The 70,793-nt window shown below is 44.0% G+C and overlaps 4 protein-coding genes and 1 long non-coding RNA gene across 5 annotated transcripts in view; 3 read left to right on the plus strand and 2 right to left on the minus strand.

Moving 5' to 3' along the window:
- LOC110259305 (histone H3.1) lies at positions 2,351-3,361 on the plus strand (the record flags this gene model as incomplete). The annotated part of the gene is given in 4 exon segments (XM_021083384.1): positions 2,351-2,521; positions 2,523-2,564; positions 2,566-2,703; positions 2,705-3,361. Coding segments are annotated over 4 exon segments (420 nt in total), but the record flags the coding sequence as incomplete, so codon positions are not given.
- Positions 19,263-24,484, plus strand: TRIM17 (tripartite motif containing 17). Its single transcript, XM_021083381.1, has 6 exons — positions 19,263-19,691; positions 21,163-21,258; positions 21,756-21,986; positions 23,368-23,390; positions 23,482-23,582; positions 23,903-24,484. Exons 1-6 carry the CDS (start codon positions 19,263-19,265, stop codon positions 24,448-24,450), a joined length of 1,428 nt encoding a protein of 475 aa, XP_020939040.1. The 3' UTR covers positions 24,451-24,484.
- LOC102165042 lies at positions 20,071-22,071 on the minus strand. Its single transcript, XR_002341582.1, has 2 exons — positions 22,010-22,071; positions 20,071-21,749 (listed from the first exon to the last, which is right to left on the minus strand). It is a non-coding gene; the product is annotated as an uncharacterized LOC102165042 (long non-coding RNA).
- On the plus strand, positions 21,742-35,665 carry TRIM11 (tripartite motif containing 11). The gene is made up of 6 exons (XM_021083380.1): positions 21,742-26,205; positions 28,836-28,931; positions 29,619-29,849; positions 33,300-33,322; positions 33,409-33,509; positions 34,058-35,665. The coding sequence occupies exons 1-6, from the start codon at positions 25,798-25,800 to the stop codon at positions 34,603-34,605; spliced, it is 1,407 nt and encodes a 468-aa protein (XP_020939039.1). The 5' UTR covers positions 21,742-25,797; the 3' UTR covers positions 34,606-35,665.
- Positions 69,044-70,793, minus strand: part of BTNL10 (butyrophilin like 10) — a 1,800-nt gene continuing 50 nt past the window's right edge. Inside the window, exons 1-3 of the mRNA XM_021085059.1 lie at positions 70,751-70,793; positions 69,983-70,371; positions 69,044-69,269 (exon numbers count right to left, since the gene is read on the minus strand). The exon at positions 70,751-70,793 is cut by the window's right edge and continues 50 nt beyond it. Coding sequence (XP_020940718.1) covers positions 69,044-69,269; positions 69,983-70,371; positions 70,751-70,793 — 658 coding nt within the window. The remainder of the gene's footprint in view (positions 69,270-69,982; positions 70,372-70,750) is intronic.

Here is a 70,793-nt window from a genome sequence, read left to right on the forward strand (position 1 = left end):
TATGGTAATAACCAAAGTCATGTTTAGCATACGTTCTAGGAGGGTGTACTTTTATTGTTGTCATCTTCACTTTCCATTGAGAGCAGATGAGCTCTGCTTTGAATACATTTTATATCCACATATAACCATAATAGCTTCTTACCCCAACTTCCCATAGGTCTCTAGTAATGGTCATATTCTTCCACACAAGCAAGCAAAAATTCTCTACCCTCAAAAAACTCAGAGAAATAACAGTACCTTCTGCTTCTGCGGTAGGATTCTCTGGCACACCCCAATATCAACATGTGATTTTATTTTTTTTTCCGAAAAGAAATGTTCAACTTCATTGTTGAGGCATCACTAAACGTCTTTGATGAGAATGTGAACTCTACCATTGTAAAGGAATGAGTTTCATTTTTACTAGGTATCCCCAGTGATTTGAATAAAAGACAACCATATAGGTCTTAAGGAAATTTTTTTTTGTCTTTTGTGTTTTTAGGGCCGCATCCCATGGCATATGGAGGCTCCCAGGCTGGGGGTCAAATCCGAGCTGTAGCTGCCGGCTTATGCCACAGCCACAGCAATGCTGGATCTGAGCCGCATCTTCGACCTACACCGCAGCAACACCAGATCCTTAACCCACTGAGCAAGGCCAGAGATTGAAGCCACGTCCTCATGGATACTAGTCGGGTTTGTTAACCACTGAGCCACGACAGGAACTCCATGCAGTCTGTTTTATAGATAGGTAGGAGAGTTGGGTTCACAGTCAGGGCCTTGGAATTTACTTTGCTTTAGAAATAAGAGCCTTCTTGCAGCTGGTGAAACTGGAAGAGATCTGAGTGGGATACAAAGTCACTGGGCACTGCTCATTCATTCTTTTGATCATCAGTCACATCTCACAATTAAGCCTTCCTAGGTGCAGAAACATACTTCCAGTGGAGACAGCACAGTCCTTGAAAGAGTGGATGGTACAAAAGCGCCTACTTAAATGGTTTGCATTGAAATGAGGACTTGGAGAAACTGAACACCTGACTGAATTAAAGAGCACATTTAAATGAACATCAGCATTTCAGCTCTCTAATTGGATAAAACAGCTAGGGACATCAGCCAATTAGAACAAAGATACTTCCAGAGGCCCTTTAAAGGGCACCCCTTCATTTTTGTCACTAGAATGATGCTGGGTTTACTCACAGGAATGCAGGGACTTTTCAACATGGGGAAATCTATAAATATGACTTGTGATGTTGATAGATTATCATCAAAAAAGAAATACCAGGCCACAAATAGAGTCACTTGTGCTTAGTTCCATTTCAATAAACCAAACCAAGACTTACTACCTAACTTTATTGCAGTTTCAGCCCCTCCAAAGATTGTGACCTTTAACCAATCAATCTAAAATTACCTGGTCAGCAATAGTGAGGTAATCTGCATGATAGACCCCCACCTTTCCCCAAAGGAAGGTGACCTTACCTGAAACAATCAGCACTTTGCTAGAATAACTTCCTTGCCCTGACTCCTTCTGCCTGTAAAAGCCTTCCATTTTGTACAGCTCCAGCTCCTGGGAGTTCCTGTTTATCTGCTAAGATGGAATACTTCCTGATACATGAATCTACACCAATTAGATCAAATTTATTCAGTTAAATCTCCATGCAGTGGCTTGGTGTGGGATCTCAGTTCCCAGACCAGGGATTGAACTGCAGGGGCTGCAGTGGTGAAAGTGCCAAGTCCTAACCATTAGATCAACATGGAACTCCCGAGTTTTGCTTTTTAACGTTATTAAAATGCAGTGGGGACAAGCAGTTCAGATAATCATGCATGAAGTAAGGATGGGGATTTGCAGGGTCTGTGCCTGGCCTCACCATGGGTCAACAAGCAGCCATCATCAATCGCATCTGAGTCATATGGGGAAAAAGGTTCTCTGCAAGACACAAAGGGTGAGAGAATTCTTTTAATCATAGGTGGAGAAAATTCAAATTGACACCAACCTACAGGCCAAATGCAGAGTGCAAGCTTCTAGTAGTTTCTGCCCTCCTTAGCTCATGGAGGAGGAGAAGGGTAGTGCTCAAGAAAAACAAGGGAGCTGTGCACGGAGATGCAACACCGTCCATGACACCCACAAGGAGAGAACTCCCAACTAGACCCTAGAAGTCTGCAAGCAGATCTGCGAAGTCCAGGATGCCAGGCTGACTGTGAGACCAAGACCAAGCAATATGAAGATAAGGGGCAGGAGGCTGAGCGGAATACCTCACACACCAATCAGTGCTCAGCCTGCCATCACGCCACCCGAAAACTGGCCAATAGGAAGGTAGCAACCTCTATAAAAATGGGCGCGACTCAGGCGACTAAGAGGAAGAATTGTAATAGCAGCTGAAGGGCCTTGGCCCACACAAAGCAGATGGCGCACAAGTGCACCGGCGGCAAGGCACCACGAAAGCAGCTGACTACCAAAGTAGCTCGAAAGGGTGCTCCAGCTACAGGTGGTGTAAAGAAGCCACACAGATTTCGGCCTGATACTGTAGCCTTGCACGAGATCCGTCTGTACCAGACAGAAGTCTACAGAGCTTTTGGTTCACAAGCTGCTGTTCCCAGCGGCTGGTACGTGAGATTGCACAGGATTTCAAGGCGGATCTGAGTTTCCAGAGTTCGGCTGTGATGGCACTGCGGGAAGCATGCGAGGCATATCTGGTGGGTTTTTTTGAAGATGCCAGCCTGTGTGCTATTCATTGCCAAGCGTGTCACTATTACGCCTAAAGATGTCCAGCTGGCTCGGCGTATTCGTGGGGAGCGTGTCTAGATTCTCAGCACACAGCCGCTGCTCTTACCCCAAAGACTCTTCAGAGCCACTACTTCTTCACAAAGTGCACTGTACACAAAACATTTAGGTTGCCCCTTATCTCCAGCCTACCAGAAACCTAACTGTGTTGCGTGGTAACACGGCCTTTGAGACTTAACTATGTCAAGTCGCTGCGTAGCCCCTAGTCTTAATGTTTGAAGAGGGTATGTTGCCTTGGAAGTGAGCATCCGTGGCAACAGCTGATCAATGCGCTTAGCAAAAAGTTTCTCAACCCATAAGACTGTCTGAACTTGCTGGAAAACTCTATGAGAGCAGTCACTCATACTCCCCAAAGCAGAGCTGTGTGTAAACAACCTGAGCATGGTTTTCAGGAAGAGTGTAAGGACTTGTTCCTCCATTGGTGATGGTTGGAAGCTTTTATTAGTTGAGGTTTTAACTTGATAAAAATCTAAACACTGCCAGGTTGCCGAAAGGGGATAAAATCTGTTCCCTCCTGTCCCTGTTTGGTCTTCACTTTGGGGATGCTTAACAGCTGAGTGAAGGAAACATGTATGTAGAAGCAGTTACTATGCAGTGTGTTTTGGTGGTAGCACAATGTTTTTGCTTTTGTCTTTTTTTTTTTTTTTTAAGGGCCAAACCTGCAGCATATGGAGGTTCCCAGGCTAGGGGTTGAATCGGAGCTGTGGATGCTGGCCTACACCACAGCCACAGCAAAGTGAGATCCAAGCCTTGTCTGCTACCTACATCACAGCTCATGGCAACGCCAGATCCTTAACCCACTGAGCAAGGCAAGGGATCGAACCTGCATCCTCATGGATGCTAGTCAGATTCATTTCCACTGAGCCACAATGGGAACTCCATAGCACAATGTTGTCAATATGCAAGGGTGGATTTTTTTTATTAGAGCCCAGTTTGTTAGCCAGCACACTTAAGATTCAAAATCTTCATCAATTAAAGTAGTGCACACAGAACTGTTTAGAAGGTTGAAAATAGTATCTTTTAAATTTTAGGTTATATATAAGTTAATGGGTGACAAGTCCTTGAAGGGCCATCTAAAAAGTCAAGAATGTCCAGGGACAGCTATGTTCTGGCCTAATGTCACTAGACTCCTTTTAAGTAAGTCTAAATCTGTACTTTGTGCCTTTTCTTTGCTTTATGAAGTCTTTATCTTGCAAGGAATGAACTCTTGAATTCACTTGACATATCTAAAGAAAACACCTGGTGACGTGAAAGTAAAGATTTCCTGCAGTGAAACAGGCAACATTTAGAACTGAAGCTTTCCCAAGATATCCAGACCAGGCCTGTTGGAAATTTGTCACCAAGCCTTTGGTGACATACTGCAGATTATCTCCCATGTCTATGATCTTGGTAGCATATGTGTTGGGTTCACCCAAAGAGGAATGCATAAGGCCAAGTCAATAAAGCAAGAGAGATTTATTAAGGCACCCATAAATGGCAGATGGGCTTAGCTGAAGGTAGCATTAGTCCCGACTGTGAAGAGAAGTTAGTCTTATAAGGGGTCATGGTGGGAATTTGTGGCAAGGACAATGAAAGAAAGGTAACACAATTTGGGGAAGGAGTGGGGGGAGGGGTCAAGTCCCATGACCAAGTGATTGTGGCAGGGAAAATTATAAGGGAAAGGAAAAATTACACAATGTGAGAATATGGTTGTGGTCTCAGCCTCACGACCAGATATGTGCAACAACAGGAATTAATGTATAGGAGGCAGTTAATCTTTATAGGTGGTTAATCTTTATATGCAGTTATTTCCCATAGACAGTTGCCTTTTGCTGTTCAATTCTCGAGGCCACATTCCAGGCTTCATCCATTCTCCTGAGAACCTATTGATATGGAGTTTAGATTAAAAGTTCCTGAGAGGTCTCCCTGCTCTCCATCCCTGTTACTCAAATATGACCTTAATAGGTTTCAGTCTATTCACTCTCTTTCTGATGTGAGAATATACACCTAGGAAGAGTACTTCCTGATACTGAGACAAAAGTCACTGAAACTAGAAAACCTGACTCATGATCAGCAATGCTTTCAGAGAAAGATCTTGATCAAAAAGGAGTAAGGTAAAAAATTAACAGAAACGTCAATTAAATATTTAGGAAAACAGAATGGGGAGCTTTCATGCCCTGAGATGACAGCAGAGACTCCGGGGGAAAAGAAAGACTCCTTTTGCAACAAGGGCTCAGGCAATGAAAATACATGGACTTTTTTTTTTGTTTGTTTGTTTTTCAAACTATAGCCCTTCCAACTTCCTTTCCCTCTCTATAAAAGCATTGTCTTTCCTTTGCCTCTGGGAGACTTGCACATGGCTTACCATGGTTGCAGACCCAGAACTAAAATTCTCTACCAATCTGGAATAAACTCATTTTTGCTGGAGAAAACTAGTTTATTTGTTTCAGGTCAGCAAGTAAAAATGAGGTCACTATGGTGAGTCCTAATATCATATCACTAGCATGCTTATAAGAAGAGGAGATTATGACACACAGAAGGCCAGGTGACACACAGGGAGAAAACAGCTGTAATGTTATGATTTACAATTAGAAATAAATATTTGTTCTTCCTCCCCTTTCCTGGTACAGAGATCCTAAAACCTTTGGAATCTCTTAAGTGATTAGAGTGATGATGGTGTCTTTTGTTACTCATAACAAACCCCTTTCAATCACAGCAGAGTTTAATGTTTTTTCTTTTCTTTTCTTTTTTTTTTTTTTTTTTTTTTTGCTTTTAGGGCCACTCCCCTGGCATATGGAGGTTCCCAGGCTAGGAGTTTAATCAGAGCTACAGCTCCCCAGCCTATGCTACAACCACAGCAACGCGGGATCTGAGCCGTGTCTATGAACTACACCACAGCTCATGGCAATGCCAGATCCTTAACCCACCGAGCGATGCCAGGAATCAAACCTGCAACTTCATGGTTCCTAGTCAGATTCATTTCCACTCCTCAGAGTTTATGTTAATGAGTTTATGTTATGTGATTTTGGAAAGGACAAGGGGAGCTTGGTTGCACAGAGGAAACAACCCTGTGATTAGACTTGCATTCCTACCTCCAGGAAAGACAGTAACTGGAGGTTGAGTTCAGTCACCTTAGTCAATGAATCAATCTGCCTAATAAAACTTCCATGATAATCAATCCCTATAGTACAATTAGACAGTTTCCAGGTTGGTTAACAAGATTTCATACATGTGCAAAGGGGAGGGGGACCACAACTCCATGGGAACAGAAGATCCTGAGTTCAGGGACCTAACTCTACATATCTCTTTATGTGGCTGTTGATTTATATCCACACCTTTTATCATATCTTTTATAATAAACCTATAATCTAGTGAGTAAACTTGGGGTTTCCTGAGTTCTATGAGCAACTCTAACAAATTAATTGAATCCAAGGAGGGCTCATGGGAATTTCTGATCTGTAGCCAGTTGGTCAGAAGCACAGGAGACAACTTAGACTTTCACTTGGCATCTGAAGGGGAGGAGTCTTTAGGACTGAGCCCTTAACTGGTTGTGGGGAGTGGGGGAGGTCTGATAAGGAGACCTCCTTAGGAGGAGATAAGGAGTTTTACCTTACTCCTTTTTGATCAAGATCTTTCTCCAGGTGGATAGCATCAGAACTGAGTTGAATTGTAGGACATTAGTTGGTGTGGAGGATTGCTTGATAGTTTGGGAACCACCACCTCCAACACACACACACACACACACACACACATACCCATACACACACACATTTAGTATTCAGAAGTACCAGAAGTGAACTAGAAAATTGAGAGTAAAGGAAACCATACAGTAGTGTGTTTTTCCATAGCAACCACCATCTACACACAAAGGAGGGATTCTTCAGGAGAAACTGGGGCTGTTACACTTTTATTTCAGACTTGCAGCCCCCAAGACAGGGAGACAATGAATGTCCGTTGTTTGAGCTGCACTGTGTGTAGTATTTGTTACCCAGCTTGAGGTGGCTAGCAAATTATAATTAAAATTAGCATTAGTATTAGTTATTTCTCTCCATCCTATCCAGTGGTGGGGCTTTGACTTTGGGAACAAAAGGTATTTTCTTTACTCTTGCTATAGTGGATAAAGCTCAAAAGCATGAGACTCTGGAGTTGTTGGTCAAAGCATTTATTGTCATGTGGAAAAAATCAGAATGGATCAGTAGGCACTGAAATACCAGAGATGGGAGACGACGGACAGAGAAGGCTGGTACTAGGAACTATGCTCTTCTTGTTTCCAGGGGCCTATTTGGTGAAAGCCCTAATAGTCTTTAACAAACATGCCATACTTTTAAACCAGTTTAAATTGGGGTTTATTATTTGCAACCAAGAGTCCTAAGAAATATAACACTGTCCTTATTGTGACATATGGTAATATATGGTGACTGGACTGATTTCCTCTAATGATTCACAACTACAAAAGATAAAGGACTTAAAATGCATTCTAACTTTAGTACAGTGAGCTCTGGTGGCCAGTGCCTAGAGGACCCCCCAAAAGAAAGGGTAGTGGTGGTGCCAGTATTCCACTCTGCATTTGGAGAAATATAATAAAAAAACAAAATTAAAGTAAAAAAAGAAAAACAATTTTATTATTCAGTAAGCACAAAACAAGAACATGATGTGCATCACAGGCAACCTGCAAAGAGATTGCAAAGACAGAAATAAATCTCACTCTTTCACAGGGCTGAGTGGATGCAACCCATCCAACAGTTGCAGGAAGAAATCTTCTCAGAGCTTTTCTTATATAACCAAAAGTAAAATCTTCTGAGAAATTAGGACTATCTTCTCTGGGAGAGTTTTATGGCCATGAAGAAAATGGATAGTTAGCATCAAGGTAAGTATAAAACAATTACTAAACACTTTTCTACCACATATTACCTACTCACCATCTCACCACTTAACACCTTTTGGTAAAATGGTATCTAAACTTCTGAGACTGGAGTTCCCATTGTGGCTCAGCGGTAATGAACCCGACTAGTATCCATGAGGATGAGGGTTGAAGATCAATCATTGAGCTGTGGTGTAGGTCACATATGTGGTTTGGATCTGATGTTGCTGTGGCTGTGGGGCAGGCTGGAGGTGGCAGCTCTGATTCATCCCCTAGCCTGGGAACTTCCGTATGCCTTGGGTGCAGCCCTAAAAAGCAAAAAAAAAAAAAGTTCCCATTGTGGCGCAGTGGTTAACGAATCCGACTAGGAACCATGAGGTTACGGGTTTGGTCCCTGCCCTTGCTCAGTGGGTTAAGAATCTGGCATTGCCGTGAGCTGTGGTGCAGGTTGCAGACGCGGCTTGGATCACGCGTTGCTGTGGCTCTGGTGTAGGCCGGTGGCTACGGCTCCGATTATAGCCCTAGCCTGGGAACCTCCATATGCCGCAGGAGCGGCCCAAGAAATAGCAAAAAAAAAAGACAAAAAAAAAAAAAATAACCTTCTGAGACTAACCATTTCTTGGATTTTTACTTCTTTTCTGTGAGTCCCCCAAACATGTCAAAAATACTAACACCAATAAAATGTGTATGCCTTTTTTTCCTGTTCATCTGACTGGTCCTGTTAATTTGCAGGCCACATACACAGAATCTAAGAGGATAGAGGAAAAACTTTTTCCTCCCCTAAAATTACATTTCAGAGATGGCTTCCTGGTCCCTGGGAAAATACTCCTAAGATGTGAGACTGGCAAGTTTAGCCACTGAAAAGATTTACATACATTTCAAAAGGATAGAGGAAGAATTTATGAAAGAAAAGGGAGAAGGAAGGAAGTGTTCCCTTAATGTCAAAAGGGTTAATAAGCCTCTTATTTTTAATTTGTATTTTCCCTTATACATAGGTCTCTGCCTTTCAACCTCACACCAGTGTGATGTGGGATATTCAAGAAGTAGCTGTAAAAATGCTGCCTCAATCCCAGATATTCATTATTAATGCCCTATTTGGATGTCCCAGGTTATTGGGCTGAGAAATATATCACCTTCATGGTAAACTGGAAACAATCTTATTAGCTTCAAAAGGGGAAACTATGAAGATGTTAAGAGAGGAAGAGAAGAGAGAGCTCCTCCTATATTTGCCATTTCTTAGTTGCCTTCAGCTCAAAACCATCAATGTACCAAAGTAGCATATTTTTGGGTAGCATGTCCTGATCCCTTTCAGCCTCTTGGGAATTTTTCTGCAGGGTGTCCTTCCTCAGGAGGCCAGTTCATGGCCTCTTCCAGCTGGAATATTGCCAATTTCCAGAATGGAGGTCAACAGCTTTCAAAGCCAGTTATTCCAGACAATGCCAGTAGGTCACTGGCTTAACAAATTTCTCAATTATTTAGAGCCATTGGGCCCTGAGCCACAGGGCTCTTTAGTGAAGGCTTGCAGCATCTGTTTGGGCCTCAGATACCTTAGGAAGTGGCAGCAGCCCAGTGGACCTCCCAGACCAAGCAGACTGAGAACATGGAGATTTGCCTGGACTTCCCATTGGATTTGTGGGCTCATTGCAACAGCAGAGGGGCTGTGCAGGGTCTCCTAGGAAAAAGACAGCATGATGATAGAAGAACCTTTAGTCAATGATGGTCCAGAGTTGTTTTTATTAGACATAGGAGATTTTCCTGTCTAAACAGGATCTGTTGCTACTCATTTCTGGAGACCCTTCTTCACAACCAAAATCCACTGTGCCTCTTGGTCCAGTTTGTACTCTTTCTACCTAGGAAGTGATGAACATGAGACAGGGCTCCTTATTCCAGTCTAGTTTTTATCTGTACTCCGTTTTAAGGACAGGGCAGGTATGCCATCAGAGAGAGTCCTTGGGTGGGGTCCATCAGATAGGCAGCTAGCATGTCCTCATAAGGAGGGGGAACTTGCAGGCAGTGACCCATTGGAAAAATTCTGTTTTGCATGAAATTCCAGTTCCCAGCTTCCTGGGCCCAGCTCCTGTGGAGAGGGCAGGGGAGTTGCCCATAAGGTTCTATAAGGGGAGATGCTGTTTAAAGTATAAACTTGTAACCAGTAGATAAAAAGTTCTAGAGGTCTAAAGCACAGCACAGCAATTATGGTCAAATTCTGTATTATAAAGTTGCTAAAGGACTACTTAAGTGTTCCTTCCACATATAAGAAAGAATAAAATGTGATAAAAGTGTTAAGGTAACGCTATGGTGGTAATCATGTTGCAATATATAAATATATCAAATTAAGTCATTGTACACCTTACACTTATGCATTGCTATATGTCAATAAAAATAAATTTAGGGAGTTCCCATTGTGGTGCATTAGAAACAAATTCGACTAGTATCCATGAGGATATGGGTTCGATCCCTGGCCTTGTTCAGTGGGTTGGGGATCCAGCATTGCCATGAGCTTTGGTGTAGTTCACAAACTCAGCTCTGATCCCATGTTGCTGTGGCTGTGGCATAGGCCAGCAGCGGCAGCTCCAATTCAACTCCTAACCTGGGAACTTCCATATGCTGCAGTGTGGCCCTGTAATGCAAAATAAATAAACAAACAAATAAATAAATATAAAAGAAGGTTCTTTGGAGTCTCTTTGGAGTAAAAAGGAAGCAACAGCTCTTTGCACTGGGCAGCATGTCACTCCAGAGGAGAAGAACCTCACATTTTGGCCGCAAACATGGTTAGTGGTGTAAATCATGCTGGTTTTCTGCAGCTTTAAGGCACAAGTGTTGTGAAGATGCCATGGGGGATAACCAGTCTGTGAGAACTCAAAAAGACAAGCTGGCTCAGTGACTACAGATGACAGTGAGGGGAATGTTGGTTTTTAAGTAACTTCACGGTGTTAGTCTGTTAGACATAAAACAAGGAAAAGAAGGAACACCTGAAAAAGCAGACATTGGCCTTTTGTTTAAACATGTACCCGTGTTGGCTTTATTCAAGTAAAGAGTACAGTAATTTCAAGTGATACTTACTTGTAAAAGTAGAAATAAGACATGTTTCAGAATTTACATTGCTGTTGTTCCTTAAATATTTATTTTTCAGAAAGGCAACTGAGAAAATGGTATATAATTTTAGAATTCTAAAAGGTTTACAGGAAATTTGAGTCTTCTTCAATTGGGGTTTCCTCAGCTCCTACTTGTATTTCTTATCTATACTTCAATAGGTACATATTCAATAATCTAATTATTATCTTTATCTAAATGATGGCATATTGTGCTACAACTTGCCTTTTGTGAAATCTAACAATTTATTAGGACATGTAAGAACTACCTGATTCTTAACATCTTAAGCAGGGCAGAAGTTTCCCATTTGTAAAGAAAATTTCCGTTTGTAAAGATGCCCCCCCCACCAGAAAGAGAGGGACTCATCAAGAGATGGGACTGAGATGAATCTGCATAAACAATAGTTTTCTATCACTAGTTCCCATACATTTCCTTATTTACCTTCCCACAATTCCCACCTCTACCCCAGAACTCCAGACCCCCTTTCCTTTATCTAGTCACTTTTCCACAATTTATTGTCCTTTGTTAAGATGGCATGATGGCCCCAGACTCTGGCCATCAATTTGTGTTTTCAGTGATTTTCTGGGAAGCTCACATACTCATAAAAAACATAAGATAAAATGTGTATGCTTTTTCTTCTATTACAATGATATCTGGTCTAGTTCTTCTTCCCCCAACTTTGGTGTATATGTGTAACCTTGACCTGCCTTGAGCAAGAATCCCGTTAGGTCAGTGCTGCCAATCACCTGATGGTTCCCTAAAATTCATATATTGAAATGTAATCCACAAGGTGCTGGTATGAAGAAGTGGGGCCTTTTGAAGGCAAATAGTTCAAGAGGGTGGAGACCTCATGAATGGGATTACTGACCTTATAAAAGATCCCAGAGAGCTCCCATTTGGGGACACAGTGAGAATGTACAGTCCATGAAACATGAGATAGGTTCTCATCAGACACTAAATCTGATGGCATCTTGATCTTGGACTTCCACGCTCCAGAATTGTGGGAAATAACTGTCTGTTGTTTATAAGCCATTCATCTATGACATCCTATTGTAGCCGACTGGATTGACTAAGAATAACAAGTTAAGCAACAAGAATCCCCCTGGTGGATGGAATTTTCACATACTGAGTTATGGAGGAGTCATTCTGGCTTATACATGATTTAACTTGAATTTTATGCTAATTTTATGTTTGTGGCTTATCAAACGTACATTGTACATCTGCTTCAATCATTAAAGAGTATATTGACCAGAAGTAAAGGAAGTCTAATTAAAAGATAAAGACAAAATGCCTCTCTTCCTGAGACAACAGTGCTAGTACTCCTTGAATGCTAAAATGCCCTTCCTAGGCACCAAGGACATACTGACTCACTGTGAAGGTGCTGATCTTTTTTTTTTTCCCAAGCCTTGAATGAAGTTACCTCTGACTTGTTTGATGTTCTTTGTTCTGACAAGATGTAAAACTCTGCTGAAAAATATGCTTCCCCAGAACACTTTCTCAGAGTTATTTGAAAGGCTGTCTCCCAGGATATAGCCCTCAGTTTGACTGAAATAAAACTCTTTTTTTTTTATTCCTGTTATAGATTGTTTCTTGATTATTTCTATCAATGTCCCCCCTTCTTGCTGATGTTTCTTCTTAGTAATTTTCCATTCACTGACACCCTCTCTCCACTCACAGGCCACAACTCCCAGCTGTCTTTGCTGTATTCAGAGTTGAGGTCAATTTTATACTGAAGTCTCTTTCCCCTCTTGCAATAGAACAGAAGGAAATCTGTCTTTACCGCCTTTAACTTGTGTCTAGCTCTGTCTTTGACAATGACCTCTGAAATGGATTTGAATACATCATTCAAAATACAACTATTTCATGCCAGTTCTCAGCCTGTTAATAGTAATGCTATTGGTTAGAAATGCCTGGGGGCACTCACCTGAGCCCTGTGAGCTTCGTATACATCATCCCTTTCCATGTCATGTTACAACCAAATCAACCCTTGTGGTTCTTACGATTTTGCAAGATGTTCTTCATCAATAGCCATTAGGAAACTTTAAAGAAAAAAAAAAGAATTTGTTATTTTAATTACAGTTCCTGGAGCATAGAAGTCATGCTAGGGGGCACACAGCAAGGTCTCTGGTGTAGGGGGCAATGAATGGCCTAGTGGCCTTGTTCTGCTTTTATTGGAGTCAAGGATAGGGGGTTAGGTTTTTATTATCTCACTTTTGTGTGTGTAAATGTACAATGTAAGAGTAAGAATTTAGTTGCAGAAAGAGAAAAAGGAAAGAAAAGAGAAAACAAACATAAAAACAAAAACCAAGCAGCCCAAATGGCCAGTTAACTAAACAACCAGGATCTCTAAAACAAAGAAGCCTCTTGGAGAGGGGTTTTGGGAATACTTAAGTCTTGGCTCTTTATCTAGTCATGTGGCTGGCAGTATTTATTTGAGATAGCCTTCAGAATGTCACTTTTAAGTGGATGCCTCAGCAATAAAACTTTAAGTCAGGCACTTGCACTACAAAAAGAAAAGGTAACTGTCAGGTTTTACACCACAATCCTACTTGCCATAGGATAATTTTGAACTGAAATCTACCGAGATAAAGTAGACACAGGATGAGCTTCCTGCCCTCTATATGCCTAAAAGCAGGGCATATAAATCCCACTAGTGTAGGTGTCCCCCCCAACAATCCGTGTATCAGAAAAGAGAAAATAACCCTGACCACCTAAGAGGGAGACAACAGAGATGAGCCGGCATAAGCAAAACTTGCCAAATAACCCCTACCTATCATTAATTTTCTCATATATTTACCTTCCCACAATTCACCACACCAAGAAGCCCAAGTTCCCTTTTTGTCATTGTTGTTGTTACTTCACAATTTATCACCCTTTGTAAAAGGTGACACAAGCCCCTCAGTGCCTTTCTCTGGGTTCTCCAGCTATTTTCTTTGAAGCCCCCATGCACATAAATTTTTTAAAAATTAACATCAGGAAAAATGTGTATGCTTTTCTTGTTATTCTGTCTTTTATCAGATTAGTTCATATTCCCCAGGTACATAATCTAAGAGGGTAAAGGAAAATATTTTTCCCCCTCTACACCTCAGAAGAATAAATGCTACAAACACATACAAATTACTATTCTAAAGTTTATTTATATTTCTTTTTATGCTTAGTTTTATAGATTTTGAAAGAAGATTGTTCAATTTAAATTTTTTGTTTCTGGCCCTCTAAGAGTGGCAAATATGGATGGAAACAAAAACTCAAAATAAAATGATTCAATTTTTACAGAAGTAACTAGGTAGAAAAAAGAGCTAGAAATTCAGTTGTGCACCCATGTCATCAGGCATGAGTTGAGGTGAGGATCTGAAGGCCACAGGCTCAGCACCAAGTACTCCTTAGCCTTACCACCTGGGTTTCCATCCAACTTCTTCTGGGGTACACAGCCTTCCTCTACTATCTACAGGCACCGCAGCCTGAGCTGATTCTGTGCAGCTGCCCCACCAGGTTGAGCTCCCCACCTCGCCAGGCAGGGTGGAGGGAACCACCCAGGACAGTTTGAGATGAGCAGAAGACCATTCCCCATCATGTGGTCTCAAAGTGTTCCTCTTGTAACTAAGCAGGACACTAGGAGGCCTTCCCAGAGTGGACCCCTACTTGTGTCTGCCACCTGCCTTTTTATCTATAGAAGAACTTTAGTAAAAGGATGAATTTAATCAGAAAAGTGAGAAAATACAGAGGAAAAGGAAAACAGTCGAGCAAGACAGAATAATAGTTTAGCCATTCGACTAAGTCAAGGACTTTTAGTTAGTTCTTCTTCAAAGACTATAGGAAATAGTCTAAACCATGTCCTTGGAGCTGTTTTACAGGTACTGAAACCTCCACCAGGTAGAAGAAGCCAACTGTATGTTGCCCACAAGCACATAGACCCCAGACTGGATGGGACCAGAAGGTTGATGACACTAACTCCCAGTTACCTCACCACCCACCAATCAGGAAAATGTCCATGAACTGATTACACCCTGCTCCTCAAACACTATAAGACTCCTCACTATCCCCTCCAAGGGGGGCACAGTCCTTGAGGCACTAGCCTGATGTGTTCCCCTCTTTGCCTGGCAATTAAAGCTACTTTTTCTGTTTCCTCCAACTCTGTCTCTGCATTTCATTTAGCATCAGTGTACAGAGGCAGTTGATATTTTAACAACATTCTGGAAACTGCCACAGTGATAAGATGAGCTTTCCCAGGGTCAGACAAGCTCCCTGCAGCTTCAAATGGACAGACCATATATAAAAAGAGAACTCTGACCCACAGCTTGCAGCAGCCATGTCTCAATTTGCTCAGATTGCTGTAACGAAATATCATAGACAGTGTGGCTTATAAACAACAGAACTTTATTTCTCATAGTTCTAGAAAATGGACGTCTCAGATCAAGGCACCAACAGATCTGGTATCTGGTGAGGGCCTGCTTCCTGGTTTACAGATAGCCATCTTCTTGCTGTGTCCTCACCTGGTAGGAGGGGCAAAGGAGCTCTGTGGAGTCTCCTTGGTAAGGGCACCAATCCCATTCATGAAGGCTCCACCTCCAACCTAATCACCTCCTAAAGGCCCCACTTCCCAGGGGTTAGGTTTCAACATAACAGAATTTTTTTTTCTCATTTCTATGTTTGTTTTGTCTTTATTATTATTATTATTTTTTAGAGCCGCACCCACGTCATATGGAGGTTCCCAGGCTAGGGATCTAATCAGAACTGTAGCCACCGTCCTATGCCAGAGCCACAACAACAGCAACTTGGGATCTGAGCTGTGTCTGCGACCTACACCACAGCTCAAGGCAACGCCGGATCCTTAACCCACTGAGCAAGGCCAGGGATCAAAGCTGAAACCTCATGGTCCCTAGTCAGATTCGCTATCCACTGAGCCACGATGGGAACTCCCATGTTTTTTTTTTTTTAAGTTTTATTAAAGTATAGTTAATTTACAAGGCCGTGATAATTTCTGTTGTATAACAAAGTGACCCAGTCATCAATATACACATATCCACCTTCTCTCATTCTTTTCCCACATAGATTATCACAGAATACCGGGTAGAGTTCTGTGCTATACAGCAGGTCCCCATTGGCCAATCATTGCATATATGTCAGTATGCATATGTCAATCCTAAACCCCTATTCCATTCCTCTCACCCTCCCCCAACTGTCCCCTATGGTAACCATAAGTTTTCATAGTCTGTGAGTCCATTTCTATTCTGCAAATAAGTTCATTTGTATTCTTTTTTTTTTAGATTCCACAAATAGGTGGTATCACATGATGTTTGTCTTTCATTGCCTGACTAACTTCATTTAGTATGATAGTTTCTAGGTTGCTGCAAATGGCATTATTTCCTTCTTTTTATGGCTGAGTATAACCCATTATGGTAACCCATATGTACCACTTCTTTATCCATCCCTCTGTTGATGGACATTTAGGTTGCTTCCACGTCTTGGCTATTGTAAATAGTGCTGCAATGATCATTGGGGTGCATGTATCTTTTCCCATTAAGGTTTTCTCCAGATAGACACCCTCATCCTTTTCTATGGCTAAGTGGATACAACCTATTACTCTTCCCAACATCTGCTGCACACTGATGTTGGGAAAATATAGTGTACAACAAAATTTGCTTCCAACTCAGAAAACCTCTCCACAAAGAGAGAAGAGACAGAGAACAATTTTATTATTGAATGAGTGTTCAACTAGAATGTGATGCTGACCACAAGCAACAGTTAAAGGGATTGCAAAGATGGAAGGGAACCTCATCCTTTTCTATGGCTAAGTGGATACAACCTATTACTTTCATGTCTTCATGATAAAGTTGCTAATTTTCTCCTATGATTATGACTAGAGGTGATTTGAAGTCAGATGGCAAGTTAGGTCCATCTCCTCTCTGGACTCTGGAAAATGAGAGGAGAGGCTCCCAGGTCCTTGAATTGTTCCTGACAGTGAGATGGACCAGAGGCTTATTTAACCACTAAAAAGATTTAAACTTTTGAAAAGGACAGATAGAGAAATGTTTTTAAAATCCTGTGGTTCTATTTTCTAAATTGAAAGAAACCCTCAGCCCAGAATCACCTTACATGCAGAGGAGGCTCAGGAGCTTCAAGGGGGTTCGAATTAGCAACAAATATTCCCTTATTCAACAACCTTTCTGACCCCCACGCCCATTCACTGCCCAGGCACACACACATTCACATTCACTGCAACATGAACCACCATGCTCAATCCTAGAGACTTCACAAGAAATATACTTAAACCATGCACTCGCGGGGGCGGGGGATGGGGGTGCGGGAGGGAGGGGAGGAGGGGTTGCTGGAGACCTGGGGCCCTTTATTTTCCCCAAAGAGATGCCCGACCCCTGCCGCCTATTCTGTCCTCACGTCGCCTCCCAACATGGAGTCCATCCCCTGCCTCCCCACATGCCTTCGCCCCCTCCACGAATGACAAGGCTCCCATCCCCCATTCCCTTCCCCGCTTAGCTACCAAAACCCTCTGCTCTCCCCACTTTCCTCCACTCCCAACCCTCTAGCGAAGTTGGACCTCCGTGTGGCTCCTTGCCCATCAGGAGGATCTCAGGCTGCTAACAATCTCCCACCAAGAAAACCTCCTGCCCCAACTCTGATAAGAGACTCCAACCCCCACCCCCTGGGCCCCCAGGCTGCTGCTGACGCCATAAAGCCCTGCAGCCCTGGCGCCTTGGCGCCAGGCCGGGATGGTCTCCAGCGCGCAAACGCAAGCTTTCCTGGGCCTCGTTTGCAGGCATGGATGGGGGCACTTGGGGAGTTGCCGCATGCACCCCTTTGCCTCCTGTGAGTACAGCCCTTGAAGGGACAGGCAGGTGGTCACTCTGTGGGTGCTGAGGCTCAAGTTGGGACTTCATGCACCTCTTGTCCTTGTAGACTGTCCTTCCCAGCTTTGAAGGTGGTTATAAATTGGAACCTGAGGAGCCAACTATTTTGGCCCTGCGTTTATAGAGGAATATTCCAGGTCAAAGGGAGAACCATGCACCGTTACTGACCCAGAACCCTTGGATGGCTTCCTGCAGAACCTAAGCCAGATCCCCACCCCACCAGACTGCCCCACTCTGATCCACCTTCTGTTGGGTGAGTAGCAGTTGAGCCTAAATAAGGGCAGCTGAGAGCAGAGGGAGAGACTGACCCCAAAGGCTCTTCACAGAGATAGCTCCAAAGTGAACCAATGTTAGGAGCTCAGGAATCTGTGAAATCCAGCAGAAAATCCAGCAGAAAATGGAACCTGGACCACGGTGCTTGTAATTCAGAAATGATATTCAAATCCAATCTTTAACTCTGGCCCCAATGACCACCCTGTGAAGTGTGCCAAGGAAGACTTGGATCGCCATTGCCTGAGGCCATGGGTATTCCAACCCCAAAGTGTGAATGTGTGTGTGTTTGAATGTGTGTGTGTGTGTGTGTGTATGTGTGTAGGTGCCTCTGCATATGCCCTTGTGTATGTATGCATGTGTGTAAACATATGCGTGCATGTGTCAGTATGTTTATGTGCCAGCATGTGTATTTGTGTGCATGTGTGCCTGAAATGACTGTCCTTTGTCTTTTGTGCACTGCACTTTATCAAGGAAAACCAGAGCTGGATGGTAGGTAGAGGGGTAAAAACAGATTTTATTAAGGACTATTGAAATAGGGGGAAAGTGATCAGCATGGAACCTGGGGTTCTGTGCAGAACCCCATGTAAAGTAGAGCTCTGAAAACAGTATGGGCCAGTGGGGATTTATAGCCAAAGAGTAGAGTGGTGGTAGGGAGTGAGTGATGGGAAATTACTAAGAGGAAACACCTTAGTAGCAGGGGACAGAAGGTATGGTTAAAACCAACCAGCAGGATTCTTGCTAAACTTGAATAATGCAGAGATAAAAATGGAAGCCAAAGTCCTGGTTGGAAAGGTCAGGGAGCCTGAGCCGTTAGGTCAAAGAGAGAACATTTATCAAACCTGCTCCCTGACGGAAGAGATATTTTTTTTTCCCTCTTAAACTCCCTTTTTCCTTTGTCCTGTGGGTGTTCTGTTAAAGAGAAACTTACTATGATGTGCTTGTTAAAATGGTAAGCAAGACTTTATGAAAGACAATAGCAACAGCAGAGGGAAACAGGGGTCATCTCTGAATGCAGCTGAGACAGCTGGGAATCTGTATCCAAGGAGCAGGATGATGGGGTCAGTGATGGAAAATCACTGAGAGGCACCAGAGGAGGGGGCTTCTTGCTAAACTGGCCTAATATAGGGTCAAGGGCATATATTCATTAAAGTTGGGGGATGAGGAATGGGAGTACTGTGAAATTCTCAGTACTCCCATTCTAAAACTCTGGAGCTGGCCAAAGACTGGCCTACTGCTCCAGGAAACCTGACTGGGGTTGGTGAAAGAGAGAGTCTTGGTCAGTTTTAGGGAAACATTTGTGCCTCTTATTGAAGATAAGCCGAGGTGCCCTAATGACCTCATGTTCTCACTCCATCTGCAAAAGGATGCCGAGAGAATGCTGCAGAGAGCCCAGAGCTCCAGGCAGAGGGTGTGGCGGGACACTTTTCCTTCCATAGGAGCCATGGATGCTGTGGAACTAGCCAGAAAACTGCAGGAGGAGGCCACATGCTCCATTTGCCTCGACTACTTCACAGACCCCGTGATGACTGCCTGCGGCCACAACTTCTGCCGAGAGTGCATCCAGCTGACCTGGGAGAAGGCCAAAGGCCAGAAAAGGAGGAGGAAGCAGAAGGGCTCCTTTCCCTGCCCTGAATGCCGTGAGCTCTCTCCGCAGAGGAACTTGCGACCCAACCGTCTGCTGACCAAGGTGGCTGAGATGGCACGGCAGCATCCCAGCCTACACAGCAGGGACTTGTGCCAGGTGCACAAGGAGCTGCTCAAACTTTTTTGTGAGGATGACCAGAGCCCCATCTGCGTCATCTGCAGGGAGTCTCAGGAACACCGGCCCCACAGGGTGGTCCCTATTGAGGAAGCTGTGCAGGAATACAAGGTGGGCCTGGGCTGCGGGCAAGGGCAGGGGGATAAGTCCGGTCCAAGTGTGTGCACGTGTCAAGGAGTGTATTAGGCAGGAGAATAGCTGTTGTAACAAACAGCCCCACATGCAAGACCATACAGTGGATGTGTCCCCACACTCCCATGACAAAGCAGGCTGGTGGCCAGGCCATCACAGTGTCACCTCTATGATTATTCAGGAGTCCAGACTGACAGAGCCCCTACTCAAGCCCATCCACATTCCCTGGTCTTTATGCGTTCATCTGTGTGGGCAGGCCAGGCAACCTTATATTAGGCAGGGGAGGGAAGTCTTTTTCTTCCATCCACCCAAAAATTGGCCAGGGGCCCATAAATTAGACTGAATGAAGACAAATCAATGAGAAAGGGAAACCATTTATTAACATGTGCATGAGGTAAGAGTCACTTGGGAGAAACAGCAGGTGTTAAAAAAAAAAAAAAAGGTCAGAACTTTGGCTTATCTAGCATCTTAAGAATACAATTGCAAGTAGATTCCAAAGCAACAGGACAAAGGCAGAAGTTTCAGGCTCCCAAAGGTGGCAGACTGTAGGAAAGGGTTTCAGCCAAAGGGTCTCAGTCCACTTGGGCTGCTGTAACAATACAACAGATTGGGTAGTTTATAAATAGAAATGGATTACTCATGGTTGGAGGCTGAAAGTCTAAGATCAGGGTGCCAGCACAGGCAGGTGAGAGCCCATTTCTGGTTCATAGAGAGCCAACTTCTCACTGTGTCTTCACATAGAAGAAGGGGAGAGGGAGCTCTCTGGAATCTCTCTTATAAGGGCACTAATCCCAAGGCCCCATCTGCCATCACATTGAGGTTCAACATATGAATTTGCGGGGGAGGGACACAAACATTCAGACCACAGTAAAAGTAAATATATAGGGAGAAACTAAAGGAAGGGTTATTAGTACAAGTCTATCTTGGCACCAATTTTTTGTTTTGTTTTGTTAGGGCTGCACCTGCATCGTATGGAAGTCCCAGGCTAGGGGTCAAATTGGAGCTGCAGCTGCTGGCCTACACCACAGCCACAGCAATGCCAGATCCAAGCCGTGTCTGTGACCTACATCACAGCTCACAACACTGGATCCTTAATCCACTGTGCAAGGCTAGGGAGCGAACCCACATCCTCATGGATACTAATCGAGTTTGTTACTGCTGAGCCACAATGGGAACTCCATTAGCACCAATTTTGCATCTTCTTCATGAGCACAAAATATCCCCAGAGAGATGCTTTCATCATATAATGGGAGCCGTGGGAAGGCATCTTTCTACATCTTTGACTCTCAATTGCCTCCATCTCAAAGTAATCCTTTGGCATATTTGAGGTGGCATAGTTCCATCCCCTGCACCCCACTGGAATGGTCTTTGGGGTGGACGCAGCTTCAGAGGGCACCATCTAGATGTGGGGCCTACTGACCCCAAATCCCATGGCCCATGTGTCCCACAGTTGAAGTTGGAGAAGGACATGGAATACCTGCGAGAAGAGATGATGAAAACCGGGAACTTGCAGGCCAAGGAGGAACAGACCTTGGCAGAGTGGCAGGCAGGTGCTGGGAACCACATATGGGAGCTGAACAGGGTTGGGAAGCCCCAGCCAGCCCCCAGAGCACCAACAGGAGCTCCTGAGCCTGTGGAAACTCTGGAGGTGGGAATCCCTGTCCTGTGTGGATAAGAACATGGGACCCCAGAAAAGCAGTCATTTCCCAGGTCACAGAATTCCTGCAGAGTCAAGATTGAGAACAGTGCCCTCAGCACAGACTGGCCATTTCAGAAACACAAGGAGCAAGGGCACAGATGCTTGGACTTGCCATTTGGAGCTGAGTAAAATTGACAGGGCAGGGGGCCTCTACATGGCCCAGCTCCCGCCCCTGCCAAGTTTGCTGGTTTTCTGTGGGTCACTGGGGTCCAGGGGAGAGGTGCCATTGTTGCCAGAGCAGCCTTTCCAAGCTGGTGGGTTCAGTTGATGGGTGAAGTTCTTGGAAGCAGGTGCTAGGGGTGGTGGGTCCCTCACTTCCAGGATCCTTCCCCCAACCACTGCAGGAGAAGGTGAAGGAGAGAAGGGAGCACATTATGGTTGAGTTTGAGAAGATGGACCTCTTCCTGATGGAGGAGAAGCAGCGCCTCCTCCAGGCCCTGAAGAAGGAGGAGGAAGAGATGGTAGCAAAGCTGCAGAAGAGCATAGCCTTGCTGGAGCAGCAGAGTCACTCCTTGGAGATGCTGTTACTGCAGCTGGAGGACAAGAATGAGCGCACACCACTTCAGAAGCTGCAGGTGAGGTGGGCAGACCTGCTTACCTGGCTAGGGGTGGGGATGTGGGCATGAGCTCTGGCTCAGTGGTAGTCAAGGCGACCTGACCTGTGGCAACAGATACTGGTCAACAGGGATCGCTCTCTCAGTCAGTTCAAGCTGCATAACAAATACCATAGACCAGATGGTTTAAACAACAGACATTTCTCACCCTGGAAGCCTGAGATCAAGTTGTGGGCAGAAATCAGAATCATCTCTCCTGAGGCTTGTCTCCTTTGCTTGTAAACAGTCATCTTCTCCCAGTGTCCTAACATGGCCATTCCTCTGTATGTCTGTGCCCTGATCTCTTCTTACAAGGACATCAGTCAGATTGGATTAGGGCCCACCCTAATGACTTAATTTTATCTTAATCACATCTTTAAGACCCCATCTCCAAGTACAGTCAGTCTACAGTCTTGAGTTAGGGGGTTAGGGCTTTACGAAGATGAATGGTGTGTGTGTGTGGTGGTGGTGGGGGGGTTACTCAATTCAGCCCATGACAGGCTCTAATCCTAGAGACCTGTATCCATACCCTTCATAGCCCAGGGATGAGGCCTGAGGGCAGCTATCTTCCACACAGTGACATGGGGCACAATGGCCCAAACAGACAACCTTCTGACTTCACATGCAGAAGCAAGATACATGATTGCACCTGCTAGCTATGGAAGTAGGGAAAAGGCTGCCATGAATACACCTGCACACCAAGGCTCTGAAAAGGGCAGTTATGTTAGCCAAAAAGTGGGTAACTGGCTATCAAGTGTGTGGAGTGGTGGAATCCATAGCAAAAAATACGTTTCGCACTGCATTACATACACATTCATAGGAACATATTTTTACAACTGAAGTAAATACCACATGTAGGGTATCTATATCTCCCAGTGTGCCTGGGTCAGACCCAGTTTTATGCCTGTTATCCTGGCATTCTATGGGTTTTGTCCCCCCATAAGTGTCCTGGTATAGACAACAGGCTAAACTCTCACCCTGACTTTGGGAAATATTTTGTCTTCTATCAAAAAGCATCCTGTTTCCAACTAACTGACTCCTAACCCACTCAGGCTGAAGGCCCACAGGGTGAAAGTTTGGTCTTCTATGCCTCCATGGCACATAACAAGTGGGCAGCTTCCCTGTGTCCTCACTCATTGTGATGGGGAAGAGCAGAAGGCCTGGGAGAGTCAGATGCATGATCGCTGTGTACAGCCAAAAGATAGGGTTTCACTCTGGAAACTAGAAACGGGGCCATGGGAAAACATCATAAACCCCTCCTATAGGAGGCTCTACCTGCCAGTCAACACGGGGTGCTCCAGAACGCCCCAGATTCCTAATGGGACCTCACCAATCTCTCTTCCCCTGTTCATGTCTTTTGAAGGATATGAAGGACCTCCTCAGCAGGTACGTGGCCACCATTGGTGGAGGTGGTGATGGGTGCAGGGAGGACTGCGAGTGGGACAAGAGGGGAGAGTGAGACCTGTCCCCACCGGAGGAAGAACAACCTGAGTGTGCAGTACCCAGAGGCCACAACCACCAAGCTGAAGACAGTCTGTAGGGTCCCAGGGCAGATAGAGGTGCTCAAGAATTTCCAAGGTAAGTGGGGGCCCAGGTGCTCTTGGCAATGCCCCGCCCTGCTCCTAGCCACTGAAGGCAAGAGACACCAATGAGGGAGGTCTCAAACACACCGCCCAATGCCCAAATGGTTCCCCTGCCCATCTCCTTGGCACCAGTAATATCCACAGTTGGGGTATGGGATCATGCAGTAACTCCAGTTTCAAAGCTGAACTCAGCCAAAGGGAAGCCTGGGTGGGGGTTAGGGTGAATGGGGGATTATTCAGCCCCTGTTAGGGCCTTGCCCTCCCCTCTTAGACCCTGAAAGTTCCCTCTCCCCTCCACCCTGGGCCTGTCTCCAGAGGATGTGATGCCTGATCCCACCACTGCATACCCCTACCTCCTCTTGTATGAGAGCCGCCAGAGACGCTACCTGAGCACCCCAGTGGATGGCACAGCCTGTGGCAAGGACAGGTTCCTAGCCTACCCCTGTGTGGTAGGCCAAGAGACTTTCTCCTCAGGGAGGCACTACTGGGAGGTGGGCATGAACCTCACTGGTGATGCACTGTGGGCCCTGGGTGTGTGCAGGGACAACGTGAGCCGGAGGGGCAGGGTCCTCAAGTCCCCTGAAAATGGGTTCTGGGTGGTGCAGCTATGCAAGGGAAAGAGATATGCACCTACCATGTCTGCCCTGATTCCCATTACGCTTACCGAGCCCCCCAGCCACATGGGCATCTTCCTGGACTTCGAGGCGGGAGAGGTGTCCTTTTACAATGTGAACAATGGGTCTCACCTGCATACCTACTCCCAGCCTGCCTTTCCTGGCCCCCTGCAGCCCTTCTTCTGCCTTGGGGCCCCCAAATCGGGCCAGATGGTCATCTCTACAGTGACCCTGTGGGTGAAGGGATAGAGGGTCAAGCAGGGGGAGCTTGGGCAGCCTTGTTTTTTCCAGAAGGTGAGGTGGTCCAGCTCAGCAAGGCCCATCTGCCCTCCTTACCTCACATGGAGCATCTGCCGGCCATTGGCTGTGCAGAGTTGTTTCACAAAACGGAAATATAATCTTGATTAAAGCAGTTAAACACTTAGCAACTATATTTTCTATATGGAGATGCTTCATAGAAAACTTTCATAAGTTTCATAGTGGGTCCCTTTCTAAACACATATGTACAAGGCACAGTGTGGTGCAGTTTTCTTTAGCTATGTCCCCGACTCTCCTCTTAGGGATGTTGCCATTCATTGGCTCCTCCAAGGTTTAAGGGTTTGCTTATATGTACAGCCAAGGCCTCAGGTGTTCACTTTCTTTGCCTCCTCCAAATTCTGTATTTGGGTCCTTCACATAGGGAAAATGAAAGTGAAGAGATTTTTCAAGCATAACTTCTAAAAGCCTCAGAGCTGCGCACCCTCTACCCTTGGAACTTGCAGGGACAAAATTCAAAGAATAGGATCAAAGGAGGGTCCTTTCCTTTCACTCCCTCTCAGTGGTCCCCACCCCGCAGTTTCAAAAACACTAAAAGCCAGGTAACAGTTGCCTGCAACCCCAGAATTCTGATCAATGTACTCCTACCCCAACAAGACCAAAGTCCCTGCAGGCCAAGTTCCTCACCCCATATGTTCTGATTATCTCCTGGCCTGGGGGCACACGAGGACACCCTGGAACACTGGGGACGAATTAAGGCTCCCCACCACAGCCTCGGCCTCCTTTTGTTTTTGAGGTCTCTACGCTTTGCAGAGAGCCTAGTGATGGTGCAAGGTACTCCCCTGGCCGGGCCTCTGCACCCCGACCTTTCGCCAAGTGCGAGGGAAGACATAGGGCAGCGGGACACTGGAGCAGCCCCTGTAGCTAGGCGACCACGGCTAGGTCACCGGGCGAGGAGTCTCCAGTTCTGTCTCGCCAGCGGGCCGCGTGACAGGCTACAGCCAATCCAGAGCTAAAACAGGTTGTTCCAAGCGGCGGGGCGGGGAGAAACAGCTGCTTCCTACTTCCGCCCCTTCGGTTCCTCTTCCGGTCCTCGTACGGAAGCTCTAGGCCCTGGGTCCCCGAAGCCACCGCAGTTCCGCAACTGTACACTCCGCATCCCTGTAGTCACACAGCTTCGGACCCCAGAGCTTCTGCGGCCCGAAGCTCCCCGAGTCCCCTGGTATCTGCACGTCGCGTTCCTGGAACCCCGCGTCCCTGCGCGCTCCCCAAAGTCCCGGCAGCGGCCCGCCACCGCCCGACTCGGCGGAGAACGGTGCCTTCCTCCGTTACATCGGTGTTATGGCCGCCCCCGACTTGTCCACCAACCTCCAAGAGGAGGCCACCTGCGCAATCTGCCTCGACTACTTCACGGACCCGGTGATGACCGACTGCGGCCACAACTTCTGCCGCGAGTGCATCCGGCGCTGCTGGGGCCAGCCCGAGGGCCCGTACGCGTGTCCCGAGTGTCGCGAACTGTCCCCGCAGAGGAACTTGCGACCCAACCGCCCGCTCGCCAAGATGGCCGAGATGGCGCGGCGCCTGCACCCGCCGTCGCCCGTCCCCCAGGGCGTGTGTGCCGCACACCGCGAGCCACTGGCTGCCTTCTGCAGTGATGAGCTGCGCCTGCTGTGCGCGGCCTGCGAGCGCTCGGGGGAGCACTGGGCGCACCGCGTGCGGCCCCTGCAAGACGCTGCAGAGGATCTCAAGGTGTGAGCAAATCCAGGGCCTGGCCGGGGAGCGGTTGTGGGGGCGCGTCCTGGCTCAGGGTATGGGCCCAGGTCCCAGCCTGTCCCTAACCGGCACCCAAGCAGGACTGGAGCCCCGCCTACCAGTGAGGAGCAGGCCTGGGCGGGGCGGGGGTGGGTGTGTTTTCTGTGGTCTAGGTCCCACAGTGACAGTGAGAGGGCTGTCTGGCCGGGGAGGTGGGGGGCAGGGGCGGAGGCAGGGACTGGGCGGGTTTGACTGACCATTGGCAGCGATGGAGCCAGGAACAGGAAAAAGTGGGAAGACAATTTCAGAGACGACTGGTCACAGATGGACGTGCACGGATGAGCACTCAGCCCTTAGATTGGTGTGGGCCAGGCAGGGCCATGGCGCAGACGCCAGTGCTAATGTCCTGGTGAGAAGAGAGGGGAAGGCAGTCAGAAAGCCACTGCAGAGCTCTAGGCTGGGAACAATGAGCCATTGCCCTGGGAGGCAGATGCCAGGGCTCCCCAGGCTTTCCCAGTGGCATACTTTGCCCTTCTTTGACTCCAGGCTGAGATACCTTATTTCTCTGTTCTGGAAATGCATTTCCTTAAAATCCAAACCAACACCAGAACTCCGCTAAGAGCCTCAGGGCAAACACTCACCTGGCCCACCCTAGCTAGTTGCCTACCAAATTCCTCACTGGTCTCCTGGTGAGTTTGCTGCAGAAATGCAAGATATTGAGTACATGGGTGGTATCTTTCACACTTTTTGATTATGGCTTGTGTTTTGCTAAATAGCCAGTAGTGTTTGCTGAAGTATATCAAGTACACAGTTTAGTCAACATTAGAATCAATACTATGTCGCTATCATAAGAAAAGCTTCTGGGACAACAGGATAAACCCATAGCCCAACCTATATCACTGGATTTCTCCTGACACAATCCACAGTTTTCTTCTCATTCTGAGTTATGTATACAGGAACATTCATTCCTTGTGTCAGTCTAGCATATATGCACTCCCATCACTGAGTACCCAGTTAGAAGGCAGAAAGTGACCAAAAGAGCAGAGAATAACCAGCAGCTTTCTAGAGGCCTCTACCAGCTGACCTGATAGAGTCTCATGGGATAGCACTTAGCCCTCTCTAGCATAGGGGAGAAAAAACCTTTTCTCTACTGTGTTATGTTCTATAACTGAGGCTTGCAAGTCAAAGTGACAAAAGAGGTTAACAAGTAAAAACATAATTTTATTCATGTTTTACATTATATATGGCACAAGGGTTTCATAGGAAAGAACTGGTTAGACTGAGGAAGTGGTTAATATTCCATTAACCACTTAATGGAAGGATGATAAATTGTGGAGAAGCAGCTAGGCAGAGGAAAGGGGATTTGGGCTTCTAGGGCCAATGAATTGTGGGGACTAAGATTGGGGTTATTTGAGTAAGATTTGTTTAGATAGATTCACCTTAGTATCAACAACTCTTTTCTGGGTGATGAGTGCTCTCCCCTTCTTGGTACAGGGTGGGCACCCTTTTCATGGAAAATTTGTGCCTTGCCTTTAGGGAGAAAGGAGGAGGGCAGAGCTCTTCCTGCAGCTACTGTTTTTCAGTCACCTTTAGCTCTAAATTTTGATGCCATAGTGGCATATTTTGAGATGGCATGTCCCAGTCCCATCACTATACAAAGTGCTCACTTTGTCTTAATGCTGGGGATGCCCCTGCAAACTGCTCTTATCTGGGCTGTGGCTGGTATTTGCACAGCCTGGCAGTACTGGCTTTAGAAAGTGCAACCTCCTAGGGGCCTGGTGCATCTAGAACAAGGATGAGTCCCCACAAGCACCACTGCTATCAATTTCTGTGATGGTCCTTCAGACCCTCCTACATCCTAGGCCTCCTGGCTCTCCCAGGTGCCAAGTGTGTCAAACTGTGTTGAAGTAAACATCAGGCATAGGCTTGAAATCTGGACCTGGCAGCCAGATAAAAATGTGCCCTTCTGTCAATACTGCAGCTTGTTCCAATTAGCTGAAACTCAGAAAGCCCAGGGCACAGAGAGGCAAAGGGGTTTGGAAGAAGAAAATGTGGTTTTGTGCTAGCAAGTTGGGTTGTGGGAAGATTGCCCTGAGATGAGAGAGGGGTGGGAGCAACAGAGAAAAGAAATTCAGGAGTTCCTGTTGTAGCTCAGTGGTTAATGAATCCGACTAGGAACCATGAGGTTGTGGGTTTGATCCCTGGCCTTGCTCAGTGGGTTAAGGATCTGGTGTTGCCGTGAGCTTGGTGTAGGTTGCAGATGTGGCTTGGATCCCACATTGCTGTGGCTCTGGCGTAGGCCTGTGGCTACAGCTCTGATTTGACCCCTAGCCTGGGAACCTCCATATGCTGCGGAAGCGGCCCAAGAAATCGCAAAAAAAGAAAAAAAAAAAAAAGGGAAAGAAATTCAGACAAGGGGCAGTGGCTGGTGGCTGACTTGGGCAGTGGTAGGAAGGCCATTATGGTTAAAGGGCATTTCCCAGAAAACTTGAGTTTGTTCCACCTGTCATGCCCCAGACCCAGTTTTCTGTGACCCCGCCATCTGAGTTGAGGCTTAGCTATGGTTGGGCATGGACCAGGGAGAAGGCCTGGACTGGCTGGGGTCATCTGGTCTCACCTCCCTACAGGGAAAGCTGGAGCAGTCTCTGGAGCGTCTGCGGAAGCAAATGGAGGATGCGCTACTGTTCCAAGCCCAGGCAGAGGAGACATGCTCCTTGTGGCAGGCAGGTGGCCAGTCACCCGGTGTGGTCGGGGGCAGGGAATGTGAGGGCCCCTACCTCACAAGGCTACTGTTCATACTCAACTTCATGCTTCTTATAAGGCAGCACCCCTGCTCCAGACCCCATGTAGAATCCACTTTAGAGGGTGGGTTTGGGATTTGGGAGTTACAGGGAATGGGAGCTTGAGGAGCTTGGGTGATGAGAGTAGAAGCTGGGGAGGTAGGAAGTTCCCTTTGTGGCTCAGCGGTTAATGATCCCAACTAGGATCCATGAGAATGTGGGTTCCATCCCTGGCCTCCCTCAGTGGGTTAAGGATCTGGTGTTGCCACGAGCTGTGTTGTAGGTTGCTGACGTGGCTCAGATCTGGTGTTGCTGTGGCTATGGCGTAGGCCAGAAGCTGTAGCTCCAATTCAACTCCTAGCCTGAGAACTTCCATATGTCACAAGTATAGCCCTAAAAAGCAAAAATTTAAAAATAATTTGGGGAGGTACTTGGTGTTAGACGGCCCTAGGTGGTGGATTTGGGGATTGCAGGCCCCTGAGTGGTTGATTTGGGGATTAGGGAGGGATGGCATGGGGGCCCTAGGTGGTGGATTTGGGATCAGGAAGGGATAGATGTAGGGGAACCTGGATTGGGGGTCATGGTGGCTCCAGGTCCCAGGCCCTCAGCTGTCCTCCCCGGCCCCCACAGAAAATGGTGGAGACCCAGCGGCAGAATGTGCTGACAGAGTTCGAGAGGCTGCGCCGACTGCTTGTGGAGGAAGAGCAACGGCTACTGCAGAGGCTGGAGGAGGAGGAACTGGAGGTACTGCCCCCATTGCGGGAGAGTGCAGCCCGCCTCGGACAGCAGAGCGCCCAGCTGGCCGAGCTTATCACTGAGTTGGAGGGGCGCTGCCAGCTACCAGCGCTGGGGTTACTGCAGGTGAGCTGACACCCATTCCTGGGGGTGGGTTTGTGGGGAGCTCAGGGGAAGGCCAGGAGTAGGAAAAGATAAGTAGCAAAGGAGAGGAGGCATTGAGCAGAGCAGGCTGAAGTGACTTTGGAGCTTTCCTAGACCTCCCAGGTCCTCACCAGCTAGTCTCCTTCTTTTGAAATATGAGGGTTGGACACTGATGCTGAACTGCACAAACTGCTGTTAGCTCCTGTCTAGGAGCCCACTGGGGGCTGGCCAGGCCACAGGGTAGGTGGCATTCCAGGATCCAGGGCCAATGGGTCTCTACCCAGCTCTCTGAAGGTTTAGGCCCACTGGGCTGAGAGGAAAGGCCAGCAGGTCTTTCATAGGGATTCTTGCCAGAGCCCAGTGCTGCCCTTGGGGAATCTTCTTGGCTCCTGGCGCCAACAGTGTGTGCCATTAAGTGGGAGCCAGAACACAGCCTTTGCGACCCAGGGGGCTTCCTGTGGGAGGTGACCTTCCTTGAAGCCTAAGAGCTGAGTGGACTTTCGAGGACCAGTGAGAGGCTCCTGGCTGCTGTAAATTGAGTTCTTTGGCCTTTGCTGAGCCATTGAGTGATTTTTAAGCCCAGTAAGCAGGAAGAATCCCAGGCAAGTGTATAGCAGACATTGAGGGAAATGAGCAGAAGTGGTCTGTGGTCAGTAAAATGGGGGGCTAGGCTGGCAGCTGGGAGGTGATAGGGAGCAGCCCTCAAGGGTGAGTGAAGGATACTGGAGAAGCTGCAGGAAGCAGAGGCTCTGGGAGGAGGAGGGCTTGGCCCCAGAAGTGAGATGAGAACCACAGATTTACATGAAATACGATTTGGAGTCTGAGCAGAAATGTCCCTGCATGGGGACGGGGTTAATCTCAGCTGGCCTGGCTATGTTTTATACCAGTGCCCTCCACTGCCCCCTACCTGCTCCTCACTACCTCATCTGCCCCCAACTGCTTGCCACTACCTCACTACCTGCCCCCGCCTGCCCTGCTACCTGTCCTTACTGTCCACCACTGCTCCCATCTACACCTCACTGACCTTGGCTGCCCCCTACTAATTCTCACCTGTCCTCTACTCCCCTCTCTTCTCTCCCCACCTGCTAATATCTCCTGACCCCCTTGTCCTTTCAGTTTCCCTGGCTGGCTAGCTGGCTGCAGGAAGGATGGCCCCTATCTTCTTCCTCCCACCCCAGCTCCAGAGCTCCTCTTGCCTGTGTTAGGGTGGAGATAGGGTCTGCTGCACAGAGGATGCGGGAGAGCAGCCCTGAACTGCCCATGTTCACTGGGACAAGTTGGGGAGGTCAGGTGGGCTTGTACCTTCAGCCCACAGTGTCCATCATGAAGCCTACTCAGGGAGCACCCAGCCTTGGTTCCTGGTTCCTGGTGCCTGGAGGTGGGTGTTGTGCATGCATCCCCTGGAGTTTGGGAGAGTTCAGGAGCCCACCCCTACAGGTCTCAGCTGGGGCAGAGAATGGGATTCTGGCTGCCCTCCAGGCTTCCCCCAGTTGCTGTCATTCATGACCATAGAGCATCTTCCTAAAGGCATGGGTCTGAGTCCCTACTGCCTAGAGAAGCCAGAGGCTTCCATGAGGCCTTCGCCCCCCCACCCCACCCTCAAGACAGGCAGAGACCTGCTCTGTCCCTCTTCTGCTGTCCTTTCTCGCATATAGTGTGTCTGCACACAGGCTGTTTCTTTTCTTTTTTCTTTTTTTTTTTTTTTTTTTGCTTTTTTAGGGCCACACCCACATGCAACATATTCCCAAGCTAGGGGTCCAGTCAGAGCTGCAGCTGCCGGCCTTCACCACAGCCACAGCAGTGCGGAATCCAAGCTGCGTCTGTGATCCACACCACAGCTTATGGCAATGCCAGATCCTTAACCTACTGAGCAAGACCAGGGATTGAACCTGCATCCTCATGGATACTAGTCGGATCCGTTTCTGCTGAGCCACAACGGGAACTCCCACACAGGCTGTTTCTGAGCAGGCAAGCCATTGTGGCAACCAAAACCACCTCTCCCATTTCCCAATGCCAGCAGTGGGCCACCCCTTCCTGTTAGGTAAAATAGCTAACTGCTTTGCACCCAACCCACCCCAGGCTTCTGGTGCCCCAGGTCCTTTGCATGTGCCTCTCCCAGGCCTGTACCGTGTCCCCTCTATCTCCTGATGAACCCTCTTTAAGCTTTAGAAACCCATGTCTCCATTTTTCTTTGAAGCCTAGTGTGTTCCCTTCCCGCCAGAATCAGCTGCTGTGTGTGAAGATCCCTTGCTTCAAGGGAAATCTTCGTTGGGCACAATGTCTTGTCTATTTCTGTGTCTCAGCTCTGGTCCAGTAGCTGGTGAACAGTTCTTTGGAAGGACCACATGTGAGGTTCATTTGCTTGACAGTGTGGGCCAGGCCCCTGCTGTTCACCAGGTGCTACTCTAAAAAGACAAGAGATCCGGCCACTTGCTGCCAGGATCCAGTGTTCCAAAGTTTGAGTCTCAGTCAGCTCAGGCTGTGTAACACATACCACAGGACTGGGAGGCTCAAACAACAAGTATTTTTTTGTAGTCTCACAGTCCCAGAGGCTGGAAGTCCAAAATCAGGGTGTTGGCAGGATCATTTTCTCCTGAGGCCTCTCTGCTTGGCATGTAGATGGTCATCTTCTCTCTGAATCCTCACATAGTTTTCCCTCTGTATGTTTCTATGTTCTGATCTTTTTACAATAAAAGGACACCATCCTGGTGACCTCATTTTAATGTCTAGGGTCACCACTCTAAAGACTCTTATCTCCAAATACAGCCCCATTCTGAGGTCATGGGACTTCGGCTCGAACATATGGATTTGGGAGGACACAGACATCCTATGAAATTTGAGAAAAATGCTTTCTCATATCATCATGGGAGAGAGGAAGATCTAGTCAGAGAGGCCTCATCAGGAAGTTAGGCTGTGAATCAGGACCTGAGGGAGGGCAGCCGGCACAGGCCGGGTGGGAGCACCTGCAGGACAGGTGGGCAGATAAAAGCAGGTGAGGCCGAGGGCACCAGACAACCAGGTGCCCAGAGCCTGGGGGTCAGGAAGTGCTAGGCTGATGTAGCTGTGGCTTCTGGCTCAGGTAGAGACAGCTTTCAGTCCCTGGAGGCTGGGACCTGCCCTACCTGTCCTGGCACTTGAGGCGCTTAGGGTTCTAGTGGGTGAGAGAGCTAGCAGCCAGATACCTTGTGCCCTCCAGGTATGCAGAGGGAATGGGGCCAGGTCTGCAGGGCTGGTTGCTCCCAGAGCTTCCCTCCAGTATCCCCATATTTGAGCCACACACAGGATAGCTCCATAGTTGTTTCTGACTTCATGAGTGTGTGTGCATGTCCATCTAGGAGGCTTAGGGGCACTCTGGTGTAGGGTCAGGCTGGGATGAGGGCAGGCCCAGGACCAGGGGATGGGTGCTAAATGTTGTGTGTGTCTCTCCCACAGGACATCAGGGACACCCTGCGCAGGTAGGAGCTTCGGTCCCTCTCTAAGGGAGGTGGGCAGTGTTCCAGGTGGGCCCACTGCAGGGGTGACACTTGTGCTGCCTCTCCAGGGTCCAGGATGTGAAGCTGCAGCCTCCTGAGATAGTGCCTATGGAGATGAGGACAGTGTGCAGGGTCCCAGGGCTGGTGGAGGCCTTGCGGAGGTTCCGAGGTGAGTGCCATGTAGTATGCTGAGGCTAGGGGGATCCCACCCTCTGTCTCCAGTCCATAGGAAGTGCTAGTCCTGAGCTCCTGGTGGACTGGGGTCTGTGGTAGGTTTATGATGAAAAACCAGGAGGGGTCAGGGCCATTGGGCAGGAGAAGCAGCTAGGGAAAGGTCAGGTCTTAGCTGTTCACTGATGCATTTAGGAAAAGCGGAGGTGGGACCACCCTTCTGGTGTCAGGTGCGAAAGCACTCATGTGGCCCCCAGGCATGGGGAGCCTGGGATGTAAGCTGGACTGGAACACACACGATTCCCCCCTGGGGACTAAAAGAAAGGACATGGAAAGCTTCTGGGGTTTCTTTCTGTCCTCTGAAGGAGGATGAATCACAAGGAAGCGTGGACTGCTTTCTGAAATGTTCCAAGGTGCAGCTAAAAGTGGTTAAGTAATCTTTTCAAGTGGAGGGTGGCATGTTTAGTTTGTGATCATTCACAAACTGCAAGGGTGTGCATATCTAGGGAAGATAGCTTCGAGGGTTGACCACTGCTCTCTCTGCAGGCGACATGACCCTGGATCCTGACACCGCCAACCCTGAACTGGTCCTATCAGAGGACAGGAGGAGCGTGCGGCGGGGGGACCTGCGGCAGGCCCTGCCTGACAGCCCCGAGCGGTTTGACCCTGGGCCTTGTGTGCTGGGCCGGGAGCCCCTAACCTCTGGCCGCCACTACTGGGAGGTGGAGGTTGGGGAGCGGGCCAGCTGGGCCCTGGGCGTCTGCAGAGAGAACGCCAACCGTAAGGAGAAGGGCGAGCTATTTGCTGGTAACGGGTTCTGGATCCTCGTGTTCCTGGGAAGCTACTACAACTCCTCTGAGCGGGCCTTTGCCCCTCTCCGAGACCCACCCCGGCGTGTGGGCATCTTTCTGGACTACGAGGCTGGACATCTGTCCTTCTACAGTGCTAATGATGGATCGCTCTTGTATACCTTTCCTGAGACACCCTTCTCTGGGACCCTGAGGGCCCTCTTCTCACCTCTGTCCAGCAGCCCGACCCCTATGACCATCTGCAGGCTGAAAGGTGGGCCTGGGGACATGCTGGCTCCCCAGTGAGCAGGCCTCTCTTAGCCCCTTGTCCTGCCTTCTGAGCCTTCGAGCCACTTGGAAACTGAGAGGAGGGTGCTTGTCCTCTGAGCTGTGGAAAGCACTTGCAGTACCACTCAGATTATGCATAGCAAAACTGAACTCTTGTCACTGCCACTCCCAGGAAGCCATGTGCAAGTGTGTGGGGGTTGGGCTGTGTCCTCCCTGGGGGCCCTCCAAGGTCATCAGGTCCCTAGACCCCATTCACCAATGTGTTTACCCAAGCCATTTGCAGAACCCTGAGCCCAGGGCCCTGGTACTCTAGCTCCATCCAGCCTCAGTCTGGAATGAGACACCAGGGCCTACAGAATTTTCTCAGGCTGCAGTCTGAGCCCCCCACCCCGACCCCAAACCCTGGGTGTGGGGGCAAACCTCAAGAAAGCTGCCATCCTGTGAAATTCTGTCCAAGAGGTGGTTCCAAGCCCACCAGCCTGTCTTGGAATCTGGTCGTATAAAACTGGTAGGGGTTCTTAATGTGGTTGCCTCATGGGGGGTGGCAGTGGTGGGAGGGCAACAGAGTCCTCAGGAGACAGGTGATAGGGGAAAGGCCAAAGGAAGACAACTGGGAGCAAGTCACTAAATAAAGGCGTTGACTAACTAGGACACACAGGCACCCTCAATTGCCCCCAAGGGTGGTCAACTGGGGCTTCTGAATAAAGTTCCTTCCCTGGTACCCAGTGTAGAGATTTGGTTCTGGGATCCTGGAGGTGACTGCAAAGCTCAGAAATAACACAACTTCACAGTTTCTGTCTGGGCTGTGCTGAGAACAGTTGGCTGATGTTGCCCTCATAAACATCTCTTCACTAGCCCATGGGGCTGTCCCTGAGCTCAGGACCCAGAGTCTCACCCCTTCCTGGGGCAGAGGGTAAGGCCACAGAGAGCTCTGGCTTACAGGACCCAGGATTTATTTTGCTGTAAGTTTGGCCCTTCTTCATCCCTCTTAAGAAGGTGTGATCCAGTGTCTCTGTACCCCCAGATTTTATTAATTGTAAGGACCATTCTCATAGTAAATAAACTAACAGTTGTCTGAGTCCTGTTATGTTTAAGGTGATGGGTTGGGAAATTCTCCAGAAGGCCCACCCTGGGGGAGGGGATACAAAGGCAAGATGCTCACAGGCAAGTTCAGGGATGTAGCTGCTGCCCACACAAATGCAGCAACTCCCAGGTGTGGTCCTCATGTTCTTTGCTCAACATGTGTGTTAATTTCATGCAGGCCCTGTGGGAATTTTTTTTCTTTTTTTCAAATTACCTGATAAACATTTCCCGTGTTCCAGTGTGTTCAATAGCCAGGCTTTTACATTTACTTGGTTACTTATTGACTCATTCTTCGATTCTTGGACTTCTTTCTTATTGTTACTACATATATACCATGTCTGAATATCTTTAACAACACTTCCTCCAAATTATGTACATGGGGAAAGTATTTTTTCAATCAAGTCAGGGTCTGGCTGTTTTTTCGGCTGGGGAATTATTCCCACATGATTTCCCTAGGAACTGGGCCCACTTGAGAATCTGAGCATACTGCTTGGTTCCTGCCTGGAGGAAGAGTTGGACTTTAAGGTTTGGAACTTCCACAATGGCCATTGGAAACTAGGCTGTGGGACAGCCTTGTGGGTTGAGTGAGTACACACCTGTGTCCAGGACACCGGGATGCCTCTGGCTGCAGTTTTAGAACAAAACTGGACACCCAGTTTTGTATAGGGTAGGAAAAATAAATTAACCTTAACCCTTCTGACTTCTTGGCTGAGACCCTGTGATAAAAGACAAGAGGAAAACAAAAAAGTGTATTGACACATATATCTCAGGTATGCATAGGAGAAACCCTGGGAAAATGAGTAACTCAGAGGAGCAGCCTAGATCTCTGGCTTACATAGCATCTTCAACACAGAACAATGTTTATGGAGAAATGACAGGACAGGGAAAGCAGTTTTAGACTTCCAAGGGTGGCAGAACATGCAGGTAAACAAATGGTAGCTAAGACTAGTTGGTAAGGTTTGTTATATGTATATCCCCCTGTGCTATCTCCAGACTGATTGGGTATTGAGTTGTCCCCAAACCTTTCCTCTGGAGAGAGGAAAGGATACTTCTGTAAATGTGTGTGCTGCTTTTAGACAGAGGGGAAAAGGCAAGGAGCTTGTATTTGCTTCTTAACTGCCTCCAGCTCAAATTAATTGTTAATGGAACTAAACTTGGATCTGTATGCCTGAGCTCAGTAAAGCCAATCTACCAACACCAGGTTATGGTGAGGAAAAATGGCAGCATTTTTTATAAAGGCGCCAATACAAGGAGGATGGGTGTCTCTAAATCCCCAAACTCCTCAGAGTTTTAGCAAGTGATTTTTAAAAGCCATATTTATTGGGGGAGGGGAGGGATGGCTGTCAAAGAATGGGATCTGCCTTGGATTGGTTAATGGTGAGGTGACAGTGTGGTTAACATAAGTCTTTAGGTGCCAGTAGGTTTGGGGGCTCATGGTCATCTAGTAGTTAATTTCTTCCATCCTGTGGGGTGTTTGTTTGTTTATTTTTTGCCACACCTGAGGCATATGGAAATTTCCAGGCTAGGGGTTGAATCAGAGCTGCAGCTGCCAGCCTATGCCACAGCCATAGCAACGCCAGATCTAAGCTGCATCTGTAGCCTATGTAGCACCTTTTGGCAACGCCAATTCCTTAACCCACTAAGCAAAACCAGGGATCAAACCTGCATCCTCATGGATACTACTGGGATTCTTAGCCGCTGAGCCACAGTGGGAATTCCTGGTGGGGATTTAAGCATCTGCAAAATAACTCAGCAAGTGTGTATCATATACTGTTATCTAATTACATCAGAGAGGAACTATAGCTGAGGATATGGGGGTGGGGTCTGTCCTGGGAGGCCTTGCAGGGTCTTCCTTGGTTATATAATCTTTATGCCAACTATGATGTTTTGGGGTGACATTCTGCTACCCACCACCAGTTGAAGGGAAAATGAGCTTCAGTGACACCTGTTGGCACACAGCCTGAATTTCAACTTTACACTAGTTACCTCCTGCATCCCCAGGGGTACCACTCAATATTCTAGGCACTGAGAAACCACCATGAACACACAGACTCCTGCTCATGCTCTGATGTCTTTGTGAGTGATGGGTAACAATCTATGATATATCCTACACTAGCAGTGGGTGAGCCCCTGCACTAGCAGTATGTGGTCTACTCTAGTTAACTCCTACACTGGCACTAGAGGAGCTCTTGGGCTGACAGTGCTGCCTGTTGGTGACTCCTACATTAGCAATGGATGATTTACACTAGCAGTTGACCTCCTGCACTAGCAATAGTTGGGTTCATACACCATCAGTTGGTAAGCTCTTATTTATGCCTTCTGGAGAAAAATAAAGCTGGATGGAAGTAGAATAAGCCAGGACAGTGCAGGATGTGGTCAGCTATTGTTGGGGTTTCCAAAACAAGTATTGCCTACCAAGTTTTAAAATGCCCAGAACCCCTCCCCTCAGGTGACTCAGCAGATCAATGAGGAGGCAGGAAAGAAGTGAAGATAAAAAGCATTCTGGGTTGATCAGTGCTAAAAAAAATACTCAGGATGGCATGATGGAGAACTCAGAAGGAGCAGGTTGTGGCTACTACAATACTTAAGGTATTGGTAAGTATGGTAAAAAGAATATTTGAAAAATAAAAACAGCCCTCCTGGGTCTATGTGGCTGGTCAGTTCCTTTTGCTTTCCAATCTGTGCCTCTCCTGAGCATGTAATGTATCCACAAGATTGGGTTAAAAGACAAAGAATCTCTTTTCACATGTTTCCTCCACATTAACTTACCGCATCTAACAAGTCTGTGCAGTTACATCCCATTTCACACCTGAGACAAAAGGAGAGAGGAGCTAAATCTCCTGGAGCACTTTAGTGGGGTCTAATTTTCCTACCCTAGCTTCACTCGTTGCAAACATGCAATTCTGTGATTTTCATTAACTTCTCCATTGAGCAATAAGCAATGCTTATGTTGGAATCATTCCCAGAATGGAGCCTGGCCGGCTGCCTGCAGGGCCAGGCCTCCTGCCCTGCACTGATGTCTTTGGCTGCACCTGCCTCGCCTGCCCTACCGCAGCTGTACCCCCAGTATCTAAAAGCCCTGAGAACTGTCTCAGTGGGCAGTTCTGAGGATGCTGCTGGAGCTGCAAGGGTCTAGGTCCCACCTAGTTCTATCTGTGCTGTGCGATTGCCAGGCGCCTTCCAACGCCCCACACCCTGCTCATGCCCTCGGAAACCCGCTAATCCCCAAACTCCTGTGCTCGCATGGCCCTCTGTGCCCATCCCCCACCCCCGCCTCCTCCTCACCTCCTCCCTTGCGCCACTCCTGCCTAGCACTTTTCTACTTCCATCCCACTTCCCTCCAGGCTCTCCCTTAGCGTCCCACAAGCACGTCACCACATCCCCTGGGCCCTCTGCCTCTCCATGCCCCATAGGCCCATGGTGGTCCTCACATCCCCGCTGCGGCCTCATGTCCCAGGTGCTGCACTTCCATACCCTTCTGAATCCCGCGGTCTGTGTGCTTCTCATCACTCGCTCCCGGTGGTTCTGCACATCCCCCTGCCTTTCCCGGCACCCCTTCTCTCACTTCCCTGCCCGGGGCACCTGCACTGGAAACTGCCCTGCTCAGTCCAGACCTTCCTCTCCCTATCACTCATTTTTTTGTAACTACTTTATTGTGTTATAATTTTCACACGATAAAATCCAGCAGCTCCGAGTATGCAGTTCAGTGATTTCTGCTAAATCCGCCACCACAATCCAATATTAGAACATTTCCATCACCTCAAAGAGACCCCTCCCACCTATTCTATTCTAAGTATTATATATCTGATTTTCAGATGTCAAACCAACCTTACATTTCTGAGATAAATACCATTTGATCCTTTTAAATAAATTTCTGGATTCTATTTGATAATTGTTCAGGATTTTTACATTCATACTTAGGAAGGAATTCGTATGTGGTTTTCTTGTGGTGTCTTTACTCCTTCCTTCATTATTTTCTGAAAGAATTTGTGAAAGGTTACTGTTGTTTCCTTGTACAATGTTTTGTGGAATTTTCCATTGTAGCCCTCTGATTCTAGGCTTATCTTTGAGGAAAGATTTTAAATTACTATTTCGATTTCTTCATTTGTTAGGGCCTGTTCAGATTTTTAATTTCGTAAGAAATTTTTATCCTTCTAGGAATTTACCCATTTTATCTAAATCTCTAGTATGAAGTTGTTCAAAGTATTCCTTATTATCCTTTTAGTTATTAAAACGTTGATAATATTTCCTCTTTCATTTTTTATTTTGGCAATTTGTGTATTTTTTTCTTGGTTAGTAAAACTAACATTTTGTCAAAAATTATTTTTATTTTTTTCATTTTTTTATTTCATTTGATATTCTCTATAATTGATTTCCACCCTCATCTTTATTATTTCCTTCTCTTTTCTTACTTTGGCTTCAGGTTGCTCTTTTTCTATTTTTCTTAAAATTGAAGCTTAGATTTTTTTTTTTAGGGTCACTCCCAAGGCATATGGAGATTCCCAGGCTAGGTATCTAATCGGAGCTATAGCTGCTGGCCTACTCCACAGCCACAGCAATGCCAGATCCTAGCTGCGTTTGCCACCCACACCACAGCTCATGGCAATGCTGGATCCTTAACCCACTGAGTGAGGCCAGGGATAGAACCTGCAACCTCATGATTCCTAGTTGAATTTGTTTCCACTGCACCAGGATGGGAACTTCGAAGCTTAGATTATTGACTTCAGATTATTCTGTTCCAACAAAGGCATTTTTTGGCTATAAATTTCCCTTTACACACTGCTGTAGCTGCATGCCGTTACATCTGTTATTCTTCCCATCTCAAAACACTTTCTAATTATCTTTGTGAATTCTTTGATGGATTATTTGGAATTATGTGGTTTACTTTCCAAATATTTGTGACTTTCTCAAATTTCCTTCTGTTGTTGACTTTTGAATAAACTATTATAGTCAGAATATATACTTAGTATGATGTTCATTTTTTTTTTTTTTTTTTTTGTCCCAGCATATTGCCTGTCCTGGAGAATGTTCCAGGTCCACTTGAAAAAAATGTGTATTCTGCAGCTATTCAGTGGAATGTTCTATTGTATCAATAATTGTACTAACAGGATCTTAATTTGTGGAGGTGACTGACAACACCATTGAAAGAATTTACTACTTTTATAGTTCTCACGAGAAGGAGGCCACTTAGGACCACATGGGGAAGTAACAGTTTTGATAAGGAGGCAGAAAGGAGCAGGAGGAGAGAGCTAGAGTTTTTATTTGGGTTTCTATTGGAAAAGTGAAGCAGAAGAGGATAAATGTTTTAGATTGGCTAGTTTGAATAATTCTAGTAGGCTTTGGGGCATAGAGGCTATCTCTAATTGTCTGATACCTGGCCCTGGGTTGATTTGGGCAGAGGAATATTGGCTTAGTGTGTGAGAGTTAGATAAAAGGGGTCATTGGGGGATGTGGCTCTGGATTGGTTAGTTTGCATATGAAAGATGTGCTTCCAAGTGAGCCCTTGCTATCTCTCAAACTTGGCTAGCCCTGGAAGGGGCAGTTTCTCCCCAGTCAGTAAAGATGCAAATGCCAGAACATTAAAATTACAGGAAACAAGAAAATAGTCACTACAATTTGGCACTGTGATGAATAGATGCTTTGAGCTAATGGAAAAAAAATACATATTGGTCTCTAAACCAGTTCCTACATGCAGCTCCTTAGAAACCCTTGCAAATTCCTAAGTAATAAGAGCACCATAACATTTTTTTGTTCTAATGCTTGGTCTTTGATCCTAGTTCCTGACACAGAGTCCCTAAATCCCTTGGAAGTTCCTAGGTGATAGCAATATTTTTTGTCCTAAGTAAGTGGGTCTTGTTGGGCTATGGATGGGGGCTGGTCACCAGAAAGACCAAACATAAATAAAAGCAGAGAATGTTCAGCCCCATTCCCAAATCTCCAGAGAGGGGAGAGGGTCTGGATATGGATTTAATAATTGATCATGGCTACATGATGAAACCTCCATAAAAAAATCTCCAAAAAAATGAAGTTTGAGGAACTTCTGGGTTAGTAAGCACATGGAGGTGATAGAGAGTGGTGCACCAAGAGAGGACATGATAACTCTGTGCCTCTTCCGACATACCTAGCCCTACTCATCTGTACATTAAGTCCTTTTATAATAAACTTGTAAATAGTTTCCCTGAATTCTGTGAGCTGTGTTCCTCCACATGGGAACTTCCAATTTGTAGCCAATTATTCTGCTCCTTGTTGAAAGGAAGCTATTGAAATCTTTATTTTTGTCGAAGTGTCTATTTCTCCCTTTAATCCTGGCAATTTTTACTACATGGGTTTTGAGGCTCTGATTTTAATTTATACTTATTATACCTTTCTGATGAATTAATTGACCTTTAATTATGAAATAACCCTCTTTGTTTATAATTTTTGTAAGATTTTTATTTTTTCTATTACAGTTGAATTACAATGTTCTGTCAATTTCTTTTTTTTTTTTTTTTTTGTCTTTTTGCCATTTCTTGGGCTGCTCCTGCGGCATATAGAGGTTCCCAGGCTAGGGGTCCAATCGGAGCTGTAGCCACCAGCCTATGCCAGAGCCACAGCAACGGGGGATCCGAGCCACGTCTGCAACCTACACCACAGCTCACGGCAACGCTGGATCCTTTAACCCACTGAGCAAGGCCAGGGACCGAACCTGCAACCTCATGGTTCTTAGTCGGATTCGTTAACCACTGCGCCACGACGGGAACTCCTGTTCTGTCAATTTCTGCTGTACAGCAAAGTGAAGTCACACATACATATATACGTTCTTTTTCTCACATTATCTTCCATCGTGTTCCATCACAAGCGACTATATATAGTTCCCTGTTCTATAAAGCAGATCTCATTTATCCACTCAAAATGCAATAGTTTGCTTCTACTAACCCCAAACTCCCAGTCCATCCCACTCCCTCCTCCCCTGCCTTGGACTGTTCTCTAAGTCCATGAGTTTGTTTCTTTTCTGTAGATAGGTTCATTTGTGCCATTTATTAGAGTCCAGATATTTGATGTTTGCCTTTCTCTTCCTGACTTACTTCACTTAGTATGAGTCTCTAGTTCCACCCATGTTACTGTAAATGGCACTATTTTTTCTTTTTTATGGCTGAGTAGTATCTTTTTATTCTATACTATATTAGTATAATGACTTCAGCTTTCTTATTACTGTTTAGAAGGTTTATCATTTCTCATTCTATTAATTTCAATCAATCCATTTCAATTTCAAAGTGTGTCTCTCGTAAACACCACTTATCTATTTGTTTTGTTTGTTTTTTTCTCCCAATGACAAGCTCTGCCTTTTGATTGGAGTATGTGATGTACTCTAATATTATTTTATATGGTTTGATGTAGGTCCATCACTTTGCTATTTATTTTCTATTCACTGTGTTATTCTACAGCTCCTTTACCACTTTCTTTTATATGAAATAAATGTTTTCCAGTGGTTCACTTTAATTCTTTTTTTTTTTTTAATTGGAGTACTTAGTGGTTGCTTAGGGGATTACAATATGCATCTTAATTTATCACAATTTACTTCAGATCATACTTACTTTTTTCTGGTAAGACATGGAAACATTTGTTTATTGGAGTTCCATTTACTCATTTTCTCTCCCCTCTGGTGTGTGTGTGTAGACAGATAGATGACTTCTATAATTTTAAACGCTGCAATATAATGTTATCATCATTGCTTTATACAATCTTAGGGATTTTTTTTTTTCCTTTTTTGGGACCCCACCTGCAGCATATGGAAGTTCCCAGGCTAGTGGTCAAATCAGAGTTGCAGCTGCCAGCCTACGCCACAGCCACAGCAATGTCAGATCCTTAACCCACTGAGCAAAGCCAGGGATCAAACCTGCATACTCATGGATACTGGTTGGGTTTGTAACCCACTGAGCCACAATGGGAACTCTCAAATCTTAGGGCTTTTAAAGAACAGAAGAAAAAAGAGACATATTCAGAAATATTTATATTAACTTACATATTTGTCATTTTGAGTACTTTTTTATTCCTGTTGACTTACATTACTCTCTGGTATCAATTCCTTTCTCTGTTATAGCTCTATTCCTCTGCATATATATATGTAGTTATTATGCTATAATTACAATTCAAAAATTAAATTTTATAATTATTTATAATCCCAACAATGAAATTTTATTATTATTTTTACTGTATGTGACTGTCTTTTAATCAGTTAAAATGTATTGATACAGTCTTTTACACCTACTTATAATTATCTTTACCAGTGCTGTTTATTTCTTTACATAGATTTGAGTTTTCATCTCTTTTAAATTTCTTTCAGTCTGAAGAATTTTCTTTAGTATTTATTTTAGACAAGTCTGCTAGCAAAAGATTTTCTCAATTTTTATATATCTGGGAATGTCATTATTTCACATTTATTTTTAAAGAATAGTTTTGCTATTTATAGATTTCTTAGCCAGTTTTTGTTTCTTTTGGTGTTTTAAGTATGTTATCTAATATCACCTGCCCTCCACTGTTTTGATGATAAGTCAGCTGTTAATCTTATTGAGGGTCTTTGTATGTGATGAGTAGTTTTTCCTTTATTGTTTTCAAGATTTTCTCTTTGTTTTTGGCCTTTTTCAATTTTACTATAATGCACATAGGTGTGAATATTTTTATGTTTATCCTTCTTGGAGTTCATTCATATTACTGGATATGAATATTAATGTTTTTCATCAAGTCTGGAAAGTTTTTGGCCATTATTTTCCAACATTTTTCTCTCTTTTCACTTTCTGGGACTCTCATTTTAATATATGTTGGATATTTGACAGTGTCTCACAGGTCTCTGAAGCTCTGTTCAGTGTTCACCATTTTTTTTCTTTTTCTTTTTCAGTTTGGATCATCTGCATTAATATATCTTCAAGTTCACTAGTTATATCTATTTCCAGCTTGAGTCTGTATTGAGCCACTCTAATGAATTTATTACTTCAGTTTAGGTACTTTTTAGCTCCAGAAATTCCATTTGTTTCTTGTTTATAATTTCTATCTTATTACTAATATTCATTATTTGATGGATCATTGGCATCATACTTTTTTAAAAAAATCTTTTTATTTTTGTATTAACGGACCAACTAACTTTTTTAAAAATAGGAGTAAAATCATATAACATATAATTAACCATCTTAAACTTTTTAAGTGTACAGTTTATTAGTGTTAACTCTATTAATGTTGTTATTCAATAGAACTCTAGAACTTTTTTCATCTGGCAAAGCTGAAATTCTATACAAAGAGAACAACAATTCTGCTTTTCCTCCTCCCTGCTGCCATTGGCAACCATCATTTTACTTTCTGTTTCTAAGAGTTTGACTATTTTATTTTGTTTATTTATTTATTTATTTATTTTGTCTTTTTGCCATTTCTAGGGCCACTTCTGTGGCATATGGAGGTTCCCAGGCTAGGGGTCTAATCGGAACTGTAGCCGCCGGCCTACACCAGAGCCACGGCAATGCCGGATCCTCAACCCAACTGAGCAAGGCCAGGGATCAAACCCACAACCTCATGATTCCTAATCGGATTCGTTAAGCAAGAGCCACAAAAGGAACTCCCAGAGTTTGGCTGTTTTAGATACCATAGAAGAATATTCACTCAGTATTTGTCTTTTTTGACTGCATTATTTCACTTATATAATGTCCTCAAGGTTCATCCTTGTAGCGTATGACAAGATTTGCTTCCTTTTTACAGATAAATGACATTTCATTGAATGTATATCAACATTTTCTTTATCCATTTACCTATCAATTGACATTTAGGTTTCTTCTACCTTTTGGCTATTGTGAATAATGCTATAGTGAACATGGTTGTGCAAATGTCTCTTTGAAATCCCGTGTTGAAATATTTTGTATATATACCTAGGAGTAGGATATGTGGATCATATAGTGATTCTATTTTTAATTTTTTGAGGAATCTCCATATCATTTTATATAAGAGCCATACCATTTTACATTCCCACCAGCCAAGCAGAAGGGTTCAAATTTCTTCACATCCTTGCCAATACTATGTGTGTGTGTTTTAAATAATGGCCATCCTAGTGAGTGTGAAGTGATATCTCACTCTGGTTTTGATGCATTGCCCTGATGTTTAGTAATGTTCAAAATCTTTTCACATGCTTTCTGATCATTTGTATACCTTCTTTGGAAAAATGTCTATTCAAGTTTTTTTCCCATTTTTTTTCTGGTTACCATTTGTTGTTGAGTTGTAGAAGTTATTTTTTCTTTTCCAGGGCTGTACCCACAGCATAAGGAAGTTCCCAGGCTAGAGGTGTAATTGGGGCTGCAGCTGTGAGCCTATGTCACAGCCACAGCAATACCAGATCCGAGCCACATCTGCAGCCGACACCACAGCTCACAGTAACATCAGATCCTTAACCCACTGGGTGAGGCCAGGGATGGAATCCACATCCTCATGGATTCTAGTTGGATTCATAACCCACTGAGGCACAATGGGAACTCCACAGAAATTCTTTATATATTCTAAATATTAACCCCTTTTCTTTGCAAATATTTTCTCTCATTATATAGGTTGCCTTTTCACTCTGTTATGTGTTTCCTTTCCTATGTAGAAGTTTTGAATTTTGATGTAGTCTCATTTGTATACTTTCACTTTTTTTTTCCTGTGCTTTTGGTGTCATGTCCAATAAATTCTTTTCCAAATTTATTGTCATGAAGTTTTTTTCCTATGTTTCCTTCTAAAAGTTATATAGTTTATTCCTTTTTTCCATTTTGAGTTATTTTTTGTAGATCCTTTAAGGTAAGGGTCCAGTGTTCCCACTACTATTTGGTGAAGGGATCATACTTTCCCCTTTGACCTGGCACCCATCATTTGACCACATAAGCAAGGACTTATTTCTGGGCTCTCTATTCTTTTCCTTTGGCCTATGTCCAGCATTATGCTGGTACTATACTGTTTTGATTACTGTAATATGTTATGAAGTTAGGAAATATGAGCCCTCCAGCTTTGTTTCTCTTTCTCAAGATTGTTTTGGATATTTAGGATTCATTGGGATTTTAATAAGAATTTTGTTGACTCTACAGATTACTTTGGGTAGTATGGATATTTTAAAAATTTTAAGTCTTCCAATTAATGAACATAGGATGTTTTTCACTTATTTGTGTCATTTTAAAATACCTTCAGCAATGTTTTATCGTTTTCTTTTTCAATTTTAACAAATTGTAATTGACTTACACCGCTGTATAAGATGTACAACAAAATTACTTGACATAAATATTACAAAATGATTACAACAATGTATTTAGTTAACATCTATAACCACTCCTCATATAGTAAAAAATTTTTTCTTTACTTGTGGTAAGAAATTTAGGATCTACTCTCTTAGAAACTTTCAAATATAGTATATAGCAGTGTTAATTTAACTATAGTAACTATGTTGTACATTACATCACCACCACGCATAACTGGAAGTTTGTACCTCTAAAGCACCTTTGCTTAATTTCTCCACCTCCACTCCCCATGCACCCTACCACCACTGGTAACCACAAGCCCGATCTCTTTTTCTATGATTTTGGCTTTTTTAGATTCCACATGTGAGATCATATAGTATTTGTCTTTCTTTATTTGACTTATTTCACTTAGCATGATGCCCTCAAGATTCACCCATGTTGCAAACGGAAGGAATTTCTTTATTATGACTAATTAGTATTTTATAGTGTGTGTGTGTGTGTGTGTGTGTGTACATATCACCATCTTTTTATCCATTCATCTGTCAAAAACCACTTAGGTTGTTTCCATGTCTTGGCTACCATAAATAATGCAATGAATATTGAGGTGCAGATATCTCTTCAACATAGTGATGTTGTTTTCTTTAGATACACACACCAAAGTGGAATAACTAGATCATACGGTAGTTCTATTTTTAATTTTTGAGGAAATTTTATGTTGTTTTCCAAAACAGCTGTACCAATTTACATTCCCACAAATAGTGTACAAGTGTTTCTTTTTCTACACCTTGCTAGCACTGGTTATCTCATCTTTTTGATAATAGACAACTTAACAGAGTGAGGTTATATCTTATTGGAATTTTTATTTTCATTTTCCTAATGATTAATGAGGTTGAGCACATTTTCATGTATTTGTTTCGCCATTAGAACATCTTCTTTGGAAAAATGTCCATTCAGGTCTTTGCCCATTTTTAAATTGGATTATTTATTGTTGCTAAATTCTGTATAACTCATACTAATATATGTTTTCGATATTAATCCTTTATCAGATATATAGTTTTGCAAATATTTTTCTCATTCTATTAGTTGTCTTTTCACTACGTTGATTTTTTTCTTTTGCTGTGCAGAAGTTTTTTTTAGTTTGATGTAGTATCACTTTTTTTTTGTTTGTTTTTTGTTTGTTTGTTTTGTTGCTTCTCCTTTAGGTGTTCTTTAAAAAATCATTACCAAGACCCATGTCGAGAAGCTTTTCCCTTAGGTTTTCTTCTAGATGTTTTATGATTTCAGGTCTTACATTTAAGTCTTTAATCAATTTTGAGTTAATTTTTGTGAGAATTGTAACATGTGGTCTAATTTCATTCTTTTATACATACATATCCACTTTTCCCAGCACAAGCTATTGAAGAGACTGTCTTTTCTCCACTGAGTTTTTTTGACTCCCTTGTCAAATATTTGTAAGCCATACTTTCATGGCTTTATTTCTGAAGTCTTTTTTAGGGCCGCACTTGCAGCCTATGGAAGTTTCCAGGTTAGAGGTCAAATCAGACCTGCAGGTGCTGGCCTATGCCACAGCCACAGCAATGCCAGATCTGAGCCACATCTGCAGTCTACACTACAGCTCACAGCAATGCCAGATTCTTAAATAACTAAGTGGGCCAAGAATCAAACACATGTCTTCATGGATACTAGTCAGGTTTGTTACTGCTGAGCCACAGTGGGAACTCCCTATTTCTGGAGTCTTTATTCCGTTCATTAATGTATTTATTCAGTACCATACTATTTTATTACTATAACTTTATAATGCAGTTAGAAACTAGAACATGTGATGCATTCAGCTTTGTTTTCCTTTCTCAGAAATTCTTTTGCTCTTTGCGGGGGGTCTTCTGTGGATCTATATATTTCAGAATTTTTTTTTTCTTACCCATTTCAGGAAAAAAAGCCATTGGAATCTTGAAAGGAATGGCTTTGGGTAGTATGGACATTTTGACAATATTAATTTTTTCAATCTATGAATACTGGATACATCTCCAAGTTTTCCAGCATACAGCTCTTTCACCTCCTCCTTTGTTAAATTAGCTCCTGGGTTTTTTTTTTTTATTGGTTTTGATGCTATTAAAATAGGATCATTTTCTTTCTTTCTCAGGTAATTTGTTGTTAATAAGTTTTTTTCATATAAGACTTGCAGTTTTAGGAGTTCCTGTCGTGGCTCACTGGTTAACAAATCCGACTAGGAACCATGAGGTTTTGGGTTCAATCCCTGCCCTCGCTCAGTGGGTTGGGGATCTGGCATTGCCATGAGCTGTGGTGTAGTTTGCAGATGAAGCTCAGATCCTATGTTTGCTGTGGCTGTAGCTGTGCCCACCAGCTACAGGTCCAATTTGACCCCTAGACTGGAACCTCCATATGCTAAAGGTGCGGCCGAGGAAAAGGCAAAAAGACAAAAAAAAAAAAAAAAAAAAAAAAAAAAAAAGACTTGCAATTTTAGCGTACAAGACTTTCATCTCTTTGGATAAGTTTTTATTTTATTTCTTTTATTTATTTATTTCCACTGTACAGCATGGGGACCAAGTTACACATAATTTATGCACAATTTTTCCTCCCACTCTTGTGTTGAGATGTAAGTATCTAGACATAGTTCTCAGTGCTACGCAGCAGGATCTCATTGTTAATCTATTCAAAGAGCAAGAGTTTGCATCTGTTAACCCCAAATTCCGATCCCTCCGGCTCCCTCCCCTTCCCCCTTGGCAACCCCAAATCTCTTCTCCAAGTCCATAATTTTCTTTTCTGTGGAAAGGTTCATTTGTGCTGTGTATTAGATTCCAGCTATAAGTGATATCATATGGTATTTGCCTTTCTCTTTCTGACTGATTTCACTCAGTATGTGAGTCTCTAGTTCCATCCATGTTGCTGCAAATGGCATTAGTTTGTTCTCTTTTATGGCCGAGTAGTATTCTGTTGCGTATATATATATCACTTCTTCCTGATCCAATCATCTGTCAGTGGACATTTGGGTTGATTCCATGTTTTGGCTATTGTGAATAGTGCTGCCATGAACATGTGGGAGGATGTGTCTCTTTTAAGTAGAGTTTTGTCTGGACATATGCCCAAGTGTGGGACTGCTGTGTTGTATAGTAGTTCCATGTATAGTTTTCTAAGATACCTCCATACTGCTCCAAAGTGGCTGTACCAGCCTACATTCCCACCAACAGTGCAGGAGGGTTCCCTTTTCTCCACACCCCCTCCAGCATTTGTTATTTGTGGACTTCTAAATGATGGCCATTCTGACTGGTGTGAGGTGGCATCTCATGGTAGTTTGGATTTGCATTTCTCTAATCATCAGGGATGTTGAGCATTTTTTCATGTGCTTGTTTGCCATCTCTACATCTTCCTTGGAAAAATGTCTATTCAGGTCCTTTGCCCATCTTTCAACTGGGTGGTTGGCTTTTGTTCTGCTGAGTTGTATAAATTTCTTGTATGTTCTAGAGATTAGGCCCTTGTCAGTTGTATCATTTGAAACTATTTTCTCCCATTCTGTAAGTTGTCTTTTTGGTTTCCTTTGCTGTGCAGAAGCTTGTCAGTTTGATTTGGTCCCATTGGTTTATTTCTGTTTTACTTTCTGTTGCTTTGGGAGACTGACCTGAGAAAATATTCATCATGTTGATGTCAGAGAGTGTTTTGCCTATGTTTTCTTCCAGGAGTTTGATGGTGTCCTGTCGTATATTTAAGTCTTTCAACCATTTTGAGTTTATTTTTGTGCATGGTGTGAGGGTGTGTTCTAGTTTCATTGCTTTGCATGAAACTGTCCAGGTTTCCCAGCAATGCTTGCTGAATAGACTTTCTTTTTCCCATTTTATGTTCTTGCCTCCCTTGTCAAAGATTAATTGACCATAGGTGTCAGGGTTTATTTCCGGGTTCTCTATTCTGTTCCATTGGTCTGTCTGTCTGTTTTGATACCAGTACCACACTGTTTTGATGACTGTGGCTTTGTAGTATTTCTTGAAGTCTGGGAGAGTTATGCCTCCTGCTTTGTTTTTGTTTCTCAGGATTGCTTTGGCGATTCTGGGTCTTTTGTGGTTCCATATAAATGTTTGGATTGTTTGTTCTAGTTCTGTGAAAAATGTCATGGGTAATTTGATAGGGATTGCATTGAATCTGTAGATTGCTTTGGGTAGGATGGCCATTTTTACAATATTGATTTTCCCAATCCAGGAACATGGAATATCTTTCCATTTCTTTACATCTTCTTTGATTTCTTTGATTAAAGTTTTATAGTTCTGGGCATATAGGTCCTTTGCCTCCTTGGTCAGGTGTATTCCGAGGTATTTGATTTTGTGAGGTGCAATTTTAAAAGGTATCGTATTTTTGTATTCCTTTTCTAATATTTCATTGCTGGTATACAGAAATGCAACTGACTTCTAAATGTTAATCTTATATCCTGCTACTTTGCTGAATTTATTAATCAGTTCAAGGAGTTTTTGGGTTGAGTCCTTAGGGTTTTCTATGTATAGTATCATGTCATCTGCATACAGTGACAGTTTTATCTCTTCTCTTCCTATATGGATGCCTTTGATTTCTTTTGTTTGTCTAATTGCTGTGTCTAGGACTTCCAAAACTATGTTGAAGAGCAGTGGTGAGAGTGGGCATCCCTGTCTTGTTCCAGATTGGAGTGAGAAGGCTTTCAGTTTTTCCCCATGAAGTATTATATTTGCTGTGGGTTTATCATAAATGGCTTTGATTATATTCAGGAATGTTCCCTCTATACCCACTTTGGTCAGGGTCTTGATCATGAATGGATGTTGGAATTTGTCAAATGCTTTTTCTGCGTCTATTGAGATGATCCTATGATTTTTGACTTTTTTTTGTTAATGTGGTGTATGATGCTGATTGATTTGCGTATGTTGAACCATCCTTGTGAACCTGGGATGAACCCAACCTGGTCATGGTGTATAATTTTTTTGATATGTTGTTGGATTCGGTTGGCTAAGATTTTGTTGAGAATTTTTGCATCTATATTCATCAATGATATTGGGTAATAGTTTTCTTTTTTGGTGGTATCTCTGTCTGGTTTTGGAATGAGAGTGATGGTAGCATCATAAAATGTCTTTGGGAGTATTCCTTCTTCTTCAACCTTTTGAAAGAGTTTAAGGAGGATGGGCACCAACTCCTTTTTATATATTTGATAGAATTCACCTGTGAAGCTATCTGGTGCTGGACTTTGGTTTGTAGGGAGTGATTTTATGACCTCTTCAATTTCATTTCTAGTGATCGGTCTGTTCAGTTGGTCTGTTTCTGCTTGATTCAGTTTTGGCAGGCTGTAAGATTCTAGAAAATTGTCCATTTCTTCCAGATTGTCAAACTTGTTGCCATACAGTTGTTCATAGTATTCTCTTATGGTTTTTTGTATTTCTGCTGTATCTGTTGTGATTTCTCCTTTTTCATTTATGATTTTGTTTATTTGGGTTCTTTCTCTCCTCTTCTTAGTGAGTCTGGCCAAGGGTTTGTCAATTTTGTTTACCTTTTCAAAGAACCAGCTGTTGGTTTTATTAATTTTCTCTATTGTTTTTTGAGTCTCTATTTTATTGATTTCTTCTTTGATCTTTATAATTTCCTTCCTTCTGCTGACTTTAGGACTTTTTTGTTCTTCTTTTTCTAATTCGTTTAGGTGGAGGGTTAAGTTGTCAATTTGGGATCTTTCTTCTTTTTTGAGAAAGGCCTGTATTGCTATAAATTTCCGTCTGAGCACTGCTTTCGCAGCATCCCATAGATTTTGAGAGGTTGTGTCTTCATTATCATTTGTTTCAAGGTAATTTTTAATTTCCTTCTTGATTTCCTCATTGACCCATTGGTTTTTTAGTAGCATGTTGTTTATTCTCCATGTAGTAGGTTTTTCCTCTTTGCTTTTCCCATGGTTGATTTCTAATTTCATGGCATTGTGGTCAGAGAAGATACTTGAGATAATTTCTGTGCTCCTAAATTTGTTGAGGTTAGCTTTGTGTCCCAATATGTGGTCGATTCTTGAGAATGTTCCATGAGCATTTGAGAAGAATGTGTATTCTGCTTTTTTTGGATGTAGTGTCCTGAAGATGTCAATTAAGTCTACCTTTTCTATTGTTTCCTTTAGGATCTCTGTTGCTTTATTGGTTTTCTGTTTACAGGATCTGTCCACTGATGTGAGGGGGGTATTAAGGTCTCCTACTATGATTGTATTCTCATCAATATCTCCCTTTATGTCTGTTAATATTTGTTGTATGTATCTGGGTGCTCCTGTATTTGTCGGCATATATGTTGATGATAGTAACATCCTCTCCTTGGATGGATCCCTTAATCATTAAGTAGTGTCCTTCTTTGTCTTTCTTTATGTCTTTTGTTTTAAAGTCTATTTTGTCTGATATGAGCGTTGCGACTCCTGCTTTTCTGTCATGTCTATTGGCGTGAAATACTTTTCCCCACCCTTTCACTTTCAATCTATATGTATCTTTTGTCCTAAGGTGAGTTTCTTGTAGGCAGCATATTGAAGGTTTTTGCCTTTTTATCCACTCAGCCACTCTGTGTCTTTTGATTGGGGCGTTCAGTCCATTGACATTTAAGGTGATAATTGATAGGTGATTATTTATTGCCATTTGAACCTGGTGTTCCAGTTGATTCTATGGTTCTCTATTCTTCCTTTCTTTTTTCTTTTTTTTTTTTTTTGGTTGGATGGTCTCCTGTTATTATCTGCTTGAGTGTATTTTTTTTCATTTTTTTGCAAATGCAATATTTGGTTTTGGCTTGTGGTTGCCCTGTTTTTTAAGTACGCTAACCCCTTCCCATAATTGTGTGTTTTATCCTGATGGTCCTGTAAGTTCAAACACTTCATTACTATATTAAAATTAAGAAGAGAGACATACAAACAAACAAAAACGGTTATTTACTTCCTAATATCCCTTGCCCACATTTTATGGTTTTGATGACTCTTTTTAATTTTTTTCTTTTTAATTTTATTTTGTTTGAAGCATGTTCGTGATTAAATCGTTATGCTGGCTTATTTGAGTGACTGCTCTCTGATTGCGGTTTCCTCAGTCCTAGTTCTTCCTCTTCTTCCTTTTTTTTTATTTCTTTTCTTTTTTCTTCCCTTTCCTTCCTTTCTTTTCGGTTTAGAGAAGCCCTTTCAATATTTCCTTTAACCTGGGTTTTGTGTTGCTGTATTTTAAGTTTTTGTTTGTTGGAAAAAATTTTTATTTCCCCTTCTATTTTAAATGATATTCTTGCTGGATAGAGTATTCTAGGTTGCATATTTTTTCCTTTTAGCACTTTAAATATCTCTTGCCATTCCCTCCTGGCCTGTAGTGTTTCTGTAGAGAAATCAGCTGATATTCTTATGGGGGTTCCCTTGTAGGTAACATTCTGTTTTTCTCTTGCTGCCTTTAGGATCCTCTCTTTATCACTAACTTTTGCCATTTTTATTATGATGTGTCTTGGTGTGGGTCTGTTTGGGTTCAGCTTGTTTGGGGCCCTCTGTGCTTCTTGTATCTTGAACCCAGTATCCTTTAGATTTGGGAAGTTTCCAGCGATAATTTCTTCAAATATATTTTCCATCCCCTTATCTTTTTCTACTCCTTCTGGAATTCCTATTATGCGTAGATTGGTCCGCTTTATATTATCCCATAGGTCTCTTATATTGCTTTCCTGTTTTTTGATTTGGTTTTCTGTCTGTTGACCGGATTGAGTGATTTCCATTATTCTATCTTCCATATCACTGATTCGTTCTTCTGCATTATTCATTCTGGTTTTTACTGCCCGTAGTTCAGTTTGCATCTCTGCAAATGAATGTTCTAGTTTTTCTTGGCTCCTCCTTATATTTTCTAGTTCCTTTCTGAGGGTATCTGCATTACTGTTCATATCTTCTCTTAATTCCTTCAGTATTTTCACTATTTCTCTTTTGAACTCCAGGTCTGTCAGACTGCAGAGATCTGTTTCATTGTTGACTGTTTTAGGTGAGTTCTCCTGTTGGTTTGACTGGGGTTGGTTTCTCAGCTTCTTCATCTTGCTTGTTGTTTTCTTTTTCCTGAGGGAGTTGTACTCTCCGTTATCAGGCAGTGTTTGCCTTGTCACTGCTGTGGAATATTTCCTGAGGGCTGGCGTTGTTGGTCAATCTTTTTTGAGGCAGTGTGGCTTTTCTGGAGTGTTGATGGTACTAACAGTGTTTCCTTGAAGCAAAGGAGGACTTCCTGAGGGCAGACAGGACTGGGAGGTCCACACCACGATGGTAGCAGATTTCACTTGGTCATGCAGAGCTTGCTCTGGTGTTTTTAGGCTGTGGGGTTCTTGCAGGGGGTTGGCGGTGTTGGGCAGCTGTTCCTCAGGAGTGCAGCACCCCCTTGGGGCTGGAGCAGCTATCTGGGTCACTAAGAGCCTAAGAGGCTCTTCCCTAGGGCAGCCCAACTCAGAAGGAGGGCCTGAGAATGTAGGCGGATATTTTCACAGTCTGGCCAAGCTTGTTGCAGCTTTTCTGGGCTGCAGGGGCTCTTCTGGGGGGCTGGTGGTGCTGAGCAGCTATTCCGCGGGAGTGGGGCACCCCCTAGGGGCTTGGGCAGGTAGCAGGGCCACTGGAAACCCAAGAGGCTCCTCCCCAGGGCAGCCCGACTCAGAAAGACCATCTGAGATCTTTTCCCGACTCAGCCAAGCTTGTTGCAGCTTTTCTGGGCTGCAGGGGGTCCTGCCTGGAGCTGGCAGTCCTATGCAGCTGATTCACTAGGGCACCCCCTGGGGGCTTGGGCGGGTAGCAGGGCCGTTGGAAACTGAAGAGGCTCCTCCCCGGGACAGCCCTACTCAGAAAAACCGTCGGAGAATTAGGCCAATCTATTCACGGTCTGGCTAGGCTTGTTCTAGCTTTTCTGGGCTGCAGGCCTTTTCTTGGGGGCTGGTGGTGTTTGGTGCTGCTCTGCGGAAGTGTAGCCCCTCCAAAGGGCAAGCAGGCCTGTGCAGGGACAGCCCCTGCGGTGGTAGGCTTCAGGCAATTTTTGAGGCCAGCCCTCCTGGATGGCAGGCAGCCCCAGGTTCAGCGAGAGCGTAGGGGGTGGCGAGGGTGGGGGGAGGGGATGCACTGGGAAGCACAGCTTTCAGCTAGCTAGTGGGCCTGTAAGCTTGCTGTGGCATGGGGGGTATTCTATGGGGACTCACCCCTTCTTCTCTCTCCTCCCCAGCACGGGCGCAGACCAGGCTCTTCTCCCAGGTTCCACTTCCCCGCCCCTAGAGTATTGCTCCCTTCCTCTGCGACAGCTTTGTTTTCTAGTCTCCCAGGCAGTCTCTGCCCCGTCAAATGGTTTCTAGACCTCCCAAGCAGTTTTTGGTCTGCCCCGCCCTCCCAGCCTGGGGACTAACCTCTGGAGCCTAGATCTCTCTGCCCAGCCCCCACCCAGGCGTCCCCCAGCCCTTTCTCAGGGACTAACCTCTGGAGCCGAGGATTCAGTGCCCAGCCCCCACCAAGGCGTCTCAATTTTTGGTGACTGTGCCCGTAGTTCAGACGGTCCGTTCGGTTCTTGATCGGCTTTTCCGTACTCCAACTTACTGCTACACTCTTCTCTGCATCTGGAGATTGCTCCGATTTGTTTGATCTTTCTCCTGTGTAGGTGACTTTCCAGGGTGCGGGATCCCTTTCTCCTCTGCAGTTCCCTTTCGGGAGCGCCTGTCCCGCTTGGATTCACCTTCTCTCACTCTCCTCTTTTCTCCCGTTCTGCCCAGTAATGTCACAAATTTCTTGCCATTATTGGAGTTTAGGTTCTTCTGCCAGCGATTGGTTGCTGTTCTGTGCGAGTCATTTATTCTGTAGATGTGCTTTTTTTGTTGTGTTTGTGGGAGAGGGCGAGTGTGTCCCCCTACTCCTCCACCATCTTGTCCTCTCTCTCCGTGTTTGTTTTCTTATTGAGTTTTGAGAGTTCTTCTGTGTTTTCTTTTGGGAGTTTTATAGTTCTAAGTGTGACATTAGTTTTATGATCTGTTTTGATTTAAATTTTGTATACGATGTTAATTATAAATTCAAAGTTTTTTGGAAGTATACAATTATTCTAGCACCTTTTTTCCTTTGTCAAAGATCAGTTATGTGGGTTTATTTCTGGGCTCTCTATTCTGATTTTTTTTTTTTTTTTTAGTCTTTTTAGGGATGCACCTGCAGTATATGGAAGTTCCCAGGCCAGGCGTCAAATTGGAGCTCTAGCTGCCAGCATATACAATATCTGAAACCTACACCACAGCTCACAACAATGCTGGATTCTTAACCCACTGAATGAGGCCACTGATCAAACCCTCAACCTCATGGTTCCTAGTTGGATTTTTTTCTCTGTGCGACAGTGAGAATGGAGTGATTATATAACTTTTCTTTTTCTTTTTTTTTTTTTTTGTATGTCTCATCTGTTTTTTTTTTTTTTTTTTTTCCCATTTCTTGGGCCGCTCCTGCGGCATATGGAAGTTCCCAGGCTAGGGGTCTAATCAGAGCTGAAGCCGCTGGCCTACACCAGGGCCACAGCAATGCTGGATCCGAGCCGCGTCTATGACCTACACCACAGTTCACGGCAACGCCGGATCATTAACCCATTGAGCAAGGGCAGGGATCGAACCCGCAACCTCATGGTTCCTAGTCAGATTTGTTAACCACTGCGCCACGACGGGAACTCCCTGTATCTCTCATCTGTTAATGTGATGAATTATTAACTTTGGAAGTTAAGGTCACCTTTTATTCCCAGCATAAATCTCACTGGGTCATGATGTATTTTAATTTTTGTATATTATTGGATGTAACTTGCTAATTTATTTTAAAGAACATTTGTGTTTATCCTTGTTAGGGATATTGGTCTATAGTTTTCTTTTCTCACATATCTTTGCTTCATTTTTGTATCAAAGTAATGCTGCCTCAAAGAATAATTTGTACACATTGCCTCTTATTTGTTTCTTTTCTTAAAATTATTTTTATATTGTTATTTCCCCAATATAATTTTTTTTCTACTGTACAGCATAGTGTCCCAGTTACCCATACATGTATACGTTCTTTTTTCTCACATTGTCATGATCCATCATAAGTGACTAGACATAGTTCCCAGTGCTACCCAGCAGGATCTCATTGCTAATCCATACCAAAGGCAATAGTTTGCATCCGTTAAACCCAAGCTCCAAATTCAGCCCACTCCCTCCCTCTCCCCCTTGGCAACCACAAATCTGTTTTCCAAGTTCATCATTTTTTTTTCAATGGAAAGGTTCATTTGTGCCTTATAGTAGATTCCAGATATAAGTGATATCATATGATATTTGTCTTTCTGTTTCTGACTTACTTCACTTGGTATGAGAGTCTCTAGTTCCATCCATATTTCTGCAAATGGCATTATTTTGTTCTTTTTTATGGCTGAGTAGTATTCCATTATGTACATATGCCACATTTTCCTAATCCAATCATCTGTCAATGGACATTTGGCTTGTTTCCATGTCTTGGCTATTGTGACTAGTGCTGTAGTGAACATGTGGGTGCATGTGTCTTTTTTAAGGAAAGTTTTGTCTGGATACATGCCCAAGATTTTTCATAAATAATTTGTGCAAAATTGGTATTATTTCATCCTTAAATATTTGGTAGAATTTACTAGGGAAGCCAATTGGGCCTGGGTCTTCTTTGTGAGAAAATTTTAAATTACAAATTCAATTTATTTAATAAATGAATGGTATCTCTTCATGTTTTTTACACCTTTTTGGAGTGAGTTTGGGTAGTTTTCTTTTTCAATATAAGAATATTTATCGTAATATTCTACTATTATTCTTTTAATGTCTGCAGACTCTTCTCTGGTGTCATCTCTCTTACTCTTGATATTAGTAATGTAAGTCTTATTGCTCTCTTGACCAGTCTGGCTATATTTTTCTCAAATGTATTGATATTGTCAAAGAATTAACTTTTGGTTTTACTGATTTTTTTCTATTGCCTTTTTGTTTTATATTACATCAGTTTTCACTCAGATAGCTATTATTTTCTTTTTCTGCCTACCTTTGGTTAATTTGTTCTTTTTCTGGTTTCTTAAAGTAAAAGTTAAGGTCACTGATTTGAAACCTTCCTTCTTTTCTAATATGGGCCTTTTTGTATTATAAATTTTTTCCTAGATAATTTTTAGTAATTTCTCACAAATTTTACATGTTTTATTTTTCTAATTATAGCTTTCAAAATTCTTTATAATTTTCATTTTGATTTCCTACTTAACACAAGGGTTATTTAGAAATATATTACTTAATATTCAAATAAACCATATGCAAATAAAAATAATCTGGAAAACTTCCAGAAATATCTCTGACATTATATCTAATTGAATTCAATTGTAATCAGAAAGCATACTTTGCATGACCTGAGTTCTTTTACATTCAATTAGAGTTGTTTTATGGCTCAAAACATGGTCTATTTCAGTAAATGTTATATGTGCGTATGAAAAATATGTGTCTTTTGCTGTTAAATTGTCATTTCTATAGACCAAATACCTGTATTTCTAATCACCAAATATCAGTTTGAAGTTTCATTTTTAGATGCATAGATATTTAGGATTGCTATATCTTTATGATGAATTATCATAAAATAGTCTCTAGTTATGATATTATATTTGCTCTTTATCTACTTATGGTATTCATGTAGTCACTTCAGTTTTCTTTCCGTTAGTATAGAAAACCAGTGAACATGACATGTCTTTATCCTTTTACTTTTAACTTACCTGTGTCTTTATATTTAAAATGTGTTTATTATAAGCAGCATAGAGTTACATCTTTTCTTTTTTAAGCATAACCTGTCAATCCCCACCCTTTAATTGCAGAGTTTTGTTCTATTATGAATTAACTCTCTATTGTCCTGTCATAAAATATCATCACCTTAGTGGTTTAAAAGAACATCCATTAGGAGGGCACAATCTTTAAGGCATTAGTCTGCTGTGGCCTCCTTTGCCTGGCAAAGCAATAAAGCTCCCTTTTTTCTCCTTCACCCAAAACTGTATCTCCAAGTTTCTATTTGGCACCAGTGAACAGAGGCTGTTCAGCAACATCCTTATCTATGGTGACCTCATCATTATCTCATTACAACTGTTTATGGGGGAGCAGAATTCGCTAACTCAAAATGTGTCTCTTTGGCATCAGGATTATTTTAGGCTAATTATTATTATTATTGTTTTTGCTTTTTAGAGATGCACCTGCAGCATATATAGGTTCCCAGGCTAAGCATTGAATTGGAGCTACAGCTGCAGGCCTATGCCACAGCCACAACAACATCAGATCTGAGCCACGTCTGAGACCTACACTATAACTCATGGCAATGCTGGATCCTTAACCCACTGAGCAAGGCCAGAGATTGAACTGCAGCCTCATGTTTCCTAGTCAGATTCTTTTCCACTGCACTGTGACAGGAACTCCTAGGCTAATTATTTTTAAGAAATAGAAGACTCAGGAGGCCTAGAAGTTTGGGAATTCAGTGTAGTCATTTGTCATAGCTGTGGCTTGGGTTACTACTGTGGTGTGGGTTTGATCCCTGGCCTGGGACCTTTCATATGCTGTGGGCATGAGAAAAAAAAAGAAAAAGAAGAAGAAGAAGAAGAAGAAGAAGAAGAAGAAGAAGAAGAAGAGAGGAGAAGGAGGAGAAGGAGGAGAAGGAGGAGAAGGAGGAGAAGGAGGAGAAGGAGAAGAAGGAGAAGAAGGAGAAGAAGGAGAAGGAGAAGGAGAAGGAGAAGGAGAAGGAGGAGAAGAAGAAGAAGAAGAAGAAGAAGAAGAAGAAGAAGAAGAAGAAGAAGAAGAAGAAGAAGAAGAAGAAGAAGAAGAAGAAGAAGAAATAGAAGTTTTATTTCTACCTTCCCCTTAACTACCTAAAATAATTTAGGGAAGGGGCCTGCTCTAGGAAGAGCATCACTGCCAGAAATATCTACTAAAAATATGGATCCAGTGTTGTAGAGGGAATTCAACAGGGCCTGGAGACCAAAGTCCTCTCTAGTTCTCTGCATGGCATGGCAAACATTTGTTTACCAAACATTTGTTTTTCCGTCACAATAGGATAGCATTCCACCCCTGTGACCTCTCAAACCTCTAACCCCCTACCCCCTTCTCCTTCTCTCAGATGGCATATAAGCCTCAATTGCCTGATTTATTTGTCCTTGGGCTTTGTTTTTCTTATATGGCCCCCTAAACATAGATAATTAAACTTGACTTTCTCTTTTTAATCTGTTTCATGTCAATTTAATTTTTTTTTGCTTTTTTTTTTTAGGGCCGCATGCGTGGCACATGGAAGTTCCCAGGCTAGGGGTTGAATCAGAGCTTTAGCTGCCAGCCCATACCACAACCATAAGAACACCTGATCTGAGCGGCATCTGTGAACTACACCACAACTCAGAGCAATGGCATACACTCAACTCACTGAGCAAGGCCACGGATCAAACCATATGCTCATGGATACTAGTTGGTTTAATTACTGCTGAGCCACAAAAAAGAAAAAGAAAAAAACAGAACATCCATTTATTATCTCATAGTTCTGTGCATCAGAAACTCAGGTGAGCTCTGCTTAGGTCCCACAAGGTCAAAAAACAAGGTGTCTTGGTTTGCTAGCTCTTTCCTGAAGGCACTGGAGAGAATCTGCTCTAAAATCACACAGGTAGTTGGCTGAATCCAGTTCCTGCAGCTTCAGCCCATAAGATGGTAGGGAATTATAAACAAAATCTTCTTCTGACCCAGAAAATTCCTACACAAAGGTGAAAGAGAAAGGAAATAGTTCCATTATTGAGTACATGCTAAATCAGAATGTGATGTGCACCACAGGCAACCCACAAAAGAAATTGCAAAGGCAGAAAGAAATCTTGTCCTTTTGTAGACCTAGGTAGACAAAACTCTTAAAGTTCTGACTCCAATTTTCAGTTTGTTGAGGAAGTTTCTCCACAGCACCAAGCAATGCTCTAACACCAGTTGGTTGTCCTAAATTCAACCTAATTCTCACACTAATTGCCTAGAGATAGTATCAAATCCTACAGGTTAGTCTGGCCCTATAAGACTGCACCCTTCTCCTGCTTCAGATGCCAGTCTTAAGTCCAGGTTGTCACCTGTGCTTCTGACCAAAGAATTATAGATCAGAGGTTTCCATGACCCCCTCCCTTGGCTTCAGACATGAGTTGAAAGTTTAGGTTGTTACTTGTACTTCTGAAAAACTGGCTATATATTAAAGTTTCCATTGTCCCCTCCTTGGGCTTGATTAATTTCCTAGAGCAGCTGAAAGATCTCAGGAAACCCGTACACTCACTAGATTACCAGTTTATTACAATGGATATTAAAGAATATGAATCAACAGTCAGATAAAGAGATATGTATGGTGAGGACACAAACAAAGGATCTTCTGTCTAAACTGGTCCTTTTTGGTTTTTATGAAGGTTTCATTATGTAAGCGTGGTTGATTAGCTTATTGTCAATTGGTAATTGATTTAACCTCTAGCCAAACTTCCCACCTTGGAAATCAGGAGGTGGGATTGGAAATTCTAGCACTTTCTAGGTTGGTTTCCCAGACAACCAGCCTCCATCTTTAAGAGATTCCCAAAAGTCACTTCATTAACATAAACCCAGCTGGGTGGAAAGGGACTTGTTATGAATAATTAAACACCTATGTTATCATTATGGCTCTGAAGTATTTTCAAGAACTGGGGATAAGAAAACAATTATTTTTTTTTTTAATTTTATGACCACACCCATGGCATATGGAAGTTTCTGGGCCAGGGATTGAATCTGTGCCACAACTGGGACATAATCCACAGCTGTGACAACACCAGATCCTTTAATCCACTGTGCCAGGGTGGAAATTGAACCTCCTGTGCCTCCTCCACCACAGAGAACTGAGTTGCTGCAATTGAATCCTTTTTTTCTTTTAAAAAAAATTTTTTTTTGCTTTTTTAGGGCCACACTTGTGGCATATGGAAGTTCTCTGGCTAGAGGTGGAATCAGAACTACAGTTGCAAGCATACACCACAGCCACAGCAATGCAGGATCTGAGCTGCATCTGTGACATATACCACAGCTCACAGCAACTCCAGGATCCTTTAACCTACTGAGTGAGGCCAGGGATTGAGCACACATCCTCACAAAAACTAGTTGGGCTTGTTACTGCTGAGCCACAATGGGTAGTTACTGCAGTTGGATTTTTAACCCACTCTTCCACACTGGACACTAAGAGAGACTAAATTTTAATAAGAAAAGATGATTTCCTTTCTGTCACTGCCAGAAGTTTGTGGGGGCTATATGCCAGAAATTGTGGACAAAGACCAAATATGTATTTGAAATACATTTTGGTGATCTGACTGACCAAATATTTATATTTCTTACAAAAGTTTCACTATTATATCTGTGTTTTCAAGATAAAAATGCTAATTTTTTCTATGACTGGTGGTAGGGTTTAAAATTTGGATTCAGATAACAGCTGAATTTAGCTATGTGTCCTCCCTCAATGTGGGGAGAGGGGGCACAAAGGAGATCATTCCATATCACCACAAAATATGCCACTTTGGCATAAGAATTATTTTGAGCTAAAGGCATCTGAGGATTGGAAATCCCTTATGTATATAAAGCAGAGCCTCCCCAAAGAATTCAAGTGTCATAAATTGCTTTCCCAGAGCAACCTTAATCTTCCCTTTTTAGAGAAGTCAACACCACTCCCAGACAGAATTTGTCAAAAACTATCCATCACACTTCTGTTCTCCTAAGCGCACATTTATCTTTCCAAAAAGTCTTCTGCTTTTCCATAAGCTCCATACCTCCCTTCCCTTTTCTCTCCTAAGTTGGGTGTAAGGATCCCGGATTCTAACAACACCTCTGAGTGCTCCCTTATTCATGTTGTGCAAGTTAATTAACTTCTGTTTGTTTTCCCCTTGTTAATCTGTCTCTGGCTAGTTGAATTTATAGGGCCCCAGCTGGAGGACATCCCAAGATAGGTAAAGAATTTCCCCCTTCCCTACAGGCACTGTCTTCCTTGCTACATTTCAAAGAAATGGCTCCTTGAAGAATGGCCCTTGAAGCAAACATCCCTGGTTGTGGGACTGGCCAGAGAGTTAGTTAGCCTTTGACTTTATAATGCAAACCAATGTCAAGCCTAAAACTGCTCTTTCCATAAGTATTGAGATAAAAGTGGCATGGTGAATTTGTTGTGGAAACTGCAAAAACCATGGCAGCTGAAGCAGAAAAATGGCACCCAGAGATATGGAAAAGCAAGCTTTATTCAGCACTGGTGTGGGCTCAGAGGAGTCACCTCCAGAGTCTGAGCACCAGGTCTTTGTTCTCAGCAACTTTCATACATTATAAGGTCTTGAGTTTCCCTGTAAGCATCCCAGACCTCCCCCCTTCCCCAAGCAGACAGTGTTCCTCCCTAAGAAACTGAGCAAGTAAGGTTACAGAAGTGGAACTGATAAGCAATGCTGGGTACATGATTAGCAGGGCTGCTGGCTTGGACATAGTGCTCACGGTTGCTACATTATTACAAGAAGGGTGATATGAGGTGAGCATAGCTGGAAAGGCCTGCAGCTGCCTTTTTAGCCAAGGGGGTGGGGGTTGTTCCTTAGTTAAAACTCTTATTTCAAACTGACAGCATCATCTTTTCTTTCCTGCTGATACACAGAAAGTGGTGCAGGATAGTGTGTCTTCAAGGGAAGCAGTCTGGAACAATGAAACTTGATCTCATCTCTCTATTAACCACATAATAACTACAGATGTATGGAGAGGTCACTGTTCAGCCCTCGGATGGGCATGGTCTCCTCAACCTCACCCAGGAGGTGGAAATGGCATTTGAAGGGGCACAAAGTTTGCCACCCCAAAATGTCTCTCTGGCATGTGGATGATGTTGAGTTGGAAGCTAATTAAGACCCAAAGACTCAGGAAGAAATAATGACCTTCCTCAAACTGCTGAAGGAATTTTGATTGAGGGGCCATTACAGGGAGGGAACTATTACCATCGATGACGATAGTATGAGGGAGGTGTGGTTGACAGGGGGAAACTAACAAAGTCTGTTTTTTAAAATTACTCTCTGTGCCCCACTGTTTCTGCAGGACGTAGCAAACATTTATTTACCAACCATTTGCTTTCCTATCTCCCTGTAAATTGTCTTCCTCCCCTTTGAAATTCCCAAACCACTGTCCTGACATCCTCTTTTTTCTTCAGCTGAAGATGGTATTTAAGGTGAGGGTTTCAGCCATTTCGGTGAGTTACTCAGTTTTCCCGGGTCTCTCCCATGTATACGTGTCATTAAACTTTTGTTGATTTTCTCCTGTTACTCTTTCTCATGTCTATTTAATTCTTAGATCAGCCAGAAAAACCTAAGAGGGTGGGGGGAAATCTCTTCCTCCCCACTGATGCACAATTTTAGCCATCCTAAGAGTTTATTGAATGGGTCATGGAATAAAGTTCATAAATAGATGCTGTAGTGGGTTGAATTGTGTCCCTGCCAAAATGTCTGTCAGTGAAAAAATTCACCAATAGTCAATTAAGAAAGAAATGGAAAATTTTATTTGCACTGGCTTGACAATTATTATGTGGAGGACAGTCTTTCAGAAAACTTGGAGTACTGCTTTGAACAGTAGAAATCAAAGCATAATTAATTATATAGTTTCTGAGGCAAAGATTACATATGAAATGACATATTGATAGTTAGTCCAGACCCGCATGCGGCCACTTGCAAGATTAAGACAGGCATGCTATCTGTGAGAAATGAAACATTGCCTGCCATATCCGTAAACAAAGGATGTCACAGTCATCAGTGATCGCAGCCAGCTTTGGTGGTGAGCCCTGAGGGAACTCAGGAAGGAAACAAAGAATAACTACCATCTAGCAGCCATCAGGCTGCAGCCACTCCTGATGGTGAGGCCTGAGGAACTCAGGATGTGAAAACAGGATACTGGCCCCCATGGCTGAGGTGCACATCAAAGAAATGATTTCAGTGAGCCCAGACCCTCAGACCTTCCCATACATAGAAATGCACTAAATTCCTGAATTTGGGATGTCTGGCTTTCTTTTATTAGCAGTAATCTTAAGCTCCTGTTACCTGTCTTTTGTTATAAAACGCCTATGTATCTTAGCTCCCCCTTTGCCTCCTCAGAGCAGTTTTCTCAGGGTTACTTCAGATATTTCCTCCCAGGCTTAATTTCTCAGTTTTGTCCACCAAATGAAGTGGAATGCTCAACTTTTAGGTTGTGGATTTTTTTTTGGGGGGGGGGCAACAATTCCTAGAGATGTACTGTGCTGTTGCCAGGAGAAAACTGCTCTCCGGATCAAGCAGACATTCCTGTTTCTTCTAAGGAAGTCTCGTTAAGGTATAATGCAGATGCACAATGCATACTAAAGGGGAGGAGATAGTCACCCACATGACAGAATTTTACGTTTAAATTTTTTCCCGTTTCGCCTTAAAAATCTTTTTGTTTCATTGTATGTAAATAGTACCTTAATACAAGAGGCATTTCCTGGCCACTCCAGTCACTGACTACCATAGCGCTCCTGATTCTAAACTCTGAAATGGTGGATGTGGAGATAGTTTTTATAAAATTCACCCTGTCTTTGCATGAAGATCTTGACTGCACAAAACATTTTCAGACTCCTATAGTGTCCTTGTTTTCTATGTTCATCATACGCTGAGGTGGCCCTGCCATGCAAGAAGGTGTGCTTGTCCTTCAGCCCTTGTGTTGCAACTCCACACCCCCTGTTGTGGGCTGAAGGGGGATCCCAAAAACAAGTGTTCAACTCCTAATCTCTGCAACTGTGAATGGAAACTTCTTTGCAAATAGTGTTTTGCTGATTAAGGTATGGATCTTGAGGGTAGATCATCCTGGGTTAAGGTGGCCCTGAATCCGGTGTCCCTGTAAGAGAAAGGAGAGGGAGGTTTGAGACACAGTGTCATGAAGAGGTGACCACATGGTGACAGAGGCAGAGACTGGTGTGATGTGGCCACATGCTCAGGGAAGCCTGGAGCACCAGACAACATGAGAGAGGCATGGAATGGATTCTTCCTCTCAGGCTCCAGAGGCAACCAACACAGCTAAAACGTTGACTTCGGATGTCTAGTCTCCAGAACTGTGAGAGACAGTCCTGTAGTTTTAAGTCCCCTAGTGGGTGGTGCTTGGTTAGGGCAGAGCCAGGCACTACTACAAGACTCCTTGTGCTCCACTCTGCTGTGGGGATACTGACTCTATGCGGCTCTTATCAGCTGTTTCCAACTAGGTTAGAAAATGGGTATCAAGGGAGCAGCACACAGCCTGGGGGACAGTCCCAATTCTGTCTCTCTTAGTTGTCACAGTGCTGTACCTCAGTTTGCATTCTTAGCACTCTGTGAAACCAGCAGCATGGGGTCTCTACTCTGCTCCCCAAATAGGGGCCTGATATCGATGGGTAAGTCCTCAGCTCCTGAAGTGACATAGAAGGCAGGGAATGGAATGAATGGATGAGTGGAACAATCAATATGGGACATATTCCTAACAATAAGCACCAACTCCCTGCATGTACCAAGCATAAGATCACTTCAGGAGGCTTTCAGGATGGTAACATCACCCCCAACCAACCAACAGTCCCCTTCAAGTTCAGATGTGACTATTTCCCAGAGGGAGACCAAAAAACCTTCCCCAAATCACCTGGTAAAGAATAAGCTGGGGTCTCAGAGACAAGATTTTCATTGTATGTATGGTAACTGGGCAATCCCAGAGCTGGGGCTACTGCAGGTCACTCCATTCCTACTGTATATGAGGACTTGCAAAGGAATGCCTTAGCACAGAGCTTTGTGTGAATGCCCTTGGTTTGCATCCACTGGGGGTCACTGCACACTGGATTGGAGGGCCCCTCTCCTCCTGGCTCTCCATCCCTGCTCCTCTGTTTCACATGCTCTCTGTCCTTCCAGCCACTGTCTTACCTTTCCCTTTAACGACATAAGAAGTAGATGATTCCACTCGTTGCAAGCCCCATTGCAGTGAGGATCAGAGGCAAAGTTACTGTCAACACTGTGCTCAGGAACCCTGTGGAGGGAGTTGAAGGGGTTTCCGGGGAGTCAAGAATATCAGGGTGAGAGAGCTTCTTTGTTCTTAACATACTGATGCTAGAGGGTTCATGTTTACAAAGTACTCTGAGATGTCTAGACGCAGCATATTGTGCATTTGTTTAGCTAGAGCTAGTCAGATGCACAGGAGATAGATAGTAGACACAGGGAGAGAAATGGTGAAACAAAGGTGAGACAGAATGTTAAACATTGGGTGAATCTGGGTAAAGAGGGTACAGAATTCTTTGTAGGATTCTTTCAAATGTTCTCTAAGCTTGAAGTCACTTAGAATAAAAATTGTATACACAGGTAAAGTTGAAAGTCACTGAGATGTCCTTCAGAGGGTGATGTGTATAAATAAACTATGCTTCATAAAAACTATGGCATGTTATTCAGCCCCTAAGAGATAGAGACTTTCAAGCCATGAAAAGACATGGGAGAACCATAAATGCATATTCCTCAGTGAAAGAAGCCATCCAAATAGGCTACATACTGTATGATTCTAGCTCTGTGACATTCTGGAAAAGGAAAAACTACATATAAAGAAAAAGATCAGTGATTGCTAGGAGCAGGGTGGGTGTGGATAAATAGGTGGACACTTTAGGGCAGTGAAACTACTCTGCATGATACTGCAGTGGTGGATCCACATCCTTACACCTTTGTTCCAGCCCATGGAATGCACAAGACCAAGGTGACCCCTGATGTAAACTGTGGACTCTGGGTGATGATGTGTCAATATAGGTTCATCGGTTATAACACATGTACCACTCTGATGGGGGATGTTGATAATGGGGGAGGCTGTGTGTATGGGGGCAAGGAGTATATGGAGAAATCTTTGTTATCTTCTCTCTCAATTTTGCCATGAACATAAAACGGTTCTAAAAAATAGTGTATTAACAAACTAAAAAAAAAAAAATGTTAATATGGGGTGAATGCTTCTCTTTCTTCTAAAAGGCAAAGCTTTCCCTGGGTCTCCCTCTATACCCCATCTCTGTTCTACCTCAGTAATAAGCATGCAAAACTCTGCTTTTCCCCTTGACTCCCACTCCAGCAGGCCATGGACAGAGATCTGCTGCCCTGTCCACTCTTGCTGCAAGCCTCTAGGCTCCCTCCTAATGTCCTAGCATCTGGGGCCATAAGCACCTGCACTCAGAACTTTAAAGGCCAGAACTGAACAGAACTCTTACCTGACAGGTCAATCTCAGTTACCTTCTTCTCTCCAAGGAGGGGCTTGGAGATGGAGCAGGAGAGGCTTGTCACATTGCTGCCCTGGAGGGTCACATTGGACACCACAGTCCAGAGGCCAGTTGTTGGTGAGGCTGAGAGACTGAGCACAAAAGGTAAGAAATGTTTCTTGAAGTCTCTCCACTCCAGGCTCCAGGTACCAGCCCTCCAAGAGGCACTCTGCCCTGATGACTTCCTCCTGGTCAACTTCCACTTGAATTCTGAGCTCTGAGCCAGCCCTTTTGGAAAAGATGCCTGTTCCAATCTCTGCAGCTGCTGCTGCTTCCATTAGAAAAACTAAAATCTTGAGAATTTCCAATAGATGTTAGGTGTTCTTACCAAACCACCTACCATGTGTAATATTACACTCCAAATATGTTACCCTTATTTCCAGAAAAAAACAGCAAAGAAAACAAAAATTTCAGGACAATTAAATACCTTTCTAATATTGCAAAATTAGCACCTCTTTCTCTTCCTCCTTTTCTCTCTCTGACCCTCTCTATGTCTCAGTTGTTACTGTGTCTGTTTCTATTTCTCTCTTTTGATTCTATCTCCCTGTCTCTTTCTGTCTGTCTCTCTGTCTCTATCTGTCTCTTTATCTGTCTCTCTGTCTGTCTCTCAATGTTTCTTTCTGTATCTCTGTCTCTCTTCATGTCTGTGTCTCTGTCTCTCTCCATCCCTCCCTCCTGCCCCTATTCCATGTTAGTGGGGTGATTAAGGAAAGGAAAATTATGAATAAAGCCACATACATAATCAGAATTATATTTTCTGAGATAAACTGCCCTTGTACAAAGCATCTGATAAATGGATTTGCTTGGAAGCGCACTTTGTGGGAAGTTCTCAGGCTTATGCACTTTGGGCTACCAGGGGGATGAGCTGCAGCCTGAACCAAATTTGGGGGATGAAGCTCTTGGGAAGGCCAGGGGCCCTACCAGTTGAAACTTACCTACCACCCTTAGCCACAGTGTAGCCTCACTGAAGCCCTTATCACTGAATTGGCAGTGGAATGTCCCATTATCAAGACCATTGGCATTGTGTATCCTCACAGCTGCTTGACCCTGGGCCACATAGTCCTTCACAAAGGTTGTCCTTCCCCGATACAACTCCACCTGCTCTTCCTGCACGTCTGATCCATTTCTACACACATGCACAGCTGGGGAAAGCTGGTCCCTGTACCACCGAAGTTCCATGTCCTCGAGGTTGATGTTGAGAGACAGGTTGCACCATAGGTCCACATCTTCCCCAACCTTGACCTGGACAGGATCAGTAGGCCCAAATACCTTGAAATCAGCTTTCTCTTATGAGGACAGATCCAACAGAACTGGTTAGGCCAGTGCAAGGAGACCATTGGCTCTCCTATTCACACCTCTATTCCTCTTGGGGGGAATCCTTGGATCCTGAGCTAACAGGGAAAGGTGCCAGCTCTGCTCCCTCTGGAGCTCCTCTCCTTCTACTAAGGCATTTATTCTTTTGGGTGAGCCCTAGGCATTCTGAAGTTCCTGGGCCAGGGATCGAACTCCAGTCACAGCAGCAACCTGAGCCGCAGCAGTGACAATACTGGATCCTTAACCCACTGAGCCATCAGGGACCTCTGGGGCATTTTTTAACATGTTGAAGGGAAAGCTCTCCTACCATTTCCAGGGATGGTGCTGGACAGGACTGCAGAAGAACGAGG

Source organism: Sus scrofa, chromosome 2 (assembly GCF_000003025.6).
Source record: "Sus scrofa isolate TJ Tabasco breed Duroc chromosome 2, Sscrofa11.1, whole genome shotgun sequence".
Classification (NCBI taxonomy): domain Eukaryota; kingdom Metazoa; phylum Chordata; class Mammalia; order Artiodactyla; family Suidae; genus Sus; species Sus scrofa.

Coding starts and splice junctions, on each gene's coding strand:
- TRIM17 (XM_021083381.1), top strand. CDS start 19,263: ATGGATGCTGTGGAACTAGCCAGAAAACTGCAGGAGGAGGCCACATGC. Junction 23,391..23,481: donor ATGAAGGACCTCCTCAGCAG/GTACGTGGCCAC, acceptor TCCCCACCGGAG/GAAGAACAACCTGAGTGTGC. Junction 23,583..23,902: donor GGTGCTCAAGAATTTCCAAG/GTAAGTGGGGGC, acceptor GCCTGTCTCCAG/AGGATGTGATGCCTGATCCC.
- TRIM11 (XM_021083380.1), top strand. CDS start 25,798: ATGGCCGCCCCCGACTTGTCCACCAACCTCCAAGAGGAGGCCACCTGC. Junction 28,932..29,618: donor AGACATGCTCCTTGTGGCAG/GCAGGTGGCCAG, acceptor CGGCCCCCACAG/AAAATGGTGGAGACCCAGCG. Junction 33,323..33,408: donor ATCAGGGACACCCTGCGCAG/GTAGGAGCTTCG, acceptor CTGCCTCTCCAG/GGTCCAGGATGTGAAGCTGC.